Source organism: Macadamia integrifolia, unplaced genomic scaffold, assembly GCF_013358625.1.
Source record: "Macadamia integrifolia cultivar HAES 741 unplaced genomic scaffold, SCU_Mint_v3 scaffold289, whole genome shotgun sequence".
Classification (NCBI taxonomy): domain Eukaryota; kingdom Viridiplantae; phylum Streptophyta; class Magnoliopsida; order Proteales; family Proteaceae; genus Macadamia; species Macadamia integrifolia.
Window position 1 is genome coordinate 341,056 of NW_024869034.1, and position 72,089 is coordinate 413,144.

General features: G+C 40.9%; 2 protein-coding genes and 1 long non-coding RNA gene across 11 annotated transcripts in view; 2 read left to right on the forward strand and 1 right to left on the reverse strand.

The window, feature by feature from the left end:
- The first annotated feature begins 19,562 nt into the window (after positions 1-19,562).
- Positions 19,563-44,290, forward strand: LOC122067405. Of its 8 annotated transcripts, none has more exons than XM_042631246.1 (6): positions 19,563-19,751; positions 20,755-20,822; positions 21,111-21,287; positions 25,290-25,421; positions 43,358-43,426; positions 43,501-44,290. In XM_042631246.1, exons 3-6 carry the CDS (start codon positions 21,279-21,281, stop codon positions 43,639-43,641), a joined length of 351 nt encoding a protein of 116 aa, XP_042487180.1. In that variant the 5' UTR covers positions 19,563-19,751; positions 20,755-20,822; positions 21,111-21,278; the 3' UTR covers positions 43,642-44,290. The 8 variants fall into 8 exon arrangements, 5 of the variants coding, with proteins under 5 accessions (XP_042487180.1, XP_042487182.1, XP_042487181.1 ...); XM_042631248.1 differs by having other exon boundaries at positions 21,157-21,287; XR_006136701.1 differs by lacking the exon at positions 19,563-19,751 and adding exons at positions 21,502-21,662; positions 36,816-36,932 and having other exon boundaries at positions 19,781-21,287.
- Positions 44,291-56,685: 12,395 nt separating this feature from the next.
- On the reverse strand, positions 56,686-59,554 carry LOC122067404. Of its 2 annotated transcripts, XR_006136699.1 has the most exons (4): positions 59,124-59,554; positions 58,390-58,501; positions 58,086-58,154; positions 56,686-56,954 (listed from the first exon to the last, which is right to left on the reverse strand). It is a non-coding gene; the product is annotated as an uncharacterized LOC122067404 (long non-coding RNA). The 2 variants fall into 2 exon arrangements; XR_006136698.1 differs by lacking the exons at positions 58,086-58,154; positions 58,390-58,501.
- Positions 59,555-70,061: 10,507 nt separating this feature from the next.
- LOC122067397 (amidophosphoribosyltransferase, chloroplastic-like) overlaps positions 70,062-72,089 on the forward strand; it is a 4,149-nt gene continuing 2,121 nt past the window's right edge. Inside the window, exon 1 of the mRNA XM_042631233.1 lies at positions 70,062-72,089. This exon is cut by the window's right edge and continues 96 nt beyond it. Coding sequence (XP_042487167.1) covers positions 70,391-72,089 — 1,699 coding nt within the window. The 5' untranslated portion in view covers positions 70,062-70,390.

The window sequence follows — 72,089 nt, forward strand, 5'->3', positions numbered from 1 at the left end:
TGCCTCATTCACTCACCAAGAACCCTAACAATTTTCTTGTTGTTGCCCCAAAGACACACTTTTGAGGGTTTAACTTCAGTTGATACTTCTTGATTCTTTCAAAGAATCGCCTTAATACGGGAATGTGCCCCTGCCGATTCTTTGACTTCACTATCATGTCATCCATGTAAACTTCCTCATCCTTATTCATCATATCATGCAATATAACAATAGCTGCTCTCTGATAAGTTGCCCCAGCATTCTTTAGTCCACAAGGCATCACCTTGTAACAATAGGTTCCCCATAGAGTGGTGAAGGCTATCTTCTCACGATCCTCTGGGTGCATGCTCACTTGGTTGTATCCTGAGAATTCATCCATAAATGATAACAAGGCATGCCCTCCTATGTTGTCAACCAATACATCAATGTGAGGTAATGCAAAGTCATCTTTAGGGCTTACCTTATTAAGATCCTGGAAGTCTACGCACATTCGTACCTTGCCATCCTTCTTTGGCACTGATACAATGTTGGCCAACTATTTGGGGTATCTCACCACTTGTAGAAATCTCGTATTCTATTGCTTCACAACTTCTTCTATGATCTTCTCACTCCATTTTGGACGCATCCTTCAGAGCTTCTGTTTGACCGGCTTTGCCCCAGGGTAGGTCAGCAAGTGGTGTTGCACAATGTCAGGGTCTATACTAGGCATATCCTTATATGACCAAGCAAAGACTTTGGCGAAGTCCTTCAAAAGATTAATCATCTGTTTTGCTTCTTCATTATCTAGGGTGGCACCAATTTTTACCTCTCGAAGGCATTGGTCGGTTCCTAAATTAAGAACCTGGGTATCCTAACAGATGGGTTGGGCTTTCTTTGGTTTGCATTATTTTATTAACTCTTGATATTTGTTAAGATCATCATCAGAAAAAGGAGGCAAGTTATACTCAGAAACAAAATTTTCATTAATGAAAGGAAGGACAAACTCGACATCCACGGACTCTGAACTCTCCTCAAGAGGGGAGGCCGACACGAAATCATAATTAGCAAACTCAACAACTAACTCGGCTATAGACTCGATGATTGGTTTGATGCTTTCATCAGTGGTATCTAGTTTGATTGACTCAACAACATGAGGAAACTTGAAATTCTCCCCAATACTAGTCCAGTTCAGGAGTGGTTCGATGGCTCGATGGATGAGGAGATGTGGTAATGTGCCTCCTTCTTCTTCTAGGATGGTTACTGCTATTTCTTCAATAGTGCAATGTTTCTTCTGGATAGGTGCATGTTTCTTCACAAATACTAGCTGATCAACCTTGCGCTCTCGGAAGCCAAATTTTTTGAGAGATGAAGATTGGTGGAGACTACTCAATCCTCTTTCTATAAAGTCCATCTTTTTCAGCCTATTGAGGGGATACAATCCCAGTGCCTTGGGCACGTCTTTGACCACAAATACCATTTGATCAACCTCGTGCTCTCAGAAGCCAAACTTTTAGAGAGGTGAAGATTGGTGGAGACTGCTCAATCCTCTTTCTATGAAGTCCATCTTTTCCAGCCTATTGAGGGGATGCGATCCCGATGCCTCGGTCACATCTTTGACCACCTTCACGGACCTTCCTGTTGTAGTTGATTTGGGAACAGTACATGCAAACCATCATTCTTTGTGCTCTTCTTTGCCTTACATAAGTGCTTCTCCCTCTGAAAGGCTTGGGCTTGAGCTCATGTAACTCCTGAGCTCGTGGCTTTTATAGAAAGGAACAGATGTGACCTTTCATATCCGTTGGAAGTTGTAGACTCCAGATGAGTTTTATCTTCTTTTCCCATTCCCTCTTCAAGAGCACTCGGGGACTTGGCAATTCCTTTGACTGAATCAGTGTTGTGGGGTTGTTTGAGGAGAACCCATCTTCAATCAATGCTACTTCCACTATCCTAGTGATGCAACTGTCTTGATCATTTTCTTTGGCTAGCATTTGCTGTTATTCCACCTCATGAGTTATCCAGTCGAACTCATCTTAAAAGAATACTTCAAACCATTGTTGCATCTTTACGACGGTTTCGTCAAACCATGGCTCAACATTTCTGCAAAAGGAAAAATCTTCTCCTTCCCTTATGAAGTACCCATTGAGAGTGGGGTAGTAAGACGTAGAGATTTTCTTAGTCATCCTTAGTAGCTTCTACCCTTTGCTGCCATTCTTGCTCCTTAGTCCGGGGGTTTGCGGAATGTACCCAAGACCACTCTTTCCTTTGCTAACCACCAGAGTAGGTAATTTTGAAACACCCTAATGATACTTTCCCAATCCGATCCCTAGAAAGTGTTGTATGTTCCTCATCATTTGATTCATCGGAGGACTCCATATAGCTTCATAGTTATCCGGAATATTTTCATCTAGCATTTCCTTGGTGAGTGCTACATAAGTTTCCTCTATTTCAAAACCATTAAGTTAAACTTCCTGGTCTTGTCCTTCTCCGTTTTCAATGTTGGCTAAGATGTTCACCACTTGGGGATCTCCGGCTACTATAATCACCTTTCCTTCATAAATGAATTTCATTTTCTGATCGAGACTAGAGGACACTACCTTTGCATGATGTAACCAAGGCCTTCCCAAGAGAATGTTAAACAATGCCAATATATCAATGATCTGGAAATCAATATCAAACTTCACTGAGCCAATTACTACGATGATGGTGAGGATGCCAAGGATTTTTCTCTTAGTGTTGTCATATGCTTATATGGTTGGGGTTGATGGCCTCATCTCTTCTAGGTTGATGCCAATACTCTTTGTCGATCTCAAGGGTAGGACATTCAAAGCGGACCCATTGTCAATGAGAACCTGGGGAACCACCTTATCCAAACATTCTACTGTGATGTGTAGAGCTTTATTATGCTAGGATCCTTTAGGGAGTTCAGAGTCTGAGAACATTATGACTATACTGCATAAGTTGCCCCTACTATGTGCGAGAGGTGTACTGGATCTATCTCAATTGGAACTTGCACATTGGTGAGAGACTTTAAGACTGCTTCACGGTGCATGGGGGAGGCCAACAACAATCCCCATATTGAGATATTAGCTTGGGACTTCTTGTGTTAAGCTAAGACTAGATTCTCTAGTTCTTTCTTTAAGCCACTGGTTCCTACCCCATTAGTTCTCGACTATTCTACGGCTTGGGCCTTGCCCTTGTTGTCTCTTCCACTTCGAGTTTCCATCATATTAGCAGGTTTCTTCACGATGATCTCTATGGGATAACAATCTTCATCATCATTGAATGTTATGGTAATTATCCCTACCATAGGGTCATCTTCTTCCTCAGATTCCTCTTCACTACATGGGGTAGGAGGTCGGAGGTCCTCCACAAATATCCATGGCCCTGGCTTGTACCTTTTTTACTACATTGGAAAGCCGCATTACTACTGTATCTATTATTTTTGCAAGTGTGAAATGTCCCCCTATTTTCTCTAGGATTATCAATTGCTCGATGTAGCATTGTTCATTGATGGCTACTTCACCTAACATCTGATCAATCTCATCAGCTTCGAGTTTGGTGTCAACTAAATGATTATAAACATAAGCCATATGTTCTACTATAGGATTTGTTTCACTTTCAACAGTGATCTCATACCCTTCACTATCTTCTGAATCCGATGCTGGATTTTCCCCTTCCATATGAATTGTGAGTTCCGGATAAATAGCATCTGTGGGATCAACAATCAGGTCATCCTCTATGATAGCATATACAAAATATCCTCCAGGATCCCTGGGTGAATAATATCCAGACTCATCATCAACATCATTATGGCAAGGCCCTTGGTAGTCATCCCAATCTGGGTACTCATCATCAATTTGAGAGCTAGAGTCATCTCCATCCTTCTCATCTTTGCTCTCGTCCTCATCATCATCGTCATCATCTTCTTCTTCACTGATTTCCCCCTCACTTGGCTCTTCATTAGATTCCTCTTGACCATTAAATTCTCCTGCATTCAAATGCTCTAGCATATGGACTAGAAGATTTTCATAGGGTTAGACTTGACATTCCTGGCTCGAAGTTGGATCAGACCAGACTCATCATCTTTTGTGTCACTCCCAATGTGGATTAGGGAGGTGTGCTCTTTAATTTGTTCTCCCACTACCAATACTATTACTGCCCTAAGGAGGTCATTTGTGACTTCTTCAATGTTGTCTGGGTTATCTTCCTGGTGTACGGTGGGCTGAATTAGAGAAGTGGGATCACCATCCTAGCCTTCTCCTAAAGCATTCACTAATCCTGTTGATGAAGTCATCTTTGGTAAATCCGGTAAGGTGAGCATATCTTTCCAACTGTATCCACTAATCCATCCTTCCTTTGGATTATCCACCAATCCTTAGGAATGGGTTTGATATGAAGGTGATGAGGATACAAAGCAGGATGGTATGAGGCGATGTGATATGAGAGGTAGGATATGAAGATTGGGGGTGATAAGATGAGGAGATGCCTTCTCCTTGATAATGTGGTTAAGGTTGATGATATGGTGAAGGTTAGTAATAAGATGGAGCTTGGTAATATGGTGAAGGTTGGAGGTATGGTATGGTGGATCCCCTTGTTGATGATGAAGGAGGGATAATGGATACCTGATCTTCTGGCTCCTCTTCCAAGGATTCTTCTCTTTTGGGAGTTTTTATGGCCTTAACTCTTCGACTCATGGCTCTACTATAAGCACGGGCATTTATGTGATTCTTCCAAGCTCTAGGTGTGATCAACCGAGTGGGATCACTTTCTATTGCTTCCTCATCTAGATTGTTTACATGGTTAGGGAGTGGATTGGTGTTGATGTTGGGAGTTTGCTTGACCTTAACTTCAATAGTACCATTGTCTACCATGTCCTGGATCGCAGGTTGTAGACCCATACATGTTTCAGTGTTGTGCCCCTTCTGAGTGGAATAAGCACAATATTTTATGATCTCTGTACCAAGCTGGGGGAGGGCTGCTGATTACTCTTGGAGCTAATATCCCTAGCAATCTTTATTTTTTTAGCTTTTCATACACTGCTATCATGGGCATTCCCAAATCAGTAAATTGTCCTTGGGCGAGAAGCCATTTGAGAGGGGCATTTGCTTGTATCACGAATGGTTGTGAAGAGGTGATAGGTGAGACTAACTATTGGACAGCACCTACCACATTGGTCTCGGGACTCTTTCCACTTCCAACTTTGGCATTCTTTCCTACACCACTGAGCTTCCCTTAGGATTTTGTTTTCCACATGTGTACCAGTGGCTATCAAGGTGTCAAAAGTTTGTAGATGTTGATAGTAAAGGACATCATAATAAGGCTTTAACAAGTTTTCAATCAATATTTCTACTTGCTCTGCTTCTGAAGGACGATCTACCATCTTAGCGGCCTTATCCCTAAACCTCATCAAGAAGGTGATGAATCCTTCTCTAGGTTGTTGTCTCAACGTCTCAAGCTTCCGACGTTCCACATCCACTTCAGTGTTGTGTAAGTACTACTTGGTGAAGGCTTTCACCATTGTTGTTCAATTTTGGGTTTGCGAAGACCCCAACTAGGTGAGCCACTTAGTGTTGGTCCTGATAGGATTAACATGAAGGCTTGCCCCATCTGGTTGTTCGCAAGTTGCCATGACTTGGAGATGCTATGGAAGACTTTTATATGAGCCTTAGTGTCCCCTGTCCCATCAAATCTGTCAGTTTTCCATTTGAACTTCTATGGAATCCTCGCCACAGAAAAGAAATTCATTTCATCAGAATTTATTGTTTGGCTTTCTGAACCTTTTCCCTCTCGAATCATATTTATCAATTTCTCCAATTGCTCCCTAAATTTTTTTTCTTTCTCCGTCTCTAGAGGCTCCATTTAGACATGTGCGACAAACTCCTCTTCTTCATCTTCAATTACTACTCTGGGAGGAGGGACCCTGGAATAGGCCCTCGTTGACAATTTGGATGGGTAGGCGAAGCTCTTCTCTGACTGGTTGGCCTGACTTGCTCTAGTTCTCCTGAGTCAACCTAGGAAGAATTCCCATGGTGACCCGTAGGTCCGTTCTGATCCAACTGTCCTATATAGCTTATGCTGGTTCAGTCCTAGGAGGGTTTCGAAGTGCATGTAGTATTTATGCTATCCCTCTCTTGACCTCGTCCATTTCTATCTGAAAGGTCTCTACGGGGTGGACCCATGCTTCCCTAGGTGATTCAGGATCATGTGGATCCATATAAATTGGGTTGTAATCACTTGACAGTAGACAATCTCAAAGAGTCGATAGAGGTGATATTGGACTTAATCGAGTCAATCGGTTACCCTGATGTGTCCAAATGGACCACGGAGAATACTTGAGGTGTGAAATTGTGCCTGAACCAAAAGTAGCTTATCTTAAGATTATTGAATACCCAACCCTAATTCACTCATTCACTAGATTATCAACCAATGATCCATCCAAAGTTAGTCTGCTTAATGATAGGGAATAGGTAGGGGTTAATGCCCCTAGTCCACTCAATGTCATAAGCGGGAGGTACACACAAATGGCTTAACCAAAGTACTCCTATTAATACATTATCTGCCTATAAAGTCATGCTTTCCTTAATCTTATCCCACTAGGTGACCTTCCTCCTAGTTTCCTCGGGTATTTTGGATAATTCGGCATTTCACGGGGCTTTGACAGAAATCAGCCCAGATCACGTATGCCAAATCATCCATATTTCATTTCTAAGGAGGAAGGACACATTTTATCCGAAACCCACTTAGGAGAGAATTTCTTTATGACTAGAATATATTATAAGAAAATTCCTTCTCAAGACCGCAAAAAAATTCTATAGATCAGCTTGTGGCGTTCCTAGCATTCTCCATCTATTTCTTACATGATGCGAGCATGTGATGGATGTAATAGGACCGATAAGGCTTCCTTAACAGGATCTATATATGCAAGGTACATGATCTTTTTGATATACCTGTGGGTACAAGATCAAGGGGGTGACTTCCTTACCCATTACTTGTGACTACATAGGAGATTAAGCAACTGGCCACGGGGTGGTGGAACCGTCAGTGATTGTGTGCAAAAGTGTAATGTGGGATTATCATTATCCGATCTCAGAATGTCATAAAGTACATGGACCTCCCCGAGGGTGCTAGCATAATTTTGAATATCCTCGCTGTTTAACAATACCCCCACACCCTTGTATAGGAAGCTGCTACCATTTGCTCTCAGAGTACTCTCCATGACATGCATTGACCTCCCCGAGGGTGCGGGCATGACAGGGAGTCCCTTATCAAATGATTTCACTTTGAGCATGATGCATGATGTGGTTAGAGAATACAATTACAATCATGGGGTTAGCCAAACATATTTTCAAACAGATGTGGTGGAAAATATTCTTACATTTAATGGTAGCATCTAGTGTCGGAAGCTTGATATTTATCCACAGTGGAGTCACCACTATAAGGGTAGTGGTTGAAAAAAATGTTGGGTTCCTCCTTTGTGGGGAGGAAAAAGGCTTGCATCTATTCTGTCCTCTCTCCTCTCTTTCTCTTTCATGAGGGAGGGGTGTGTCATGTGTGATTACCCTGCAGGCCCCACACCGCCGTATTGTCACTTGGAGATACTTGGAGGCCTATATGGTAAGCGTGTAAAGTTCATCAATCGAGATGGGGATTTGATGATGGTCCAATATAGGGATTGGGATCATACAAAAGGGTTTGGAGTTGGCACCTAGGATTATGGGCCTAGGACCCAGAGGTGGGTCCAATTCCCAAGAAGAGGGCCTAAAAGTTGGTCTGGTCTAGAGATTTAGGGCAAGTGTCAGGTTGTAGAGTTGGGAAGGTGTTAGGGACCCAATCTACCTGGTTCAACCGGTCTTCCTACTAGATGCTTCTGAACGAACATTTTCCACAATTATTCTTATTTCACATGTATGGCGAAGTTATCACACATATATATACATTAATTGAATTTAAATGATTATATACATTAAAATAAGGTCAATATAAAGTCTACATTATGCTAATTTGGGTAAGAAATTATACCTGTGCTTGACCCCTATTTTAGGTCAAGAGGGGCGGGACCCCGATCAGTGCCAGCACGAGCTATTTTTTGGATTCTCCTGGATCAGGGGAAGATGGTCTTGACCTCCAACTTCCTTTCTCAAGAGATGAGCTCCGACTAGGAATTGTTACTTTCAGTTTTTGGGCCGAGGTATCGATTCGACAGAGCTTCCGCTAGGGAGGGGCTACTTTTGGACTTTTGCTGAGGTGTTGATTTGGTAGAGCTTCCGTTAGGAATAGGCTAAGGGAAGGCTAGGCTAAGGTGGCACTCTGACAGAGCTTCTGTTGGGGATAGGCTAATCCTAAGGATTGAGGGACTTCAAAGGCCTAAAGAACACTTTGAAAATATGAAGAATTCAGATCTTACGAAGATCTCTATGAAGACAGGTAGAACCTCAAGAGGGGGTGGGGGACTAAGGGAGAATTTCTTCTATGCAAAATCTCACTCAAAGAAGGTAAAAGATTGAGAAGTTTCGAAGGCCCGAAGAACACTTTGGGTCTCATGAAGATCTCTTCGAAGACTTGAAAAATCTCAAGGGGGGAAGGGGAGGAGAGAGGGTAGAGCTTCTCTTCCTAGGATGTTCACTTGGAGGCTTGGATGTTGTGGTCTTGTGTTGTGAAAAACAAAAGGGTGGGGTGTATTTATAGGATTAATCAAAATTTGGGCCAATGGGGTGGGAGATGGTTTTTTGAACTAATAGGAAAAGTGAGTCTTTTTTTTTGGCTAATGAGGTGAGAATATTCCTTTTTGGGCCAATGGGAGGTTACGGAGTAGAGTATGCTACCTAGACAAGGTTAGGTGCACAGGTGGGTGAGGAGAAAATTTCTTCACCCATTGGGTCGATAGAACACATATTCTGATCATTGATGATAGCACACAAGGCCCGGGAGGGGTGTTCGGGGTATGCATGGGTGTGTGCGGGGGGCCGCGGTGCACAACACATGGAAGGTATGGGTGCAAAAGGATTGGTAGGCAGCGGGTGCGTGTAGCTAGCATGATCGGGGCACGTAACATAGCACGTGGGGGTACAGGCTGGCACGACGAGTGCACAAGGGTTGGCACGATGGGGGCTTACGGTATGGTATGCAGGGGCACGCGACATAGCACGTGGGGCCACAGGCTATCACGGTGAGAGCGCAGAGGTTGGCACAATGGGGGCACGCGGGGGCGTGCAGAATGGCACATAGCGGTGTGTGGCACGGGAAGACGGGTGCATGTGACATGGCATGCGGGGACACATAGGTTGGCACTGCTAGTACGCACAGTATGCAAGGCTGGCCTACTGGCTAGCTTGCATGGTGTGCTAGGCTAGACTACTAGCTGGTTAGGCAGGCAGGCTATCTAGTTGGCTAGTTGGCTAGTTGGCTGGCTAGCTGGTTGGTTGGTTAGCTGGTTGGCTTGTTGGCCAGTGTGCGCGATATGCTTGAGAAAAAATATGATATTCTAGGGTAGATTGCCGGATATCCGATGGTCCAATTTTGACGTACCTTATATCGTTGGAATTGTATTTCTAAGTACTATCCATCCGTACAGTCATCCTGACCAAATTCCTTCATATATAAAAGTCAAAATTAGACCCACTTTTCTCCCACTCTGGATTTTTACGATTTTTTAGGTAAGGGATGTTTTTGGGTTTCTTAAATCAATTATCATCTCTGTTGATCAAACGCAAAAAGTCATAAGATCCACAATTCATCATAGCCGGAGGTGGTGACAAAATTGGGTGTCTACAGTAGGGCACTCTCACACACTCACCTAGTTTTAGGTTAATGTGATTAGTGGGTTAGCTAAGATAGGGATACACAATGTACCCAAATTTTCCGATGTACAAGTATAGGTTAAGCTGAATTTGAGAAGATTGAGGTTAAGCTCATAAAATGATCATCAATTGCTCATGTAATCACTCCAACTCATCATCCAGATGTTTAATTTCATTTTCCCTACCTAATATTGGGTTATGATGTTCAGTTGTAGAAGATTTGGGCAAGGTCCACTATTCTAGGGTTTTAATTGCCCAAATTTGGGATTTAAGGTGGGAATTTCATAAGGAATGCTTCATGGACTCACATTGAGTCATTAGCCATGTTAGGGCAAGCCTCCAACACCAAAACCCACTCCCAATTTGTAGTCTTGGTAAGTGGGGAGTTAGAACCCGGCTGGGGGTTCCCCGCTTAGCGTAGTGGAGAGTGGAAATGAGAGAGAGAGACAGACTTGTGTGTGTGTGTGTGTGTGTGTGTGTCTGTGTGTGTGTGTGTGAAGAGGGTAGAGAGGATGGGGCTTACCTTAGTTGGTAGGAACCCTAGATCTTCTTCCTCCTCCCTTTCTCTCCTTCTCCTTCTTCTTCTTTCTCCTTCTTTTCCTCTTGCTAAGTAGAGAGAAATGAATGGCAAGAGCTTCTATTTATAGCTACCTAAGTTGCCTAAGGACTATTTGGGAAAATAATGGGTTTCTACCCATTACCAGTCTCAATTATAAATTGGGGTGGTGGGCCTACCTCAAGGTATCTTGACATATTAATCAATTCCCAAATATGTTGTTCCATCATTGTGGATGGGTTTGAGGTGCACGGGTGCAAAGGATCAGGCCCCACAACATTTTAACTTGATTTTGGCTTGTGCACTGACTAGGGGATGCCCACTGGCTGATGTGGGCCATCCAGCGACCATCAGCTGGTGAAGGCTGAACTAGTCCATTTGGTATGGAAATGAGCTCTTTTTAGTTGAATGGGCCTTCCCAAGGTGTTTTCTAGTGTGTGGGTCCCTCTTTTGGTACATTTATTATTAGGGTTTGGGTAATTCCCTTAGGCCTGGAGGACTCATACTGACCTCCTTTCCTGTGTTCGGAAACCCTCCCAGTATTTGGAGCATGAGTAGTAGGTATAGGTGGGGTCATCCTTCCCTTTTTGGCAAAAGACAACTGCTACCCAGTGTTCATTAGTACTGGTATTCTCCTGTGCCTTATCTGTACAGTCACAAAGAGGGATTTAGGGTAAAGGTACATCATATGTTGCTTTACATACCCCCAATTTAAATCAAGTTCTAAAGGAATGTGGGTCACAATGTGTGCTAGGTCAGAAAATTACTTCTTTCAACATGGATATGTAGCACACATCATGATATCCATCTAGCTCCGATGGTATAACTATTCTGTAGGCTACCAATCTAATTTTCTCTAGAATGTCATAAGATCCCATGTGTTTGGTACTGAGTTTCCCTTTCTTCCCGTATCTTCTAATCTCTTTGGATGGTGAGACCTTAAGGAATACCTTGTCTCCAACATTGAATTCCAAGTCCTTTTGCCTCACATCTATGTAACTCTACTGAGCTATCTTGATTCTCTCTTTTATCATATCCACCTTTTCACAAGTGGCTGATTCAGCTTTTGTACCAAAATTCATCTTACCCACTTCATCCCAATACAGTGGTGTTCTGCACCTCTTTCCATATTGAGCTTCAAAGGGTGCCATCTGAGTGGTCGACTGATAGCTATTGTTGTAAGAGAACTCTATCATTGACACATGTTCATCCCAACTACACTCCATGTCTAGAACATAAGCTTTGAGCATGTCTTCCAATATCTGTATAGTATGCTCTAACTGGCCATCAATCTTTGGGTGAAAAGTCGTGCTGAACTTCAGCTGTGTCCCCATAGCTTTCCATACACATCCGAAAATTTGGATGTAAATCTGAAATCTCTATCAGAGACAATTCTAGCTGGAACATTGTGTAATCGGACAATATTATCCACATACAATTGAGCTAGCTTCTCCAAAGGAGTTGTAATTTTCATTGGAATGAAGTGAGCTACCTTCATCGAACGATCTACTATTACCCAAATTGTATCATTTACTTTTTTAGTCCAAGGTAGAGTAGTCACAAAGTCCATAGTTATGTGTTCCCACTTCCATCCAGGCACAAGTAGAGGTACTATTAACTCATGTGGTCTTTACCTTTCAACTTTGACTTGTTGGCAATTCAAGCATTTCGCTACATAGGTAGCCACATCTTTCTTCATGCCATACCACCAATAAGATTTCCTCAAATCTCTATACATTTTGGTGCCAGGATGAACTAAGTAAGGTGAGTTATGTGATTCATGTAGTATCATCTCTCTCAATTATTTATCCTTTAGTACACAATATATTTCCAAACTTGAAGGTTCGATCTTCAGTCAATGTGAAGTCCACATTCTTCTGGTTTCCTTCTTTAATTTCTTTAATTACTTTCAAAAGTTCCTCATCTATGAGTTGAGCTACTTGAATCATCTCTAGGTATAGTATCATCAATGCAGCCAATGCATAGTAACCTCATTTTCATCAAACAATTCCAGTTCCAATCTTCTTGCTTCCTCAATCAATTGTTCGTTACAGTTAGGACTACAAGAGATAATGTTTGGGATTTTCTACTCAAAGCATGAACCACCACATTGGCTTTCCAAGATGATAGTGGATGGTGTAGCCATAATCTTTCATCAACTCCAACCATCTTCTTTGTCTCATTCTCAGATCCTTCTAAGTGAAAAAGTACTTCAAACTCTTGTGATCATTGTAAATTTCACTCTTCTCGCCATATAGGTAGTAATGCCAAATCTTCAATGCAAAGATTATGGCTGTTAGTTCCAAATCATGTGTAGGATAATTCTTTTCATACTCCTTCAGTTGTTGTGTTGTGTATGCAATGACCTTCCTATTTTGCATCAACACACAACCTAGCCCTAATTTGGAAGTATCACTTATACACCACCATTCCTGAAGTGCCATCTACAATGGTAAGTACTAAAGCTGACACTAATCTCTATTTCAATTCTTGAAGCATCACTTCTCACATTCCTTTGACCATTTAAACTATACACCATTCCGTGTTAATTGGGTTATAGGAGTAGAAATACATGAGAAGTTGAAAAAAGTAAGATAGGTAAGATGGGTCACTAGCAGGTGCCCAAAGATTTGTGTGCATGTGATGAATGGTTGTGCATCATGTAGAAATGTTGGGTTAGGTATCACCATCCTAAGTGCTACAACCCCTTGTTAGTGGGGGCTAGGTACTGACTAATTCCGATATTGGTGGCTGCCTAATCAGTAATACACTTCTGTTTGTACAACGTACTATACTCTAAGACAGATGACAATAGGATATGATGTATTCTATGCCTACCTACCTGGGGTTACTAACTTGGGGGTTAGCTGGGGACTGAGGCTCTAACTGGGACTGGCTAACTCCTGCCTAGAATAATCTTGTATTCTTGAGGCCCAGCGTACAGGGTAGGGAATGCCACCTACGTTGTGTAGCACTATACCCAGATTTATCAGAGTTAGTAATGGACTAGGAAGTTGTGTAATAATAAATAAATTCATGAGCATCATTTAACTGCCTGGAGCATGCATTGCATCATTTGTATTGTGTGTGCTTGCTTGCCCCCACCCCTCACTGAGTATGATATGCTCACTCGCATTTATTTACTTCTTCTAGATGCCAAGACCAATATTCTATTAATTCCCATCTCTGATTATGAGACAGTGGCCATGGATCACTTGGCCTATTTTTCAGAGGATGAAGCCCAACATGGAACCAATTGTGACTGTGATGATTGTGCCTATGGAGGCCAGTATTTCTAAGGAGTATATTGACTTGTACTGACATTCCTTTTGTGTATATTATTCGGCTAGAGAGCACTCCGATGTTATGATACTTAGGAGATGTTATACTTTGGTGTAAATATTGTTTTGAGAGAATTGTAATATATTATATTTGTGTTCTTTTAGGTAATTGTAATCTAAAAAGTATCACTTAGTGACATTGGAATGATGTATTATATTCTACACATAGACTGTGTATATTTGAACAAACTCTAATTCATAGAAGTGTGTTGTGGTGTTATGAGCAACTCTAAGTTTAGATCCTGAAAAAATCAAGCTGACTGGATGCAGTGAGGTGTCTAGTGCCGCATACCTTGGCCTAATTTGGGCTAGGGTGTGATAGAGTGGTATCAAAGCAAGATTCAAGGAAAAACCTCATAACACACAACTTTAGGACATATAGTGTCATAGGATTTAATAAATAAAAACTTCAATATAAAATCATTTTTGTGCTGATGTTATTGCAATAGTTGAAAGAAGGATTTATATGTGTAGGTCATGAATGTGTGGGTGATCTTGGCTAGGCACCAAGACAGTGTTTGTATGTAATGTATGTTGTATGACTCATCCTTGCTGAATATTATGTTGAGCAATGGGAATTAATATACTAATATTTTTCAGGAATTACCAAATGCCATCCAAACGTGCTCTACCTTAGCAGAACCCATGACACTAAAAGAGGGGTCGAGTCACCAGGGCCACCCCTTATGTTTTAGTGGGAGATGAGTTAAGAGTTTTACTAAATCTAGGACATATGCTCCAACCGAAGCACCTATCCCTACACTAGCAGCATCTATGCCAGCACTTGCACCACCCATACTTATAGCTCAGGATGTGGCAGCCATAGTGACCAAAATGATCCAGGGAATTCAGGAAGTGCTACAACAGACAATGCAACAACAACAATAGTAGTAACAATAGAATAGGGCAATGATTGAGGATTTGGTCATAGCCATACGTGCTGGAGCATCCCTAGCTAATCATGTATCCATGACACCACTACCAGCTCCATAGTCCCATCTCAAAATCTTCAGAATGCTTCTAGGACACCAATTACCATGTAAACTACTAGTGGGCAAGAATCTCAAGCAGTGCCAGCTTTGGGTACTCTCATAGGGTAGCAGACACCAGAGATCCCTCTAATAGTGTAAGTGTCAATAGACACTAGTAAATTGATGGAGAAATTCCAGAAGCATCGGCCCCCATATTTTAGTGGAGTAAGTTATGATCCCTCGGCTCCTTCTAAATGGGTAGAGGGAGTAAAGAAAGCATTCACAGTTCTGGGATGTAATGATGAGTAGAAAATCATGTGTGTCACCTATTAGTTGTAGAATGAAGCTCATACCTGGTGGTAGGCTACCAGACCTATACTGTTAGCTACACATCCACACCCTACTTGAGATCAATTTGTCGAAGTCTTTTATGGGAATTGTTTTTCTATTAGTGTGAGAGATAGAAAGGAGTCTGAATTCATGGCATTGGTCCAAGGGCCTAAATTAGTACTGGAGTACCAACAACAGTTTGAAGCTTTACACTATTTTCTCCAAAACATATGAAGAATGATAATGCAAAGGCCAGGAAATTTGAGAAGGGTCTGAGATCCAGTATTGGACCTATGTTAGTTGCACATCGGCTTCAGACTTATACCGAAGTGGTCCAAGCTTCCAAGTCCATTGAAGACAAGTAGAAAGAAGGCTATCAAGAACAGGCAGCAAGAAGAGCCAAACCAATAAATATAGGAAGACAATTTAGGAGATTTGTAAAGGGAGCCACTTCTTCTTCTGCCACTATACCTAGGAAGACAAATTCCAGTCAGGCTTCTACCCAGTAGCAACCAGCCATCACTACTACTCAACCCATTTCAGTGACATGTTATTTATGCCAATAGCTAGGACATTATACCAGATTTTATCCTTAGAAGAAGCCTAGAGAACCAAGTGTGACTTTTACTTCATCTATATCCACCAAGAAACCACAGACATCTGGGAAAGTATATGCACTAACAGTAAAAGAAGCTAAAGTTACACTTGGAGTAGTGACAAGTACAGTGATTGTGTTTATGATACCAACATTTGTACTATTTGGTTCTGGTGCATCTCATTCTTTTGTGTCATCTTATTTTGCTCCAAGGTCGGTAATAGAACCGAAAAGGTTAGCACATAAGTTGATGGTTAGTACACCCACTGGATTCATTATAGACTTAAAAGATGTATATGAGCCCCGTACTATTCAAATATGTGGACGAGATATGATAGCTCATTTGATCTTTATAGATATGGAGGACTTTAATGTGATACTGCGCATGGATTAGTTGTAAGCATATCAAGCTTGTGTGCTTTGTGCAAAGGAAAAGATACTATTTAGACCCAGAGATGGAGAAGAGTTTACATTTCAGGGCCACAGAAAAGACTAGAGAAAGAAGTTATTGATTTCAGCCATTCAAGTTCAGAAATTATTAGAGGAAGGATGTGAAGCCTATTTGGCATGTGTCAAAGATACCACCAAGGAGACTGCCACCCTAGAATAGTTGGATGTGGTAAGAGAATCCCTGATGTGTTTCCTGAGGATTTATATAGTATACCCCCAAATAGAGAGACATAATTCTGTATTGATCTAATACTTGGGGCATCACCTATGTCTAAGGCACCATATAGGATGGTTCCCGCTAAATTGAAAGAATTAAAAGAACAATTGCAAGATTTATTAAAGAAGGGATTTATCAGACCCAATGTATCACCCCGGGGAGCTCCAGTCTTGTTTGTGAAGAAGAGAGATAGAAATATGTGGATGTACATTGAGTAGAGGGAATTGAACAAGTTAACTATTAAGAACCGATATCCATTACCTTGCATCGATGATATGTTTGACCAGTTGCAAGGTGCCACTACTTTCTCCAAAATTGATCTGAGATCTAGGTATCATCAGTTGAAGATCAAGGAGAGTGATATACAAAAGACAGCATTCAAGACTAGATATGGCCACTACGAATTCAAGGTTATACCATTCCGATTAACTAATGCACCAGCAACCTTTATGTGATTGATGAGTAGGGTGTTTCATGATATGTTGGATCAATATGTTATAGTGTTTATAGATGACATTTTGATTTATTCCAAGAGAAGATCATGTAACTCATCTGTGGTCTATATTGTAAAGGTTGAAGGAAAAGTAGTTGTATGCAAAATTTAGCAAATGTGAATTACGGTTGTCACAAGTGAATTTCTTGGGGTATATTGTATCTACTAGAGGTATTCAAGTTGTCCCTAGGAAAGTTAAAGCAGTACTAGATTGGGAGTCTCCAAAGAATGCCAATGAAATCAGAAGTTTCTTAGGTTTGGCAGGTTATTATAGAAGATTTATTGAAAATTTTTCCCTAATTTCTACCCCTATGACTCGGTTGGTTAGAAAATGAGTCAACTTTGAATGGACAGAAGAATGTGAAAACAATTTTCAAGAGTTAAAGAGTTGACTGGTAATAGCTCAAGTCCTTGCTATTCTAGATGCTACCTCACGCTTGGTAGTATATAGTGATGCATCTAAACAAGGTCTGGGATGTGCGTTGATGCAGAATGGTAGAGTGATTGCATATGCCTCCAGACAACTAAAGGAGTATGAAAAGAATTATCCTACCCATGATCTAGAATTGGTAGCTGTCATTTTTGCTTTGAAGATTTGGCGTTATTATCTATATGGAGAAAAATGTAAAATATATAGTGACCACAAAAGCCTTAAATATCTCTTCACTCAAAAAGAGTTGAATATGAGATAGAGAAGATGGTTGGAATTGTAGAAAGACTATAATTGTACCATCCACTACCATCCAGGGAAAGCTAATGTGTAGATGCACTCAATTGGAAGCATAAAACTACTACACTTGCTTCACTCACCACCAATCAAACACTGATAGAAGAAGCAAGGTAGTTTGGTTTAGAAGTGATTACTGAGGTGGAGACACCTGAGGATGTGTCACTTGCCACTTTGGTAATTGAACCCTCCTTACTTGAAAAAATCAAGGAAGCCCAACCCTGCCATCAATGATGGAAGATAGAAGGATCCCAGATTTTTATTGAAGGATGGAATTTGTGGTTTAAAGACAGATTATGTGTTCCAAGGGAAGAGGAATTGATAGAGTTGATTTTAATTGAAGCTCATAGTACTCCTTATTCTCTACATCCAGGAAGTACTAAAACGTATAAAGACCTGAAGAAACTGTATTGGTGGCATAACATGAAGAATGATGTGGCAGAATATGTAACGAAATTTATGAATTGTCAATTGGTGAAGGCATTGAGATAGAGACTGCATGGGCTATTACAACCTCTTTCAGTGCCAAAATGGAAGTGGAAACACATCATTATGGACTTTGTGATAGAGCTACCAAGGACTAGGAAGGGAATAGATACTATCTGGGTGATTATTGATAGATTAACAAAGGTAGCATATTTCATACCTATGATGGTATCTCATTCTATAGAGAAATTAGCACAATTATATGTTGATAATATTGTGAGATATCATCGAGTGCCTATTACCATTGTCACTAACCATGATTCCCGGTTTACTTCTAAATTATGGGAAAGAGTACATAAAGTAATAAGGACCAAATTGAGTTTCAACACAAGATTTCATCCTCAGACTGATGGTCAATCAGAAAGAACAATTCAAATCTTGGAAGATATGTTGAGAGCCAGTGCTATAGATATGAGTTATAGTTGAAATGAGCATGTGCCATTGATTGAATATGCATATAACAATAGTTATCAAACAACTATTGGTATGGCACTATTTGAAGCTTTGTATGGAAAAATGCAGGACCCCATTATATTGGGATGAAGTGGGAGAAAGAAGAATTCTAGGGCCAGAATTAATACAGACTGCCTATGAAAAGATAGATATGATCAGAGAGAAAATCAAGGCAACTCAATCTAGACAAAAGAGCTCTGTGGTTAAGAGGAGAAAGCCACTGGAGTTTAATATAGGTGATAAGGAATTTTTTAAAATTTCACCAGTTACAGGTGTCAAGAGGTTTGGGAAGAGAGGAAAATTGAGTCCTAGATATGTGGGATCCTTTGAGATTCTGGATCGGATTGGCCAGAAAGCTTATAGGTTGGCGTTACCTCCAGAATTGGAAAGATTTCATAATGTTCTAGATCCTTCGCATGTATTTCTTACTATGGAGTCATTTAACATAGATGATGATCTGAGTTACGAAGAGCAACCTGAAGGGATCTTTGATAGGAAAGAATATCAGCTCCAGACCCGTACCATACCTTATGTGAAGATCAAGTGGAAGAACCACTCGGAGCAAGAAGCCTCCTGGGAGAGAGAAGATGAGGTGGAGAAGAGATATCCTGAATTGTTTGGCTTATTAGGAAAGTCCCACAACTTTCAAGGATGAAATTTTTATAAGGAATGAGGAAATTGTAATACCCTAATTTGATCTCACACCCTACTTGTCTACAGGCAAGAAGCCAGAGTAGAGGAAACCACCATTGGCATGGTTGGCTGCTATAGACTGCCAAGAGGGTAGGAGGGATCCTACTTACTCCTGTTCAGCCTGCAACATTGTTGGAGAGACCACCAAAAAGTGTGGGTGGATAGGTAAATTTCAACCTATAAGGCATTAAATATAGAAATGAGGGCTACAGACCAATGGGGGGAATTGTTTAGGCACAACCAGCGAGAGAGCTATGAGGCTAATCCGCTAGTCAGTTTGTCTGGTAGAATACAATTTTTGGGTTTTATATATATATGCAGTAGGACCCACATCTCAGCCATGTTATATCCCCAACCTGCCCCTAGGTGAAGAGGCTTATATTTAATTATACTAAGAATATTTTAATGGAACATTAAGACTTTAAAATAATTAGGAATGTATAGGTATATAGTATATACTAAAGGTTCCACCAAAACAGGCCGTTAGCCAAAACGGTGGAGAGTAATATTGGTGGGGGGGGAGATCCCACCAAATACTCATTTTGGACTACCTTGTGTAACAGTAAAAGAAAGAGAGGAGAAAGGAGAAGAAGAAGAAGAAAAGAGAAACAGGAAGAAGAAGATAGAGAGATAAAGAGGGACTTTACCTATCTAAGGGAATTGTTGGACCAAGCTTGTAGCCAGGTAAGTCTCGTACTGCTGTACTAGGGTTGGAGAGTAATTTTACTGGAATAGGGAAGCTAGGGTTAGGTTTTTTTTTTTTTTTTTTCCAAATTGGAGCAGCCAAGAACCCTCTATGAATTGTTTAGTTGCCTAGGAGAGAAAACCCTAATTCCTATGGGCTGCTAGGGACCCAACTGATGGAACCCTTGCCCAACTAAACCCTGAAACATAGGGTTTCAGTAATTTTAATAGCCCAGATATGAATTGGGGCTGAATCATGATCTACCAAGGGAAAGTTTACAATATACCTTAAAGTAGAGTTTTAATTGATGATGGAATTGGGTCTCTTTAATAGGATTTTATAAACCTCTTTGCATAGGAATTGTGTTCAAGCGAAAATTGATAGAAATTATTGTTCCTGATTTAGACCTGGCCCCAATTAAGAAGATACAAGGGGGAAAGAAACTCAATTCTGCTGAACTCCTTAATTCTAGGTTATATTCTGAAATTCTGCAGAATTCAATTTCACAATTTTGAAGCTTAATAATTTGAGCCCATACATGGGTCAGTAGAAGGCCTAAATCAAGGACTTAAGTCTGCTATGACCAATTCGGACTTCAGGTAGGGGGTTAGGACCTAAATCACCATGACAGAGAAAAACAAAGACTCAGTAGAATTGAGTTCTATAAAATTTGGGGTAACCGGTGGGAGACAACTGGCCAGCTGGTTGTCCCTCCTGTCTCCAACCGGTTAGACTTCTAGAAGCTTATCAGGCTACTGTTTTGACCTTTGACTCCTCAAGCATATTGAAGACCTATAATACACATGTAAAGGGGATAATATGACCCTAAATGATGATGGCCTTAATATTCATTTCAATTCCAGGAAATTACAGAAATAAGTGGAATGTACCTAGATCAAAAATTGGTAAGAAAGGTTGGGAATAGGGGTAACCCCATTTAATCTAAACAAAAATTAGGATTTTAATTATATAATTGATAAATTGAAGTATGTTATGGAATAGGGAATCTGATTTGTTGTGTGGAAACCTACCCAATCTAGAAGGGAGATTTACAACCTTGGACACCAAAGGTGAGAGGGTGCCCTGATCTTTATGGAGTGTTTCTTTTATTTTATTTTATGCATGTATTCTTGCACTCATGCATAATGATGTGTGCATTATACTCATCCTTTTGGTAATTCCTTTCATGGTGGACTCGAGTTGGAAAAGGTAAGACTGGTAAGATGGGTCACTAGCAGGTGCCCAAAGATTGGTGTAGAAACACTGGTTTAGGTATCACCATCCTAAGTGCTACAACCCCCTGTCAGTGGGGGGATTGGTACTGACTAATCCCAATATTATTGGTTGCCTGATCACAGTACACTTTCATTTGTATGACGTACTATACTTTGAGATGGATGATAGCAAGATGTGACGTACTGTATGCCTGACTACCCGGGGTTACTAAGATAGGCGTTAGCTGGGGGACCGAGGCTCTGACTGGGACTGGCTGACTCCTGCCTACTACGAGCTTGTATTGAGGCCCAATGTACAAGGTAGGGAATTCCATCTATGTTGCGTAGCACTATACCTAGATTTATCTGACTTAGTAATGGACTAGGAAGTTATGTAATTATAAATGTAAATGAATTCATGAGCATCATTTAACTGCATGGAGCATGCATGACATCATGTGCCTTTTTTACGCTTGCTTGTCCCCACCCCTCACTGTGCATGATGTGCTCACCTCCCTTTGTTTACTTCTTATAGATGCCGAGGCCAGTATTCTATTGACTTCCATCCTTAATTATGAGACAGTGGCCATGGATCACCTGGCTTATTTTTCAGAGGATGAAGCCTAACATGGAACCGACTATGACTATGACGACTATGCCTACGGGGGCCAGTATTTCTGAGGAGTAGATTGACTTGTACTGACATTCTTTTTTTGTACATATTTCTGCTAGAGAGCACTCTGATGTTACGATAATTGGAAGATGTTATAATTTGGTGTAAATATTGTTTTGAGAGAATTGTATTATATTATGTTTATGTTCTTTTGGGTAACTGTAATCTAAAAAGTATCACTTAGTGACACTAGAATGATATATTATATTATGTAAATGGAATGTGTATATCTCTACAAACTCTGATTCATAGATGTGTGTTGTGGTGTTATGAGCAACCCTGAGTTTAGATCTTGGAAAAATCAAGCTGACTATATGCAGTGAGGTGTCCAGTGCCACATACCTTGGCCTAATTTGAGGATGGTGTGAAAAATTTAGAGGTAAACTGAGAATCATAGTCAGAGATAATACTGACATGTATACTATGATATCTCACAATTTTACAACTGTGCTAATTTCTCCATAGAATGAGATATCTTCAATGGTGTGAAATATGCTACCTTTGTCAACCTATCAACAATCACCCATATAGTATCATTCCCATTTCTAGTCCATGGTAGCCCTGTCACAAAATTCATAGTAATACATTTCCACTTCTATTCTGGCACGGGAAGTGGTTGTAATAGTCAATAGGGTTTATGTCCAACTGCCTTCACCATCTGACAATTCATGCATTTAGCTACATGTTTGCCACATCATTCTTCATGTTAGCCACTAGTAAAATTTATTTAGATCAATATACATTTTGGTACTTCCAGGATGTAAGGAGTAAGGAGTGCTATGAGCTTCATTGAAGATCAATTCTATCAATTTCTCTTCCCTTGGAATAGAAAACCTCTAGAATTTGTTGTTAGTGATAAGGTGTTTCTGAAAACCTCACCAGTAAGGGGTGTAAGAAGATTTGGAAAGAATTCCCAGTATGTGAGACAATTCAAAATTCTGAATCAGATTGGCCAAACAACTTACAGATTAGCATTTCCCCCAGAGTTGGAAAGGTTTCACAATGTTTTTCACGTATCAATGCTAAAGAAATATATTCATGATCCTTCACATGTACTGCATACTATTGAATCATTGGACTTAGATGATGATCTGAGTTATGAAGAACAACCCGAAGGAATCTATGATAGAAAAGAACATCACCTTCAGAATCGTACTATCTCTTATGTGAAGGTGAAATGGAGAAACCATCTGGATGAAGCCTCTTGGGAAAGAGAAGATTAAATGAAAGAAAGATATCTGGAACTATTTGGATTACTAGGTATGCCTCACAAATTTTGAGGACGAAATTTTTGTAAGGAGGGGGGAAATTGTAATACCCTAATCTGACTTTTATACCTCTACATGTGAACAGACAAGAGTACATGGTAGAGAAAGCCAATGCTGGCATGATTGGCAGCTGTGGAGTGCAAGGAAGGTAGAAGTGACCATACCTACTCCTGTTCAGCCTACCAACATAAATGGAGAACTCACCAGGAAGTATGGGCAAACAGGTGATCTTTAAGTATATAAAAGGTTAGGCATAGAGGGAAGGATAACAAGCCAAAGGGGGCTGAAAGTTGCAAAACTAGCAAGTACAAACGGGCCAGCCGGTTGGGTAAGAAAAATACATTGTCTGGGTTTTTGCACTGTGGGCCCCACACCTCTGCTATGCAATCCCCCTTTGACATCGATGGCAAGAGACTTAATTAAGGCATGAAATACATATTTATGCTAAGAAATAAAATGGGGAAATAAATTATAATTTTAATTACATATTAGTTAATTTAAGTAATATATATATGTGGAATTAGATTATGGCCAGCCAAATAGACCCTTAAGTCTATTTGGGTTGCCTTATATAAAGAAGCATTAAGCCCAGAACCTCATCTAATCGTGGGCTGCTGAACAATAAGAAGAAAAGGAAAGAAAAGAGAAGAAGAAGAAGAAAAGCGAAGGAGGAAGAGGAAGAAAGAGAAGTGAGGGGAGAGATAACTCACCTCAGGTTGCTATTGGATCGACTCTGCACCCAGGTGAGTAAACTCACTACTGTATTAGGGCTAGAAATGTAAATTGTGAATGAATAGGGTAGTTAGGGATAGGATTTTGCCAATTTGAGTCAGTCAAGGAATCCCTGTGAGTTTTGCAGTTGTCCAGTAGAGAAACCCTAATTACTATGGGCTATTGGGGACCTAATTTGTAGGAAATATGTATGTACGAAACCCTGAACCCTTGGATTTCCACCAATTCAGTAGCAATACATGAAATTGGGACCGAATTGTGGATTTATTGAGTGCAACCTTGTTAAGCCCTAGAATAGGGAATAGATTGAATTCTTATTTTTAAGAATTCAACCAATTCTTCTCTGGAAACCCTGTTATGAGCCTAATAAAGGCTAGAATGTTATTATTATACTTGTAGGTAACTGTACCTAAACCTAATTGAAAGATTGGATGAGGGAATTAACCCAATTCCTCAAAAAATTTCCAAGTCTCATTAAATTCTGGAAAATTCTGCATGAATAGAGGCATTAACCCTAAGTATCACTAATTGAAACCCATACATGGGTCATCAAGAAAATTAATCCAACCTTCATTGCCCTATTGATTCAAATTGGAGTATAGAATTGAGGTTGAGCTCAATTTCAGCTTAACAGTAGCCTATGCAACAGAGTGCAATGAGGCAGAATCGAAGTCTGAAGGAAATAGAGGAATCGATAGATCTTGACCGGCTAGCCAGTTAAGGTTCCAGAGACCAAATCCCTGACATAGAGGGTAAGCAGGCCTGGAACCCAATAATGGGATCTGTGTACATAATGTTCCAACAAAAATAGATCTTATTGACAATATTAGGGATTGTGTAACCCTAGGAAAATTGTCAGATGTAGGACCCACTGGTGCTTTCCCTACATGTGACCCCAGTAGTGAAGAAAGCCAAAACCCTAGGCTGTACAGTGAAGAGCAACCACATGCCCAAGTACTTTTAGGAGTTGGGGATAAAATACTTAGGCAAATTAGGGTAGAAGTGTAAGATATTATTTTGTAAATAATGATTTAAATCTTGTGAAATAAGAAATATAAGTTGTAGTGAGGGAATATATTTGAATTGGGAACCCGGACTTCAGTAAATTGGATGCCAAGGTGAGTGGGTGTCATGACTTATTTTATAGAGTGTTTATTATTGTAAATCTTACCTGTGATTCATGCATTATGTAGAAATTGAGGTTTAGGTTATCACTACCTAAGTGCTACAACCCCTTATCACTAGAGGGATAGGTACTAACTAATCACAACCCATAAATGCTTGATTTGCAGTTCACTTCCACAGTACAATGTACTGTACCTAGAGACGGATAGCAGCTTGGTACGATGTACTGTACGCTTGCCTGCCGAGGGGCCGAGGTTCTTTATGGGGCTGGCTAACTCCTGCTTTTAATGAGCTTTTATTCCTGAGGCCCAATATACAGGGTACAGAATATCACCTACGTTGCGTAGCACTATACCACTGATTTCAGACTTAGTAATGGACAAGAAAGTAGTGTAATGTTAAATGAATCCATGAGCATCATATAAGATGTGGAGTATGCATTGCATCATTTGTATTATGTTTGCTTGCTTGCCCCACCCCCTTACTAAGCATGACGTGCTCACCCCCTCTTATTTAATTTTCTAGATGACGAGATCAGTATTTTACCGACTACCTGCTCTGATCATAAGACAGTGGCCTTGGATCAGTTGGCCCATCTTCCAGAGGATGAAACCAACCATGGACCCGACTGTGGATGTGACGATTGTTCCTACAGAGGTAGTTCTTTTGAAGAATAGAATAGTCTATTCTGATGTCTTTTGTATATATACTTCCGTTGGAGAATACTTTGATGTATACAGTTTACTTTTGGGATGTTTTAGTATTGTGTAAATATTCTTTTGAAATGTTTATGTCTTTAATCTAGATAACTATAATATAATATTGTAGACACCCAGTTTTGTCACCCTCCTCTGGCTATGAAGAACTACGGATCTTGGGATGCAACTTTTTTACTTCCGATTGACAGAGATGATAATTGATTGGGGTAATCTAACATGGAAATATTCCATACCCACCCAAAATCCCAAAAACCCCATATGAGAGAAAAGAAGGGTCCAATTATGATGTTTTATATACGAAGGAATTCAGTCCTAGGTGACCGTATGGATGTATAGTACTCAAAATCATGATTCCAACAATATATATTACGTTAAAACCAGACTATCGGATCTCCCGCAATCATTCCCAGAAGTTACTCCATGAGCACCTAAACCCCTCCCATGCAAGCACCCACACTATACCATGAGCACCCAAACCCTGCCCGTTCAAGCACCCACACTATGCCATGAGCACCCAAACCCCACCCATGTAAGCACACACACCATGCCTCGCACGCACCCTGCCAGCCTTTCATGCATCTCGCCTGCCCCTCCCTCCCATAGTCAACCTCACAGGCATCCCTCCTGCCCCACGCACCCACGGCCCACCTTGCATGCACCCTGCCTGCCTCGCGTGCCCATAGCCTACCTTGTGTGCACCCCTGCCATCACCCCGCACCCCTGCCAACCTTCCAGCACCCCTGCCAGCCCTCTAACACCCCTACCTAGCCTCTACTGCCCATGCCTACCCTCTAGCCCCCCTACCTAGGCTCCAGCGCTCCTGCCAGGCCTCCAGTGCCCCTGCCAGACCTCCAATGCCCCTGTCAACCCTCCAGCACTCCTATCGACCTCCTATGCACCCTTATCCAACCTCATGCACCACCATTGATGGCTGAAATTTATATTCCCATGATCGGATTGGTGAAGAGATTTTCTCTTCACCCGTTTGTGCACCATACATTGTCCCGCTAATGTACCCTACACCGCGAGCTCCTATTGGCCCAAAAAGGCATCTTTTTGCCTTATTGGCCCAAAAAAATTACTTTTTCCCCCATTGGCCAAAGAAATTTACCCTCCACCCCATTGGTCCAAAATTTCATACTTTTACCCCATTGGTTTAGAAAAATCACTTTTTCACCCCATTGGTTAAGGAAATTCCTCTTTCCACCCCAATGGTTAAAAAATTCTATAAATACCCCTCTTTTTGGTTCCACACACAACAAACACTCAAGCCTCTTAGGAGAATCCATAGGAGAGAAGCTCTACCCTCTCTCCTCCCCTTCCCCCTTGAGGTTTTTCAAGTCTTCAGAGAGATCTTCATAAGATTTGAAGTGTTCTTCGGGCCTTCGAAATTCTTTAATCCTTTACCTTCTTTGAGTGAGATTTTGTGTAGGAAAATTTTTTCCTTAGTCTCCCACTCCCTCTTGAGTTTCTTCAAGTCTTCGGAGAGATCTTCGTAAGATTTCTTCGAATCTTCGAAGTGTTCTTCGGGCCATCGAAGTTCTTCAACCATTTAGGTCTCAGCCCATTCCCATTGGAAGCTCTGTCGGAGTGCCACCTCAACCTAGCCCTCCCATAGCCTATTCCTAGCAGAAGCTTTGCTAGAGTGCCACCTAACCTAGCTCTCCCATAACCTATCCCCAGTGGAAGCTTTGTCGGAGTACCTCCTTAGAAAAAATCCGGAAGTAACCTATCCCTAGCGGAAGCTCTGCCGAATCGATACTACAGTCAAAATCCGAAAGTAACCATTCATAGTCGGAACTCTGTCCAATCAACATCTCTCAACAAAGGAAGTTGGAGGTCAAGACCATCTTCCCTTGAGTCAGGAGAATCTAAAAGAGAGTTCGTGCTGGCACTAATCGGGGTCCCACCCCTCTTGATCTGAAATAGGGATTAAGCTCAGGTATAATTTCTCATCCAAATTAGCATAATGAAGACTTTATATTGACCTTGTTATAGTGTACATAATCATTTAAATTTAGTTAATGTACATATGTGTGATAATTTAGCCATGCATGCGGAATAAGAGTAATAGTAGAAAATATTCGTTCTTAAGCATCTACTAGGAAGACCAGTTGAACCGGGCAGGTTGGGTGCCTAACACCTTTCCAATTCTATAACTTGACACATACCCTAAATCTCTTAACCAAACCAACTTTCGAGCCCTTTTCACAGGAATTAGGCCCACTCTTGGGTGTTAGGTCCATAATCCTAGGTGGTGACTCCAACCCTTTTTATTATTATCCCAGTCCCCCGTATTGGACCATCATTAAACCCCCATCATAGTGATGACCTTTACACTCCTATGAAACAGGCCTCTATATATCTCTGAACGATGGTACAGTGGTATGGGGCCCATGGATAAAGCACACACGACACACCCTCCCTAAGAAAGAGAAAGAGGGGAGAGAGGGTCGAATGCTTAAAGTCTTCCCCCCCCCCAAAAAAAAGAGGGGGAAGAAGGTCTTTCTCCGGCCTTTACTCTCACAAATTTATCACTGTAGTGACACTAGAAAATAATGTAATATATTTCATTGATGAACTGTTTATATCTATATGATTGCTAACCTTTAGTTGTGTTGTGGTGGTAATATGATCTACCCTAGTTTAGATCCTGGGGAAACAGGCTGACTGTATACGGTGAGGTGTCCAATGCTGATAACTTGGCCTATTTGAGGTAGGGGTGTGATAGAGTGGTATCAGAGAAAGACTTGGGAAAAATCATCATAACCTACAAGACCTTAGGATATCCAATGTCATAGGATTTAATAATTAAAAGCTTCAAGATAAAAACATCAAATCTATGTGAATATTGTGTGTAGTAATAAAAGGGGAAAATTTTGTGCTTAAACTACGAATTTATATATATATTCTTAGTCAGATAATACTACATGACTCATCTTTGCTGAATATATGTTGAGATTTTAGGAATTAATCACTATTTATCTTTCAGGAATTCTTAAAATGCCACCCAGACGTGCTCAACCTCAGCATAAGTCACAATATGGGAAGAGGGGTCAGATTACCAGAGCTACCCCTTATATGCCAGTAGAGGATGAGGGAGAAAGTGAAACTGCACCTGGGCTAACCTTACCTACTCATGCATCTACCCCTGTAGTAGTAACGCCTATGCCACCACCACCTGCACCCCCAGTACTCACAGCGCAGGATGTTGCAGCTATAGTGACCAATATGGTATAAGGAATTCAAGAAGGGTTGCAACAAACTATGCACCAAAATATGTAGCAACAACAACAGCAACAACAACAACAGCAACAACAACAACAACAACAACAACAACAACAACAACAACAACCACAACAACAACAGGCAATGGTGGAAGAATTGGCCACTGCCATACATGCCAGAGAATCTCCAGCAAACCATGTATCTATGGCACCACCTCCACAAGTCCCCACAACCCCTACTTCTAATCGTCTGTTTGCTTCTGGAATTCCTGTCACTGCTCAAACCATCAGTGGAAAAGCATCCCAAGCAGCACCAGCAATGGGAACACTTATTGGACAACAGACCCCAGAAATCCCTCTAGCAATACAAATATGGATTGATACTAGTAAGATGATGGAAAATTTTAAGAAGTATTGGCCTCCATATTTTAGCAAGGTGACCCATGATCCATTGGCTCCTGCCAAATCAACAGAGGGAGTGGAGAAGACAGTTTCAATTCTGGGCTATAATGATGAGCAAAAGATCCTATGTGCTAGTTACTAGCTACAGAATGAAGCTCATACATGGTGGAAGGCTACCAGCCCCATGCTATTAGCCACACATCCACATCCTACATGGGAACAATTTGTGGAAGTTTTCTATAGGAACTTTTTTCCCATGAGTGTGAGAGACAAGAAAGAGTCTAAATTCATGGCATTGGTACAAGAGCCCAGATCAGTGTTAGAGTATCGGTAGCAATTTGAGGCATTGTGCTATTTTGCACCCAAGCATATGAAGAATTATAGGGCAAAAGCTAAGAAGATTGAGAAAGGGATGAAATCCAACATTGGTGCAATGTTGATTGCATACTGGAAGGTAGTTTGGGAATTTTATGAATGGAGTGTGAGGGTAGCGGCCGGAGATGGACTTTTGCATCTCGTCCTCTCTCCTCTTTCTCTTTCATGTGAGGGAGGGGGTGTGTCATGTGTACTTTGCTTACGGGCCCTACACCACCGTATCATCACTCGAAAATACGTGGAGGCCTATTTCGTAGGAGTGTAAAACTTATCATTTGAGATAAGGGTTTGATGATGGTCTAATAAAGGGATTGGGATCATACAAATGGGGCTTTAGAGTCACCACCTAGGGTTATGGGCCTAGGACCCGGGGGTGGGCCAAATTCCTGAGAAAATGGTCCAAAATGTGGCATGGTCCAAAGATTTAGGGTAAGTGTCAGGTTGTAGAATTGGGAAGGTGTTAGGCACCCAATCTACCCGGTTCGACCGGTCTTCCTACTAGATGCTTAAGAACGAATATTTTCCACGATTATTACTATTCTACATGCATGGCTAAGTTATCACACATATATACATTAATTGAATTCAAACTACTATATACACTAAAACAAGGTCTAAGTAAAGTCTACATGATGATAATTGGGTTGAGAAGTTATACCTGAACTTAACCCCTGTTTCAGATCAAGAGAGGTGGGCCCCCGATTAGTATCAGTTTGGACTATCTTTTGGATTCTCCTTGCTCAGGGGAAGATGGTCTTGACCTCCAACTTTCTTTCTTTGATTGTGATGGTATGTGGACAGGGTTTCGGCTAGGAACAGTTTCTTTCGGATTTGTTTTCGGATAGAGTTTCAGCTAGGGAAGGCTATTCCCAGGCTTAGGATGAGATGGCACTTTGGTAGAGCTTCCACTGGGAATAGGCTAGGGGAGGGCTAGGCTGAGTTGGCACTTCAAAAAGCTTCCATTGGGGATAGGCTAGGGGAGGGCTAGGCTGAGGTGGCACTCCGACAGAGCTTTCGCTGGGCATAGGCTAGGGGAGGGCTAGGCTGAGGTGGCACTTCGACAGAGCTTCTGTTAAAAATGGCTATTTCTGAAAAGATTCCAAGGGCACTGGGACAGGGCTTCCCCTAGGAACGGCTATTTTTGGAAAGAAATAGATTAACCTAAGAGTATACTGAAGATCTCCAAAGTCCCGAAGAACACTTTGAAGATCCGAACAGAGTTCCAGATTTTAACAAAGATCTCTTCGTAGACCCAAAGAACCTCAAAGGGGGGGTTTCTATTTCTGATAAAACTCAACAACACTCAAAGGAGGGGGTTGAAAAACACACTATTTTTGGCAAAAACTGAATTGAAGTAAGAACTTGGATTGAAAATCTTCAAATTCCCAAAGAACACTTCAAAGATGAGAACAAAATTTTGAATCTTGACGAAGACTGCTCCGAAGACCCGAAGAAACTCAAGAGGGGGAGGGGAGGAGAGAGGGCAGAGCTTCACTATTATGGAGTGAGGTGGGGTTGTTTGGTGTCTGAAATCCAAAGGGTATTTATAGGTTTTTTCGGCCAATGGGAAAGAGGGAACATCTTTATCCAACGGATGAAAGAGGGTTTTTTGACTAAAATGGGTGAAGAGGGCTTTTATCCAATGGGTAAAAGGGGTTCTTGGACTAAAATGGGTGAAGCAGGCTTTTATACAATTGGTAAAAAAGGGGGTTTTAGGGAGAGAGAATCCTTAGCAAAAAAAGGGTTTTGGGGTCTTAAGTGGGTGAAGAGGGGATCTCTTCACCCACCGAGCCAGTGGAATACCAATCGTAGCTGTTGTCGATGCGTAAGATTGGGCTGAAGTGCACGAGGCATGGTCAATATAGGAGGGCAGGCAATATGGGCAATATTAAGGGTGTGCAATGTATGGCATGCGGGTAGTGTGGGATGGTGCGGGTGCCTAGCACTATGGAATGGGGGTGCGGGCATGGGCAACAGACAGGCAAGCTACACAACTGCCAGTTTGCGCATGAGCATGGGTTGGCCTGCTAGCCAGTGAGCACAGGTGGACAACAGGGTCACGGGCATGTGCCCACGGGGGCACAAGCCTGCTGGGCAGGAGCACTAGTTTATTCCCGTGGGGGTGTGGGCCTACTGGGCTGGGGCGTGGGCCTGTGCCCGTGGGGGTCCGGGCCTACTAGGCTGGGGCACGGGCCTATTAGGTGGGGGCATGGGCCTACTGGGTGGGGGAGCATGGCTGCTAGGTGGGGGCGCATGGTTGGCTAGCACCATGTGTTACAGCCCATGGGTAGCAACCATGGGTGTAGCCATGGGCAGCAAGCACGAGTGCAGGCTTGCCTGTTAACCAGTGTGCGTGCGATTATGGATTTTTCTGGTGACGATCACGGGAGATTCGTCGATCCAATTTTGATGTGCCTATATCGTCAGAATCGTATTTTTGAGCACAATCTATCCGTACGGTCATCTTGACTGGATTCCTTCGTATATACAAGAAGTCAAAATTGGACCCTCTTCTCTCTCGCGTGGGGGTTTCTAGGTTTTTAGGTGGGGGAGTGTTTCTGGGTTATCTGGGTAGGTGGGGGATGAATTTTAGGTGTTTGGGATAGGTATGGGATTTTTCTAGGTTTCCAATGGGTCTGTTAGCGTGTGGGAAAGTGTAATTTTCTGGGGATGATCACAAGTTATCCGTCGGTCTGATTTTAATATGCCATATATCATCAGAATCGTATTTCTGAGCACTATCCATCTATATGGTCATCTTGACCAAATTCCTTCGTATATAGAAAGTTAAAATTGGACTCTCTTCTCTCGTGCGGGGGTTTCCAGGGTTTCGGGTAGGGGAAGATTTTCATCATCATCTCTATTGATCGGAAGCCAAAAGTTATAACCAAGATCCACATTTCATCATAGCTGGAGGAGGGTGACACATGGGGGTTTCTAGGGTTTCAGGTAGGGGAACGTTTCCATCATCATCTCTATTGATCGAAAGCCAAAAATCGCATCCAAGATCCACATTTCATCATAGCTGGAGAAGGGTAACAAAATTGGGTGTCTACATGGAGTTGCATCTACTGCTATTATACCTAGGAAGACTATCTCATGTCAAGTATCTGCCCCAGTCTCAACTAGCCACCACTGCTAATTAGCCCATATCTAAGAAGTGCTATGTGTGTTAACAACTAGGGCATTTTGCAAGGTTCTGTCATCAGAGGAAGCCAGGAGAGCCATATGTGACTTCTTCATCTACATCGACCAAGAAGCCACAAGCATCTGGGAAGGTGTTTGCATTATCAGCTGAGGAAGTTGAAACTACTCCTGGAGTTGTAACAGTTACAGTATTAGTTCCCACAGTACTAGCATTTGTACTATTTGATTCTGGTGCATCTTATTCTTGTGTCTTCCCATTTTGCTACAAGATTGGGAATGGAACCAAAAAGGTTAGCACATTAGTTGATGATTAGTACAACCACTGGGTTTATAGTGGATTTAGAGGATGTGTATGAACCAAGTACAATTCAAATATGTGGTCGAGATATGATAGCTCATTTGATTTGCATAGATATGAAGGATTTTGATGTGATACTGGGTATAGATTGGTTATCAGTGTACCGAGCATGTGTGCTTTGTGTAGAGAAGAAGATATTATTTAGACCTTGGGATGGAGAAAAATTTACATTCTAGGGATACAAGAAAGATAAGGCCAAGAAACTATTAATTTATACCTCCCAAGTTCAGAAGTTATTAGAAGAAGGATGTGAAGCCTACTTGGCATGTGTTAGGGATACTACTAAGAAGACTGCAACACTAGAAGGATTGGAAGTGGTAAGAGAATTTCTTGACATGTTTCCTAAAGATTTATGTAGTGTGCCCCTAGATAGAGAGACTAAGTTTTGTATTGACTTAATACCTAGGACAACATATGTATCTAGAGCGCCATACAGGATGGTTCCTGTTGAATTGAAAGAACTAAAGGAACATTCATAGGATCTACTAAAAAAAGGGTTTCATTAAACCCAGTATATCACCCTGGGGAGCTCTAGTCTTGTTCGTAAAGAAGAAAGATGGAAGTATGCAGATGTGTATTGATTATCGGGGATTGAACAAGTTGACTATCAAGAACAAATATACATTACCCCGCATTGATGACTTGTTTGACTAGTTTCAAGATGCTACTACTTTCTTTAAGATTGATTTTAAGACTTGGATATCATTAGTTAAAGATGAAAGTCATACAGAGGACAACTTTCAGAACTAGGTATGGCCACTATGAATTTATGGTTATGCCATTTGAACTGACTAATACACTAGCAGCTTTTATGGGATTGTTGAATAGGGTATTCCATGACATGTTGCACCAATATGTCATAATATTTATAGATGACATTCTGATTTATTCTAGAAGTAAAGAAAACCATGCAACTCATTTGAGGTCTGTGTTGCAGAGACTGAGGGAGAAGGAACTGTATGAAAAATTTAGCAAATGTGAATTTTGGTTGTCACAGGTGAATTTCTTGGGACATATTGTGTCTGCAAAAGGTATTGAGGTTGATCCAGGAAAGGTTAAACCTATGTTAGATTGGGAGTCACCAAAGAATGTTAGTGAGATTAAAAGTTTTCTGGGTTTAGCAAGTTATTATAGAAGATTCATTAAAAATTGTTCCCGGATTTCTGCCCCTGTGACTTGATTGACTAGAAAAGGAGTCAAATTTGAATGGATAGAAGAATGTGAAAATAGTTTTCAAGAGTTGAAGAATCGACTGGTAATAGCTCTAGTCCTTGCTATTCCAAATGGTACCTTGGTATGGTAGTATACAGTGATGCTTCCAAACAAGGTTTGGAATGTGTGTTAATGCAAAATGGAAGAGTGATTGCACATGCTTCCAGACAACTGGGGGACTATGAAAAGAATTACCCTACCCATGATTTGGAATTGGAAGTAGTTCTCTTCACATTGAAAATTTGGCATCACTATCTGTATGGAGAATATTGTGAAATTTACAGTGACCACAAAAGTCTTAAATATCTCCACTTAGAAAGAATTGAATATGAGGTAGAGAAAATGGTTGGAGTTATTGAAGGAATATGATTGCGCAATTCATTACCATCAGGGAAAGCTAATGTAGTAGCTAATGCATTAAGCCAAAAACATAAAACGACCACACTTACTACTCTCACTACCAATTAAATGTTGATAGAAGAAGCAAGAAAGTTTGATTTGGAGGTAATTATAGATGTGGAGACACCTGAGGAAATGACACTTGCCACTCTCACCATTGAACCCTCTTTGTTTGAGAGAATTAAAGAAGTCCAACCCACAGATGATGTGTTGAGGAAGACAATTAATTCCATTAATATTGGAAGATAGAAGGATCCTAGATTTTCAGTGAAAAAATGGAATTTTGTAGTTTAAAGACAGATTATGTGTTCCAAGGGAAGAGAAATTGATAGAACTGACCTTGAATGAAGTTCATAGCACTCCTTACTCCTTACATTCTGGAAGTACCAAAATGTATAAAGATCTAAAGAAATTGTACTAGTGGCATAACATGAGAATGCTGTGGCAGAACATGTAGCTAAATGCATGAATTGTCAGATGGTGAAGGCCATACGACAGAAACCCCATGGACTATTATAGACAATTCCCATGCCAAAATGGAAGTGGGAACATAATACTATAGACTTTGTGATTGGGCTACCATGGACTAGACAGGGGAATGATACTATCTGGGTGATTGTTGATAGGTTGAAAAAGTTAGCACATTTCATACCTATGAAGATATCTCATTCTACGGAGAAATTATCACAATTGTATATTGATAATATTGTGAGATATCTTAGTGTGTCTATCAGTATTGTCTTTGACAGTGATTTTGGGTTTACTTCTAAATTCTGAGAATGTGTGCAGAAAGCAATGGGGACTAAGCTGACTTTTAGCACAACATTTCATCAATACACTTATGGACAATCAGAAAGGATTATTCAAATCTTGGAAGTTATGTTAAAAGCTTGTTTTATAGGTATGAGTTATAGTTGGGATAAATAGGTGCCATTGATTGAGTTTGCATATAATAATAGTTACCCAACAACTATTGGTATGGCACCATTTGAAGCTTTGTATGGGAAGAAATGCAGAACTCCATTATATTAGGTGGGGTCACTTTTACCTTCCTAGCACTCCATAACTGCCAACCATACCAGCATTGGCTCTCTCTACCCTATACTCTTGCTTGTTCACAGGTAGAGGTATATAGAGGTATAAAAGTTAGACTAGGGTATTACAATTTCCCCCCTCACAAAAATTTCATCCTCGAAATTTGTGACGCATACCTGGCAATCCAAACAATTCAGGATATCTTTCTTTCATTTCATCTTCTCCCTCCTAGGAGGCTTCTTTTTTTTGGATGGTTTCTCCATTTCACCTTCACATAAGAGATAATACGATTCTGAAGCTGATGTTCTTTTCTATCATGGATTCCTTTGGGTTATTCTTCATAACTCAGATAATCATCTAAGTCCAATGATTCAAGAGTAGGCAGTACATGTGAAGGATTGGGAATATATTTCTTCAGCATTGATACATAAAAAACATTGTGAAACCTTTCCAACTTTGGGGGCAACGCTAATCTGTAAGCTGTCTAGCCAATCCGATTCAGAATTTTGAATGGTCCCACATACTAAAGACTCAATTTTCCTCTCTTTCTAAATCTTCTCACACCTTACTGGTGAGATTTTCAGTAACCTTATAACCCACAACAAATTCCAGAGGTTTTCTTCTTTTGTCTACATAGCTCTTTTTCTGGACTGAGACTCCTTAATTCTTTCTTTGATCATATCAACCTTCTCATAGGTAGTCTGTATCAATTCTTTCTCTGATCATATTAGCCTGCCAACATAATTGGAGAACTCACCAGGAAGTATGGGCAAACAGGTAATCTTTAGGTATATAAAGGACGAGGCATAGAGGAAAGGATGACAAGCCAAAGGGGGCTGAAAACTGTCAAATCAGCAGGTACAAACCGCCCAACCGGTTGGGCAGGCAGAATACATTTTTCTAGGTTTTTACACTGTGGGCCCCACACATCTGTTGTGCAATCCCCCTTCTACCCCTATGGCAAGAGACTTAATTAAGGTATGAAATACATATTTAAGTTAAGAAATAAAATGGGGAAAATAATATATAATTTTAATTACATATTAGTTAATTTAAGTAATATATATATATGGAATTAGATTAAGGCCAGCCAAACAGACCCTTAAGTCTATTTGGGATGCCTTATATAAAGGAGAATTATGGTCAAAACCTTACCTAATTGTGTGCTGCTGAACAGTAAGAAGAAAAAGAAAGAAAAGAGACGAAGAAGAAGAAAAGAGAAGGAGGAAGAGGAAGAAAGAGGAGGAGAGAGATAACTCAACTCAAGTTGCTATTGGATCGAGTCTGTACCCAGGTGAGTAAACTCACTGCTATATTAGGGATAGAAATGTACATTTTGTATGAGTAGGGTAGTTAGGTTTAGGGTTTTTCCAATTGGAGACAGCCAGGGAATCCCTGTGAGTTGTGCAACTGTCCAATAGAGAAAGCCCTAATTATTGGGATACTGGGGACCAAATTTGTAGGAAATCTGTCCCTACCAAACCCTAAACCCTAGGATTTCCACCAAGTCAATAAAAATACATGAAATTGGTGCCAAATTGTGGATAAATGGAGTGCAACCTTGTTAATCCCTAGAACAGGGAATAGTCTCAATTCTTATTTTTAAGAATTCAATCAATTCTTCTCTGGCAACCCTGTTATGAGCCTAATAAGGGCTGGAATGTTATTCTTATACTTGTAGTAATTGTACATAAACCAAATTGAGAAATTGGATGAGGGAATTAACCCATATCTGCAAAATTGTTCCAACTCTCATTAAATTCTAGAAAATTCTGCATTAATAGAGGCATTGACCCTAAGTATCACTGATTGGAACCTAGACATGGGTCATCAGGAAAATTAATCCAACCTTCATTACCCTACTGAGTCAAATTGGAGTATGATTGAGGTTGAGCTCAATTTCAGCTTAAACATCCTGTGCATCAAAGTATAATAAGGCAGAATCAAATTCATAAGAAATAGAGGAACCGATAGGTCCTGACCAGCCAGTCGGTTGTTGCCTAGGCAACCTGCAAGTTGATGTTCCATACACCAAATCCTTGACATAGAGGGTCAGCAAACCTGGAACCAAATAATGGGATCTGTGTACATAATGTTCCAACAAAAATAGATCCTATTGACAATATTAGGGACTGTGTAACCTTGGGAAAACTATCAGATGTAGGATCCACTGGTGCTTTCCCTACGTGTGACCCCATAAGTGAAGAAAGCCAAAACCCTAGGTTTTACAGTGAAGAGCAACCACATGCCCAAGTACTTTTAGGAGTTGGGGATAAAATACTTAGGCAGATTAGGGTAGAAGTGTAAGATATTATTTTGTAAATAACGATTTAAATCTTGTGAAATAGGAAATATAAGTTGTAGCAAGGGAAAATATTTAAATTGGGGACCCGGACTTCAGTAAATTGGATGCCAAGGTGAGTGAGTGCCCTAACTTATTTTATGGAGTGTTTGTTATTTCTAAATCTTACCTGTGATTCATGTATTATAGTTGTGTGCATATAGTTATTGTTATTGTTCTAAAACTGACTTGTGGAATGGGAAGCTGGAACAGGAAAGATGCGATAGTGATAGGTGCCCAATGGTTACTGTATGTATGTTGTGAATGGTTGATGTTTGGATATGCATCATGTAGAAATTATGGGTTAGGTTATCACTACCCGAGTGCTACAACCCCTTGTTAGTAGGGGGATAGGTACTGACTAATCCCATCCCGTGGCTGCTTGATCAATAGTTCACTTCCGTGGTACGATATACTGTACCTAGAGACGGATAGCAGTGGTGTATGATGTACTATACACTTGTGCGCTAGGCTTACTAACATAGGGGTTAGCCGGGGGACCGAGGTTCTTTTTAGGACTGGCTGACTCATGCTTACAACGAGCTTATATTCCTGAGGCCCAATGTACAGGGTAGCGCATACCGCCTACGTTGCATAGCACTATACAACTGATTCCAAACTAGGAAGTAGTGTAATGGTAAATGAATCCATGAGCATCATATAAGGTGTGGAGCATGCATAATGCATTGCATCATTTATATTGTGTTTTCTTGATTGCCCCACCCCCTCACTAAGCATGACGTGCTCACCCCCTCTTATTTATTTTTCTAGACGACGAGGCCAATATTTTGCCAACTACCTGCTCTGATCATTAGACAGTGGCCTTAGATCACTTGGCCCATCTTCCAAGGGATGAAACCAACCATGGACCTAACTATGGATGTGATGACTATGCCTATTGAGGCCATTTCTTCTGAGGAATAGAATAGTCTATTCTGATGCCTTTTTTTGTATATACTTCCGGTGCAGAACACTCTAATGTATATAACTTTGACATCTACAGTTTACTTTTGGGATACTATAATACTGTGTAAATATTCTTTTGAAATATTTATATGCCTTTAATCTGGATAGTTGTAATGTAATAGATCCCTATAGTGACATTGGAAAATAATGTAATATATTTCACTGATGGACTGTTTATATGTATATGATATCTGATCTTTAGTTGTGTTGTTGTGGTGTTATGATCTAATCTAGTCTAGATCCTGGGAAACAAGCTAACTGGATATGGTGAGGTGTCCAATGTAGCATACCTTGGCCTATTGGAGGCAGGGTGTGACACCAAGAAGGGCTTCCAATCGACATGCATGATCGAAGAATTAGTGACAGAAAGATATAAGGCAGAACGAAAATAAAATAAGAAAAAAAGACATACTAGATTCAAGTCATTCAACATAGCCTCGATAGAAGTCCCTCAGGAACAACTAGCCACCCCTTTGTCAGCTAATTATACCCCCACCTGAAGGTAGTAGGAAAAGGATGATGATGAGGGCTCCTGAGCTTCGGGCACAAGATCCTTAAATGCTCGTAAATCCAAGGCTGCATAAAGATGAAGTATTAGATATAGGTGCAAGATGAAATTAAATGAAGATGAGTGGTTGAAGCATACCTGGATGCTATAGAAACCCCCACAGATGTTGTGGTTGCCATACGCCAGATGGTCCATCATCCTCAGAAAATTAGTGTATGCCAACCTAGCCCCAGTCATACTCATCTATCTCTTCCAGAATGGCGAACAAAAGTGCCATGTGAGTGTTAATCTTTCCACAGAAGTTGCAAAAAAGAAAAAAAAATAGTTGTGAGGATAGCGACCAGAAAAATACCTCTTTTCCCCTTTGTGGGGAGAAAAAAGACTTGCATTTGGCTCTCTCTCCTCTCTTTCTCTTTCTTAGGGAGGGGTGTGTTGTGTGTGCCTACCCACAGGCCCCGTACCACCATACCATCGCTTGGAGATACATGGGGGCCTATTTCACAGGAGTGTAAAGGTCATCATCAAGATGGGTATTTATTGATGGTCCAATGTGGAGGATCAGAATCATACAAAAAGGTTGGAGTTGCCACATAGGATTATGGGCCTAGGACCTAGGGGTGGGCCCAATTCCTAAGAAAATGGCCTAAAAGTTGGTCTGGTCCAGAGATTTAGGGAAGGTGTTAGGCACTCAATCTACCCGGATCAACCGGTCTTCCTACTAGATGCTTGAGAGCAAACATTTTCTACAATTATTCCTATTTCACATGCATGGCTAAGTTATCACACATATATACGTTAACTAAATTTAATTAATTATGTACACTAAAACAATGTCAATAAAAATTCTACATTTTGTAATTCGGGTGAGAGATTCTACCTGAGCTTGACCCCTATTTTAGGTTAAGAGGGGTGGATCCTCGATTTGTGGTGGCACGAACTTTCTTATGGATTCTCTCGACTCAGGAGAAGATGGTCTTGACCTCCAAATTCCTTTTTCAAGAGATGTAGATTATGGTAATACTTGGACAAAGTTCCTCTAGGAACAGTTACTTTCGGATTTGAATTTTGGCTGAGCTTCGACTAGAGAAGGCTATTTTCGTGCTTAGGCTGAGGTGTTGCTTCATTAGAGCTTCTGCTAGGGAGGGAGTACTTCTATATTTTTTCTGAGGTGGGACTCTGACAGAGCTTCCACTAGGGATAGGCTATGGGAGGGATAGAATGAGGTGGCACTCTAGCAGAACTTTCACTAGGGATAGGCTATAGGAGGGCTAGGCTGAGGTGGCACTTCAGAAGAGCTTCCGCTAGGGATAGGCTATGGGAGGGCTAGGAAGAGGTGGCACTCCGGAAGAGCTTCCGCTAGGGATAGGCTATGGGAGGGCTATGCTAAGGCATGAAGAAATTCAAATGATTGAGGAACTTCGAAGGCCCAAAGAAGACTTCGAATCTATGAAGATCACTTCAAAAACTTGAAGAACCTCAAAGGGGGGGGAAACAAAGACATTTTTTTTTTTTTTACAAAAAATGCTCACTCGAAAAATTTCGGATGATTGAAGTACTTCGAAGGCCCAAAGAAAACTTCGAATCTTATGAATATTTCTTTGAAGACTTGAAGAACCTCAAAGGGGGGAGGAGAAAGGGCAAAGCTTCTCTACAAAGGGTGCTCACTAGGACGCTTGAGTGTGTAAAATCAAAGGGAGGGGGGTATTTATAGATTTTTTGGGTCATTAGGTGGAATGGAGATTTCCTTGGCCAATAGGGTAAAAAAGTAGATTTTCTTGGCCAATGGGGTAAAAAAGTAGATTTTTGGGCCAATGAGGTGAAAGATGAATTTCTTTGGCCAATGAGGTGAAAGATGCTTTTCTTGGCCAATAGATGAAAAGATACTTTTCTTGGCCAATGAGATGAAAAGATGCTTTTCTTGGCCAATGAGAAGAAAAGATGTTTTTCTTAGCCAATGGGGTGAAAGAAGTAATTTTTGACCAATGGAGAAAAAAGATGCTTTATTTGGCCAATAGAGTGAAAAAGATGTTTTTTTTTTCCCAATGGGAGGTCACAATGTAGGGTATGCTAGCGGGGTGATGTGGAGTACACAAGAGGGTGAAGAGGGAATCTCATCAAAAATTTGATCATCAGAGTGAGGGTGCCGGTCGTCGACAAGAAATGCACGGGTGAGTGATCTTCGGGCTATATGCATGACAGGTTGGGCTGCACACACGACATACAGGGGTTCCTATGTACTAGCAAGTGCTCTCGCATGCAAGCGGGGCACCTTCCTACAGGCGGGGGCACCAGCATATAGGCTGGGGCACTGACAAGTGATGGGGGTGTCACGCAATGAGGGATGGGACATGCATAGGCGAGGTTGTGGGGGTGTGAGGCATGCATAGGCAAGGTGTGGGTGATTGCATGGGCGGGGTTTGGGTGCTCATGGCAAGGTGTGGGTACTTGCATAGGCATGGTTTGGGTGCTCATGGCAAGGTGTGGATGCTTGCATGGGTGGGGTTTGGGTGTGCACGGTGTATCTTCTGGGAAGGAATGTGGGATATCTGATGGTCTGATTTTGATGCGCCATATATCTTAGAATCATGATTCCAAGTACTACCCATCTGTATAGTCACTTTGGACCGGATTCCTTCATATCTGAGAAGTCATAATTGGATCCTTCTTTTCTCTCACACGGGATTTCTGGGATTTTTGGGTGAGTATGGAATGTTCCTGGATTGGGTCACCACATTTATTTGTCATCTCTATCATTCAAAAGCGAGAGGTTACGTCTATGGTCCTTTAGTCATCATAGCCAAGGGAGGGTGACAAAATTGGTTGTCTACAAAATGCCCCTCTTTGGCTGAGGCCTATGCTAATAGCTGAAAGGCAAAGAAAAGAATGACCACATTTTGTCACCCAGAGCAATTACTGTCATCATCTTGCTCATCAATGACAAAGTTGAAAATGCAATAGATAATATCTCTTAACTACTTCAAATTTTAGATCTTACCTGGGCAGTCGATCGCAGGAATGAAATTTGAACCCTTTCAATCATATAGAAGATGTTAGTATCTGATTTGGTTCTTGAGCCATTGTTTTGCAGAGATTTGAGCCCTCCTTGCAAAAGATGTTAGTATCTAATTTGGTTCTTAAGCCATTATTTTGTAGATATTTAAGCCCTCCCTGCAAAAGATGTTAGTATCTGATTTGGTTCTTTTGCAGAGATTTGAGCCCTCCCTAGAAAAGATGTCAGTATCTGACTTTGTTCTTGAATTTCCTAGGCTGGGCTTCCGTGTGCCAGTCTATGGAATTGACCAATGAGATTGGGCCACTTGGGACTGTTTCAATGAAATTGGGCCTTCTGGGGCCGGTTCAATGAAATTGGGCCACCTGGATCCGGTTCAATAAAATTCTTTCTTTCTTGATTATTGCCTTTTCACCTTTGATTTGGATTCTTGAATTTAAAGCTTTGAATTGGGATCTTGATTTGTATTTTACTTGAATTTGACTTGAATTTGATTTGTATTTGATTTGAATTTTTCTTTTCACTTGAATTTTTTTTGAATTTGATTTGCATCTGATTTGAATTCTTCTTTCACTTGAATTTGATTTGCAGTTTGTGTTTTGTTGTAGGAATCTTTGATTTGCACCTTGAAATTCGAATCTTGATGAATTTTTTTTTTAAATCCAAATTTTTGAACAATATAATGGTCCTCCCCTCCCACTCACTTCTCATTTCTGATATTCTGGGTTGGTTTTATCTTGATGCAACCAACCCCGATGTCCCGAAGCTCCTTGAACGTAGACTAGATAGAGATGCCTCCTTTAGACTACCTATCCCTTATGACCGTGTGAGTGTCCAAATACTTCTCAGTGGATTGTCTTTTGATCTTCTTTTGGCTGACATGGTCCTTATCAGGTGTCTCCGGAGGCCTATGCTGATATTATGCAAATGCACCAGGGCCTTTGTGATGTAGTGCTCCTTAAGGTAACATCCTTTATTTGAATTGGTCCTCTTTCTTCATTTTTTTTCTTATTTTGACCATTTCTCATATTTCCCAGGATGGGGAGAATGTGTCCTTGAGAGAACAAGGTAGTTCTCAGCAGGAAGTGATTGCTCGGCAGGCTATTCAAATTCGAAACCTCACCATGAGAATGGTGAATCGTGGTTGGAACCTAATGATCCTTCAATGTTCCCAATAGATGACCCGAAGTATGGCATCGATGAGGGTGCTGACTCCTAGAGACCTGTTCTTGTTATTCCTGCAAAACACAGATGTTGCTTTTTTCTTTTTCTTTTTCCTTTTCCCTCCCCATGTTCATTCATCATTTTTTTTTTTTTTACCTTTTGTATTTCTAGGCTTGGAATTTTATTTTTGGAATGGAAATCTATCTTTTGCATAAATAAAATCTCTTTTTTTCATGAATTAGAATTTTAAGGCATAATTAATTTCAAGTCTTCATTAGAATAACTCAAAAATCCAAATATCACCTCACTTTACTACCAAGTGAATTACACAAAAATGGAAATAGCTTTCCCACCAAAGACAGGATAGGTAGGGTGCAATGTGGGAAGACAGTTCTTGGGGTGGGTAGAAGTTCACCAACTCCTCCAGGCCCTCTACTTCCAGTCCATACTATTGTCTGATGTAAGTGGGCAAGTAAAAGGATGTATGTGTCAATCCTATCAACCTGATGTAGTTGCATCTAGGGGTCTTTATTAGAAAATCATCTTATGACCACCCCGGGCATCTCCATGCAATATGTTGTGTAGTTCTTCCTTATAAGTACTCCTCCCAATCAACAATGAGCTTGAATTCCGGGATTTCCATCTTGTCTTGGTAGCAAAGAATGCCAATTTGGCATCCATTTAATGGCCTGGTCAATTTCAGTTTCTAAAGTAGCCAAAGTTGGAAAATAGCAGGACTTCCTTGATAATGATCAATTCTAAATCTGCCGCTATGGTTCATGTCATCAAATCCCTTAAGTGTCTTTACAAGGACTATGGGGATGATATCACCTCCTTCCTTTAATTGCTTTACCACTTCTATCAGAACAAGTGGTGCAACACGTTCAGGAGTTCGGAGAACATAGCAAGCTATTATGTAGAGTAGATAAACATCCTATGAATTTTATTGATGGATTCCTCCCAGTGATAGATACCGAATGAAGATCCTAGCCACCTTCAAAATATCAATCTTCCCATATCTAATGAAAGGCTTCATTTCCTCCTTTTTCCATCCGAAGAAGTCGTGAATTTCCTCCGAGTAATCTTTCTTTAAAGATGGTTGAATCAATCTGCCCTTAGGTGGAGATAGCATACAAACTCATAATTCTTCGAGAGTTGTGTAGATCTTGATCAACCCAAAGCAAAATACATGAAGATTAGTATCCCATTGTTAAGGCACCTGTCAGAGTAAATTGTGATGTAATTCTACACACTCGATCCGACTGAGCATCGACATATTCATGAATTCTAGTAGTCCTGATGCTGTAATGTTTATGTCCAAGGTCTATTTTCTCAATATCTTGTCCAAAGAGTCCATGACCTTTCCTGCAACCATCATAAACAAAGAGGAGATGTGATTTTTCAAAATATCACCCATTAGCTATTGACTCGACCAAACCTTTAACACTGTTGCATCAAAGCCTCTCTTTTTTCTTTTTTTTTGACTAATCAAGTATGAATTGGCCTCGATTTACTTGTGCTAAGTGGTGACTTTTTTTGGGGGATGGAATTCTGGATAAAAATTTGGAAGACCATAGGTGAACGATAGATACCTAATTGCCTTGCATGCCAAATGGCAATTCTTGGGGGACACAAGTTATGATGATCTTTTTAGGTACCTTGATTATTAATCTGAGAACCAATTTAGTGCCTTGAATTTACCTCTTGGGTCATGAATTGGGGCTCTTTGCTCTCCAAAAACAAGCTCGCCCTCTTCTCTGTGACAGGGCTTCACATTCATATTGACGGCCCTTGCCATTCTTAGTTGATATTTCCTCAGACTATCTATGGCCTTCATACATCTTTCATCGAGAAAGTTGAACTCATCATGTCTGGACTTCACCCATTCTCCTTCAGGTAATTGACTATCCAAGAGGACCCTTAGAGATGGTACTAAGATTTCCATAGGTAGAATCGCCTTAACCCCATATACCAAGGTAAAAGGAGTTACACCTGTCGAGAATCGTACAGAAGTCCAATATGCCCATAAAGCAAGTGGCAACTTATTCGCCTAATCCTTGTGTGTTTCAGCCATTTTCTGTAGGATGACCTTAATGTTCTTGTTAGTTGCTTCTACTGTCCCATTGGTATGTGGCATGTAAGTGGTAGAATGGTGCCTTTTGATATCGAACTTTATGTAGATTTTGTCAGTTTTGCCCCATAAATAGGATGCTTGATTCGATATCAGCTCTTGAGGTACTCCATATTGGCAAATGATATTTTTTTTTATGAATTTTACCACTTTATCAGATGTGAGGACTGCATATGACTGAGCTTCTACCCACTTGGTGAAATAATCAATGGCTACCAAGATGAACATGTGACCATTGGATGCTTTGGGGTTGATCTTCCCTATGACGTCAATGCCCCAAGTAGAGAACGGCCAAGGAGAACTGAGTGAGTACATTTCCGTTGGTGGGATGTGTATGATATTGGCAAATATCTAACGTTTTTGGCATCTCTTGACAAAGTTCACACAGTCTGTTTCCATTGTGTTCCAGTAGTATCCCAGTCTGAGAATCTTCTTAGCTAGCATCTTAGCATTTATATGGGGTCTGCAAAGGCCTTAATGAATTTCCTCCATAATGGTTGTAGCTTGCTCTTCATCCACATATAGCAACTGTATTCCGTCATAGGATCTCTTGTATAACAAATCCCCTTGAAGAATAAACTAGGTGGCATATCTCCTTAGAAATTTCTTTTCTCTATTTGTAGCTTCAACCGGATACTTTCTTTCTCTGATAAAGTCAACTATGTGAGCAAACTAAGACCGACCATCTATGGTGAGAGAGTTCACTGTATTCTGGTAAATGGGCCTACTTTGTTCTACTAAGAATGGTCGGATCCTGGCCATAGGATTGCATTCTACCATGGATGCCAAGGTTGAAAGGGCATTGACAAACCGATTGTTATCCATTTAGAAGTATTCAAATGAGAGTTTTTCGAAGTGTCCAATCACCTCTTCTAGATGTTCTTGATACAGCTTTAGTTTTTCATCTCTGGTCTTCAACATTTTTATTGCATTTGACAAATAACAATGGATGAATTTCCATACACCTTGATCCTTCTTACCCCAATGGTCAGATTTGTTTCCAATCCCAATGCACAAGCTTTATATTCAGCAATATTGTTGTTGCAGGGAAAATCAAGGTGGAACGATGAAGGCAAATAAAGACCGTCCGAAGTGACAAGTAATATTCCTATGCCACACCCCTTTTGGTTAGCCACTCCAACAAAGAATAACTTTCATTCATTAGTTGCGTCTTCATTTTCCATTATTATGATTTCTTTATCTGGAAAGGCATCATCCAAGGCTCTTCCATCTTCTGTGGGATGGGCAGCCAAATGATCGGCTATAGCTTGCCCCTTGATAGACTTCTGAGTAACATAAGTGATGTCAAATTCTGATAGCAATAGCAACCATTGAGCCATCCTTCCTGTTAGAGCTGGTTTCTTAAAGAGGTACTTGATTAGATCCATCCTTGATATCAAATGTACTGGATAAGCTACTATGTAGTGTCGCAGCCTTTTTGTTGCCCAAATCAGTGCAGCATAAGTTTTTTCCAAAGATGTGTATCGTGTCTCATATTCCAAGAACTTCTTACTGAGGTAGTATATAGCATGCTCTACCCCCTTCTCTGTTTTCTTTTGTGCTAGCACTGATCCTATAGAATATTCTCCCACTAATAAGTACAATAGAAGTGGTTCCCCTTCCACCGGTGGTGTCAATACTGGTGGGTTAATATGATATCCTTTTATCTTATCAAAAGCTTGTTGGCATTGGTCAGTCCATTATGTCGACTTATCCTTCTTTAGAAGCTCGAATATTGGCTTGTAGATTGTAGCCAATTGAGCTATAAATCTATTGATATACTGAATATGACCCAAGAATCCCAGTATCTCCTTCTTCGTCTTAGGTGTGGGTATTTCTTAGATTGCCTTGATCTTGATAGGGTTGACTTCGATGCTCCTATCACTCACCAAGAACGCCAACAACTTTCCTACTGTTGCCCTGAATATACACTTCTGAGGACTCAACTTTAGCTGATACTTCTTGATTCTTTCAAAGAATCGCCGCAGTGTGGGAACATGCCCCTGCCAATCTCTTGACTTCACTGTCATGTTGTCCACATAAACTTCCACATCTTTGTTTATCATGTCATGCAGTATGGTTGTAGTTGCTCTTTGATCAGTTGCCCTGGCATTCTTCAGTCCAAAGGGCATTACCTTGTAACAATAAGTTTCCCATGGAGTGGTGAAGGTGGTCTTTTCAGGATCCTCTAGATGCATGCTCACTTAATTGTATCCCGAGAATCCATCCATGAATGATAGAAAGGCATGCCCCGCTATGTTTTCAACCAATACATCAATGTGAGGTAGAAGGAAATCATCTTTAGGGCTCACTTTGTTAAGATCTTAGAAATCTACGCACATTCGTACCCTGCCATCTTTCTTTGAAACTGGTACTATGTTGGCTAACCATTGGGGGTACTTCACCACTGTAGAAATCCTACATTTCACTATTTTATGACTTCTTCTTTGGTCTTTTCACTCCATTCTGGATGTATTCTTCTGAGCTTCTGCTTGATGGGCTTTGCCCTGGGGTAGGTCAGCAAATGATGTTGCATGATGTTGGGGTTTTTCCCAGGCATATCCTCATAAGACCAGACAAAGACTTCGGCAAACTCCTTCAGAAGACTAATCATCTTCTGCTCTGCTTCTTCATCATCCAAAGTGGTACTAATTTTTACCTCTCGAAGGCATTGGTTGGTTCCCAAATTAATAACACGGGTATCCTCACAGATGGATTGGGATTTCTTTGGTTTATAATCTTTTATTATATCATGATATTTATTAATATTATCATCAAAAAAAGGAGTCAAGTCATACTCGAAATTAGAAATTTCATTCATGAAGGAAGGACTAACAGACTCGACATACACGGACTCTAGACTTTCCTCAAGAGGGAAAACAAACACATAATCATAAACAGAAGACTCAACAACATACTCGACAACAGACTTACTGACTTGATGCTTTTATTAGTGGTATCTAGGTTGGTTGACTCAGCAGTATGAGTAAACTTGAAGTTCTCTCCAATGCTTATCCAGTTTAGGAGTGGTTCAATGGCTCGATGGATGAGTAAATGTGGCAAAGGGCCTTTTTCTTCTCCTTGGATGGTGACTGCTATCTCCTCAATGCTACACTTGTTCTCTTTGGCAGGTGCTCCTTCCCTGCTTGTGGTGGGAAGTCGAGGTCCTCCACAGATATCCAGAGCCTTTGCTCACAATTTCTTGACTGAGCTGGAAAGCTGCTGGAATCCAGCATCCACTGCCTCCTCAAATGTATCTTATCCCCCTATTTCTTCAAGATCTTTCCATTGTTTGGTGTAGTAGCATTCATTGATGGCTACTTCACCTAACATCTGGTCAATCTCATCAACTTTGAGTTTCAACTCACCCAAGATCCCATAAATGTCAATCATTGTCTCTGCCATAGGGTCCACATTGCCTTCAACAATGATCTCATATCCTTCGATATCCTCACTATCTTCTAAGTCTGATGTAGGCTCATCCCCTTCCATGTAGATTTTGAGTGCTGGTTGGATAGCATCCGTTGGGTTAGTCATTAGGTCATCTTCACCAACATCATACACTAAGTACCCTCCTGGATCCCTTGGTGAGTAATACACAAATTCATCATCTTCATCATTAATCCAATGTCCCTGGTAGTCACTATCATCCCAGTCCTGGTACTCATCATCACTTTGAGCATCGGAGTCATCACCATCATCCCAATCCTCACTCTCGTCCTCATCGTCATCGTCATTGTCATCATCCTCTTCTTCACTGATTTCCCCCTTACTTGGTTCTTCATTAGATTCCTCATGGCCCTTGAATTCTCTTACATCCAAACGTTCGTAGTATTTGGAGCATATAGATCGGAAGATCTCCATAGGGATAGACTTGACCTATTTGGATCGGAGCCTGATCAGACTAGACTCATCATCTTCTGTGTCACTCCCTATATATATATTAGGGAGGTGTGTTCCTTGATTTGTTCACCTACTACCAATGCCATTACTGCTCTGAGAAGATCACATGTGACTTCTTCGATTGTCTCTAGATCATCCTCCTAAGATATGGTTGTCTAGATCAAAGAAGTGGGGTTAACTTCTTGACTTTCTCCTAAGACATTCACTGAACCTGTTAACGATGTTATATTTAGAGAATCCAACAAGGTAAGCATATCCTTCCAACTGTACCCGCCAATCCATCCTTCTTTTGGGTTATCCACCAAATCTTAAGAATGGGAATGATATGAGGGTGATGAGGGATATGAGGTAAGATGATATGAGGGTGATGTGATATAGGAGATAGGGTATTTTGATGAAGATAGGGGGTGGTAAGATGATGATGAGGTTCCTTCTCCTTGATGGTGTGATGAAGTGTGGTGTTATAGTGGAGGTTGAAGGTATGGTGTGGTGGATTCTCCTGTTGATGATGGAAGAGAGATGATAGGGGCCTAATCTTTGGATTCTTCTTCTAATGACTCTTCTCTTTTGGGAGTCCTCATGACCCTGGCCCTTTGCCTCATGATTTTTCTATAGGTGTAGGCATTCATGTGATTTTTTTGAGCTCTAGATGTGATGAGTTGAATGGGATCACTCTCTGTTGCTTCCTCTTCTAGATTGTACACACAACTAGAGTGAGGACCCCCAAAATCATAGGACATGGGACGATAGAAGTGTATGTCTGCATTGTACATGTAGAGGGCCCTTTGGAAAGATTTACATTCCTTCTAATAAGCCACCTTAATGAAGTTGATTTATATATCTTACTAATTCCATGGGAAGAGACAATCTTTTCACATGCAATAACTTTTCTACTCACTCATATTGCCTCTGGATATGGTACTTCTTGGAGTTTCTGATAAGATGAATCGAATCGAAGAATCGAGGATCAAAATCTCACCGATCATTTATCATTGACAATATGTTGACGGTTCCATGCTGGGAGTGCGTTGGTATTGACATTGGGAGGTTGTTTGACTTTGATTTCAATAGTCCCGTTGTCTACCAAATCTTGAATTGCATGTTGAAGTCCTATGCACCTTTCAGTGGTGTGCCCCTTCTGAGTGTGGTAAGCACAGTACTCATAGTCCCTGTACCAAGCTGGGGGAGGATTACTAATCACCTTGGGAGCTACTATTCCTAGTAATCCTTGTTTCTTTAACTTCTCATATACTACTGCCATGGGCATCCCCAAATCATTGAACTGCTTCTTGGGCAAGGAGCCTTCTAAACAGAAGCAACTACTTGTATCACAAATGGTTGTGAAGAGGTGATAGGTGACACTGACTGTTGGACCGTACCTACCACAATGGTTTCAAGATTCTTTCCTCACCCAACTCTAGCATTCTTTCTCACATCTTGAGAAGCTCCTTGATATTGTGCATCCTGTAAGATTCTATTCTCAACACGTGTGCCGATGGCTATCAATGCATCAAAAGTTTATAGATGCTGATAGTAGAGAACATCATAGTAAGGCTTGGACAGGTTTTCAATTAACATTTTACTTGCTCTGCTTCAGAGGTTGATCTGCCATCTTGGCGGCTTTGTCTCTAAACCTCATCAGGAAGGCTGAGAATCCTTTTCTAGGATGTTGTCTCAAGGTCTCAAGCTCTCAACACTTCACATCTACTTCAGTGTTGTAAGAGTACTATTTGGTGAAGGCTTTCACCACTGTTGTCCAATTCTGGGTCTGGGTAGACTCCAACTGTGTGAGCCACCTCAGTGTTAGCCCTGGTAGAGTTAACATGAAAGCTTATCCCATCTAATTGTCTGTAAGCTGCCATGATTTGGCGATGCTGAGGAAGACTTTAAGATGAGCCTTGGGGTCCCCTGACCCATCAAACATGTCGGTCTACTACATGAACTTCTCAGGAATCCTTGCCCCAGAAAAGAAACTCATCACATCAGAATCCACTATGTGACTTTTCAAACTCATATCTGCTTGGGTCATATTTTCCAACTTTTCCAACTGCTCTCTAGTTTTTCTTTCTCTCTCCATCTTTGGAGGTTCCATTAGGTTATGTGTCGCAAACTCCTCTTCCTCATCTTCAATCACCACTTTGGGTGGAGGAACTCGGGAATAGGTTCCTCGTTGACCATTCAAACGGGTGGGTGAAACTCCTTGTTGACCCGTTGGCTTGATTGCTACTAGCTCTCCTGAGTCAACTTGGGAGGAAGTTCCATGATAACCCATAGGTCCGTTCTATTCCAACTCTCCTGTAGTCGGTGCCGGTTCAGCCCTGGGATCAATCATGGGAGAGTTTCCTAGCATGTGCATAATCTGAGCTAATCCACTCTTGACCTTGGCCATTTCTATTTGTAAGGTCTCTACAGGGTGGACCCATGCTTGCTCAGGTGATTCAATGTTGAGTGGATCCATGTGAATTGGACTATGACAGACTCAGAGAGACAACGGAGGTGATACTAGACTTAAGCGAGTCAACTGGTTACCCTAATGTGTCCAAATGGACCACAGAGAATATTTGAGGTGTGGAATTGTGCCTAAACTAAAAGTGGTTTAATTTAGGACTTTTGTATTCCCAATCCTTTTTTCATTCATCCATTAAATTATCAACCAATGATTCATCCAAAGTTAGTCCACTTAATGATAGGGAGTGGATAGGGGGTTGATGCCCCTAGTACACTCAATGTCATAGGTGGGGGATACACACAAATGGCTTGAACAAAAATTCCTGTAAGACATTTTCTGTTAATAAAGTCATGCTTTCCTTAATCTTATCCCACTAGGTGACATTCTTCCTAGTTTCCTCAGGTCTTTTAGACAATTTAGCATTTTGTGGGACTTTGACGAGAACTACCCCAAAGTCACGTATACCAAATCATCCTCATCTCATTTCTAAGGAGGAAGGACACCTTTTATCAGAAACCCACTTAGGAGAGAATTTCTTATGACTAGAATGCATTATAGGAAGATTCCTTTTCTTATGATGCGAGTATGCGGTGGATGCAATAGGACAGACAAGGCTTCCTTGATAGGATCTATATACGCAAGGTACATAATCCTTTTCATACACCTAGAGGTACAATATCAAGGGGTGACTTCCTTGCCTATTACTCCTGACTACACACGAGGTTAAACAATTGGCCACGGGGGTGGTGGAACCGTGAGTGATTGTGTGTAAAATTAAAATGTGAGAATATCATTATTCGATCAAAGAATGTCATAAAGTGCACGAATTTCCCCGAGAGTGCTAACACAATTACAAATATCCTCGCCGTTTAACAATACCCCATACCCTTGTACAGGAAGTGGCTACCATTTGCTCTCAGAGTACTCTCCATGACATGTACTGACCTCCCCGAGGGTACGGGCATGAGAGGAAGTCCCTCGCCAAATGATTTCACTTCGAGCGTAATGCATGATGTGGTTAACGAATACAATTACAGACATGGGGTTAGCCAAACATGTTTTTAAACATATGTGGTGGAAAATGTTCTTGGATTTAATAGTAGCATCTAGAGTGGAAAGCTTGAGATGTCCCCAGTGGAGTCACCACTGTGAGGTTAGCGACCGGAAAAATACCTCTTTTCCAAAGACAAGCATTCGGCCCTTTCTCCTCTCTTTCTCTTTCTTAGGGAGGGGTATGTCATGTGTGCCTACCCATGGGCCTTACACCACCGTACCACCGCTCGGAGATACGTGGGGGCCTATTTTGCAGGAGTGTAAAGGTTATCACTGAGACGAGTATTTGACAATGGTCCAATACGGGTGATCAAGATCATACAAAAAGGTTTGGAGTCACCACCTAGGATTATGGGCCTAAGACCCAGGGGTGGGCCCAATTCCTAAGAAAAGGGACCAAAAGTTGGTCTGGTCTAGAGATTTAGGTTACGTGTCAGGTTGTAGAGTTGAGAAGGTGTTAGGCACCCAATCTACCCAAATCAACCGGTCTTTCTTACTAGATGCTTGAGAGCGAACATTTTCCCCAGTTATTTCTATTCCACATGCATGGTTAAGTTATCTTATATATATATACATTAAATGAATTTAATTAATTATGTACACTAACACAAGGTCAATAAAAAGTCTACATTATGTAATTAGGGTAAGAGATTGTACCTAAGCTTGACCCCTATTTCTGGTCAAGAGGGGTGAATCCCCGATCAGTGCTGGCATGAACTTTCTTATGGATTCTCCTGGCTCAAGGGAAGATGGTCTTGACATCCAACCTCTTTTTTTGATAGATGCTAACTATGGTAACATTCGGACAAAGTTTCGGTTAGGAACGGTTAGTTTCGGATTTGAATTTTGGCAGAGCTTTGGTTAGGGAAGGCTACTTCTAGGCTTATGCTAAGGTGTCACTTCGGTAGAGCTTCTGCTAGGGAGGGGGTACTTCCTGATTTTGGCTGAGGTGGCATTCTAACAGAGCTTTCACTGAGGATAGGCTATAGGAGGGCTAGGATGAGGTGGCACTCCAGCAGAGCTTCCGCTAGGAATAGGCTATGGGAGGGCTAGGATGAGGTGGCACTCTAACAGAGCTTCCGCTGGGGTTAGGCTATGGGAGGGTTAGGCTGAGGTGGCACTCTAGTAGAGCTTATGCTAGGAATATGCTATGGGAGGGTTATGCCAAGACTTGAAGAAATTTGAATACTTGAGGAACTTTGAAGCCCCAAAGAACACTTTGAACACTATGAATCTTTGAAGATCGCTTCGAAGACTTGATGAACCTCAAAGGGGGGGAAACGAAGGAAAAGTTTTTTCTACAAAAAATGCTCATTCAAAAAATTTTAGATGATTAAAGAACTTCAAAGGCCCAAAGAATACTTTGAATCTTATGAAGATCTCTTCGAAGACTTGAAGAACCTCAAAGGAGGGGAGGAGAGAGGGCAGAGCTTCTCTATAAAGAGTACTCACTAGGAGGCGTGAGTGTGTAAAACAAAAGGGAGGGGAGTATTTATAGATTTTTTGGGCCAATTGGGTAAAAAAGTAGATTTTTGGGCCAATGAGGTGAAAGATGAATTTCTTTGGCCAATAAGGTGAACAGATGTTTTTTTTTTTCAATAGGAGGTCATGGTGTAGGGTATGCTAGTGGGGTGGTGCAAAGTACACAAGCAGATGAAGAGGGAATCTCATCCAAAATCCAATCATTAGAGTGAGGATGCCGGTCATTGACGAGAACACACGAGTGAGCATGGGGCGACATGCACGATAGATGGGGCCACACACATGACATGCGGGGGTACCCACATGCAGGCGGGTGCACCCGCATGCATGCGGGCGTCACACAGTGAGGGATGGGACACGAATGGACGAGGCTGTGGGCGTGCAAGGCGTGCATGGGCAAGGTGTGGGTGCTTGCACGGGTGGGGTTTGGGTGCTCATGGCAAAGTGTGGATGCTTGCATGGGCAGGGTTTAGGTGTGCACGGTGTATCCTCTAGGAATGATTACGAGAGATCTGACAGTCTTATTTTGACGCACCATATATCATTGGAATCGTGATTCCGAATACTATCCAGATATATGGTCACTTTGGACCGGATTCCTTCGTATATAAGAAGTCAAAATTGGACCCTTCTTTTCTCTCGCATGGGATTTTTAGTTTTTTTGAGTGAGTATGGAATGTTTCTGGATTAGGTCACCTCAGTCAGTTGTCATCTCTGTCGATCGGAAGCAAGAGGTTGCATCCATAATCCTTTAGTCATCTAGTCAGGCAAGGGTGACAAAATTGGGTGTCTACAGTGGCCAACAGCTAAAAGAAGGAAGGAATGGAACAAATGACTCCCCTATACTGGGTCCTTGTCCACACAGACATAACACAGTAAATCTCCACTAGCGGAATCACCTGTAAAGGGGTATCAGGCCGGTCAAGTCAAAAAGTGTCCGAGGGATGATGGGGCCGAGAGTAGTGACTGGCCTATTCCTGAAGGGAACCCCACTCAAGGAATAAAAACAAAGAGGGGTAATGGAAAGCTCACCAACAGGGAGTTGAAAAGTGTATGTGTTGGGCCATCACCACTCTATAATGGCACACATCAACTCTTTGTCCATCTTCTTCGTCTCGATAAGTATGAGGCGGTACAGGCTGCAATTCTGGATCCTATGTTGCATCAACGAAGAAGGTTCATCGAACCATTCATACACCTTGCAAAGAATCTGTATCTCCCTAGGTTGAGAGAATACCCCTTCTGGACCACCTACGAGAATCAGGAGCTAGATAAGTATCACCTCAAAGCTAAATTCGAAAAATAGTAAGCAAAGTGAGGAAAGGCACACCTAACGGTACCAGGCCATGTTCCAAATGTGCCTAAGCACACGTCTCTTGTAACGTAGAGACAACATACTAGAAGGCTGGACCTTCCTGCCTATCCAGCACTGGGCATCGCCTAGATAGCTCCTCTAGCACATCTCGCGTGTGAGTGTGCTTCTTGCCTAGATCGCCCATGATATCAAAATAACTAAAATTTAAAAAAAAATAGAAGACAGATGGAATGAGGCAAATGAGTGGAGACCACCTTTTTATACTTGGGGCTCATTTTTGCAGCAGCGTGAGCCTCGCAGCCTAATGATTTTGAAATCTTTTCCAAAATTAAAATAAACCTAATGACCCTGGTCCACAATTGCTCCCATGGCGAGTGACTAGGATGACCCTTTGACGGTCTGTAGTTGCCCTGCATGACCAAAGACCATATGACCCCTAGTCCATTGTTGCACCGCATGGCCAGTGACTGGGATGCCCGTTTGATGGTCTGTAGTTGCCCCGTGTGGCGAAAGATCAAATAATCCCTGATCCATAGTTTCCCGCATGGCCAGTGACCAAGATGCCCCTTTGACGATCTGAAGTTGCCCTGCGTAGCCAAAAACTAATTGACCCCCGATCCACATTTGCCTCGCGTGGCTAGTGATGTCACACCCTGCCAAAATTGGCCAAGATATGCGGCACTGGATACCCATATCCAGTCAGATTAACCCTTCAGGATCACACATGCAATAAAATCTCATAAATATCACTGGTGATGTACTAAAGTGATAAATTAATTACATTATACAAAATTTTATGTCTGAAAACAACCATAGGCTACAATACTACTTACTACACATCCATAAATATATACATCAAGAAGGAAGAACTGAATAATAGTGAAGCTCTTCAAATCCCAACATCTCGCCTACATAAGCTTCATAACCGCTGCTAAAGTCCAATCCCACCTCAACACCGGTTTCCATCATCTAACAAAGGATATGGCCTCGGCATCTGAAAGGGTAAATGTGAGGGGTGAGCATGCGTATGCTCAATGAGGGGGTGGGGCAAGGAAGCACACGCAAATAGATAATGCAAGCATAAGCAGACAAACAATGCAAGTACAAGCAAATAAAGAATGCCATGCATACTCAAGCAAATCAAAACAAATGATGCAATACATATTCAACAAATCATATGATTCTAATGATCTAGTTTTATTTTACATTACCTAGCAACAAATACTAAGTCAAAGGTATCAATGCTATAGCAACATAGCTTGTATCCCTGGTCTCGAAAAACCCATCAATCACTGAGCGATACAAACTAGATTGTGGGTTAAGAGCCTGTAGGTCCTTGAAAATCCATCGGTCACCCCGTAAACTCCTGAGGGTAACCCCAATCCTACAGCCTCGATCTTGGGAGACCCATCGGTCACCCGAGCTGTCGAATAGTCACGGTCCCAGAAAACCTATCAGTCACCGCACTGTGGGTATGAGCCATGGTCCCAGAAAACCCCTCGATCATCCGTACTACACCACCATCCCTGGGATCAGCCAGCACCTAACCCCCTATTGGAAAGAGGTGTAGCACCAGGGTCTATGAATCCTAACTATGCATTCTACATACCTCCAATCATACATTGGTGCCCATCAATGTAATACCAACCTCTAAGCCCACGGTTGGCTATGCCGAGCCTCAGAACATTGATGTTACAATCACTACCACCCGTCACACACACACATCCTCTGACCTCTAGGCCCACGATAACGGAAACGCACCTCGGCCACACTGTGCCCTAGACCGTCAGAGCCACAATCATAACTATGCTACTAACCTCTAGGCCCACGGTACCGAAAATGCACCTCGGCCTCACCGTGCCCTAGATCATCACTATCATAATTACACTGTGTATTCCATCCACAGAACTACAATCACACACAATCTCATGGGCACCTTCACGTGTCCCAATATTACCTGACTTACCTTAAACATCTCGAATCCATCAGTTCACCATTCATCATTAAGATATTCAGAAATAGGAAAATAATGCACATTTAGAACCAATAGATGCATGAACATACAAGATAGGAGAAAAGGGAAAATATAAGAAACACTCCAAAAAAGGTCAAGGCACCCACTCACCTTGGTAGTCAAGGTCAGACAAGTCACTTCTCCGAGTTGGGTAGATTCCCGCACTACAATTCAACTTCCCTATTCCATAACACACTTAGGTTATCAGGTATATAACTAAATTCCTATTGTTAATATAATTTAATTAGTTATTCTTATTCCCATTCCCTTTAATTAATTTTCTGTTCAAGTAGGAATCCAATTCAATTTCATATTTCTAAGATTAAAATCCATGGATAAACCATCAACTAAGGGCTATATTGTTCTTATTCCATGTCTGTAGTAAGTTCAGTAAGGTATAGGACAATACAACAACCTTTCTCGCCTCTGAAAAATTAACCGGATGGGGACCTCTGGAGTCAACCGGCCTGCCTGTGGTCTCTTGCCTGTTGCCCCTTTTTCTGCAGAAATTTGATTCTACCAGTATCCTGCAGCATTTAAACTCTGTATTTCATGCATACTTCTCTGTTTTGAAGTCCCAATCTCTTAATAACAGTATAATAACTGAGATTAGATCTTCAATTCGTCCATTCAACATTTCCATACTTAAATTCTCAAGCATACATGCAATTTCAGTAGAAATTTCAGATTTTCCTTAAATTGAACCAATTTCTCATACCAAAATATGAATTAAAGGTGGAATTTCAGTATCTAACTTCCAATTTAATGATCCATTCCCAAATTCCTCATGCATGCATAGAATCAAACTTTCAATTCATCTTGCACGTCTCTCTAAAACCACAAATAAGTGAAATTAATAGGAGATTTCACTTCAAGTACAAATTAAATTCAGGTTTTCAGGATTTTAAGCAGAAATCTTAGTCTTCCAGCCCTATTCGGCCTCGAGTAGTGAGAATCCCTCTTTCAGATTTAGAGAATCCATCCATTTACATCACAGAGACAAGTTTTCATACATCCTAGATCATCAACTCGTGCTGAATTTCACAGATTTTCACCTTAATTTTCCTATTCAGCCAACTAGGCCAACCCAAGCATCATTCTTCAACTATAATTTTATCATTTCAGTCCATGCATGGGTTAGATTCTTACCAGGAGAAAGAATCAAACAGCTGTTGTCCCAAAACCTCAATTTCCTCTTGATTTCTTCCTCCTCTTCTTTCCTTCTCTTCTCTTCTTCTTTTTCTTCTTTCTCTCTTCTTGTGCTTGCTGCGCAAGGTACAATAGAGGTTGAGCTGCTGTTTGGTAATCTCTCTCTCTCTTCTTCTTCCTTCTCCTTCCTTCTCCTTCCTTCTTCTTCTTTCTTTTCTTTTCTGGTTTTGTTCTGTTCTCAGTTGCAAAGAGAAAAGACCGACCTTTCCTCTTTTTATATCCCCTCCACCGATTGTCATCATCTAGTATGAGAGCCCAGGTTGTACAGATATGGTAGTGAGACAATCGTATGCATAAATGGTTACGGATATGATTACTGCATTAACACACACAATTGTCAAGCATCGCAAGATTGAACCTCTAAATGTAGATGTTTGGAAGATGAGAATGCAGTTGTATATTAAATTAGCTATATATATATATATATATATACATATATACTTATACCAAGTTCTCTCCCCCCTCCTCTTTGTAACATTCCTCCACCGACTTGGTTTGGTGGAGAATTATATCTCATAATAATATATTAATACATATTATATTAATATATATATATATATATATATAATTACACTTAATGATGTAACTATTCCTAACTTCTGTTTATATGTAATATTAACTTATTCTATTTCAAAATACTTAAAGTGTGTGTGTGGGGCCCACAGAATCAGAAATCCTGATTCTACCAAGCTAACAGGCCTGTCTGTCATTCCTAGGGCTCTCCCATCGGTTGGGTTAAAACTTGCCTCCTTTGGTCTAAACAACTCTCTGTTACACCTAACCCCTATTATAGGTATATTTTACCTGTTAGCCCATGCCAGTATTGGTCTTCTCTGCCTGGTATCCTACCTGTCCACAAAAAAGGTAGGGAAATGAAATTAGGGTGTTACAATTTCCCCCACCCTTACAAAAAAAAATTTGTAGGGTTGTACGTCATCGAGAACCAATCCTGTTCACTTTAACATCCCCTTATCCACCAAGTTGTATCATCGGATTTCCACTTAGTGTTACTAACATGGCCAATGTCTTAATACCATTGGCTAACCTCCGCAAACACATTAGCACACTCATAGGCCATGCTGGTCCTTTATCTATTCATGTTCTTAAGTCCTCAAGAACTATAAAATCCACATTCCTTTTTTCTTCTCACTTCCCAATATCAACCCTGTTATGTCTTCACACATACAAGATTATTTCTATCTCGCCCATGTATTGTTACTAGGGTTTTTAAATCTGATCTCTGTAAGGATTTATATAAAGTCTTAGAATTTTACACTGATTTTGTATGAGTTGATCCACCGGTTCACTTTCTTCACCCTATGAGAACCATACATGTGGAATCCAATTCCATATCATGTCTCCCAATCATACACACATACTAAGTATTCTCATCATTCCACCAATGTCCTATTATCCACACTCCATTATAATTCAAAACTTATATCATCACAATTCCAGATATCATACTTTAACTTTCATATGTTTTCTTTACATACTCAAATGTATATACTTCATGATCATATAGTCCAGCTCCTCAATGGTCCATAATGTTTCCTCATATTCTTATCTCATAAATTAATTTTTATTTCCTTTATATCTCCCATACAACTTGATCTCAAGTCTACTCACTTAAATTTGTTATCATTCTCACTATTCCACATTCCTGATATTAACCTTGTCGTTCTGATCCAGTATCAAGATCGGGTCTATTGGGTAGCATAGCATGTTAGGTATCAGTTTCCATAACGCACATGAGGTAATAAAATAACTAAGATACATTAGGTACAACAATGTATGTGAGGATTTCTCCAACGTCAACAGCGTACCTATGACTACCTTAGATGCAGTCTTGGCCTCTTTTGCTTGCATCTCCAAATGCCTCTTTTTGCATTCTGGTAATTTGCTTCATCAAAACTGGTTGGCTAGTTGTTGGTGTTGAGGGTTCCACATATAAGTCTGCCAACTCCCTATGTGGAGACAATCTAGCTATGTGCCCAATCTACTTACATATATAATACTGCTTCGTCTGTAAATAGGATCTAGCCCTATGTCCAGGTTGTCCACATGCAAAACACCACTTCTTTTGTAGATCCACTTGCTGAGGTACTGACATTGTTGACCTAGACTATTGTGATGCTTGGCCAACTTGTGGTATACTGATCTGTGGTGCAGCTAGAGTAGTACTCAGTACTTCAACTACTCTGATGTAACCTCTGGCAGTAGATGGTGTCTTTGCTCTCCTTGTTGCCTGAGCTTGATATGTTTCTCTTTGTTTATCTTCTATAGAGTTGGCTATTTGGACCACTTCTGCATATGTTTGAAGGTGATATGCAATCAGCAGTGTTCCAATACTAGCCCTTAACCCTTTCTCAAATTTCTTGGCCTTTGCTCTCTCAGTCTCCATGTGTTCTGGTGCAAAATAATACAGAGCTTCAAACTGTTGTTGGTACTCGAGGACAGGTATTGGCCCTTGTATCAAAGCTATAAATTCTGCTTCCTTCCTAGCTCTGACACTTTCAGGGAAGTAGTTTCCAAAGAAAACTTCCATGAACTGATCCCAAGTTGGGTTGGGATGAGTAGACACCAATATAGATCTTGTGGCCTTCCACCAAGCATATGCTTCATCCTGCAATTAATAACTGGCACATAGAATCTTTTGTTCATTTATGCACCACAACACTATAAAAACTTTCTCGATACCCTCTATCCATTTGGCTGGTGCCAATGGGTCTTGGGTAACTCCACTAAAGTAAGGGGGTCAGTACTTTTGAAATTTCTCCATCAACTTGGAGTTATCTGCCAACACTGGTGCAACTGGCTATGTGTTGGATGTATGCTGCCTAGATGGTTTTACTTGTACTGACTGAGATGACTAACCATTGGCTGGTTGTGCAACAATTGGAACTCCTTGTGCAATAGGTGGTGTAGGAGTAAGAACAGGTAGTATAGGCTACACATTAGGGGGTTGTACCACAGCTGGCTCTCTATCATGGATAGTTGTGACTATCTTAGTCATCATGTCGCTATGTTGTTGTTGGACTTCTTGCATCACATTACTGACAATGGAAACCACATCCAGAGTTTTCATCACAGGTGGTGTAGGAGGTGGCACAGATGATGCAACTGTTATCTCATTTTCACCCTCATGTTCTGATTCATGTGAAGGGCTAAGATTTACCCTCCAAGTGCAACTATACTTTTGCAGTTGTGGGTCATCTTAGGGATAAGTATGCTTCGACATTTGGGAAATTTTATGGAAATGAACAGATTGATTAACCTCCCAAATGATTTATGCATACCATATGGCCACACAACATGCTTTATAAGTATAGAAGAATTAAAACACATTGAAGAAAAGAAAATTCATCTGCTCAATCCTCTGGCAGATGGCACAAACCAACCATCAACCTAATTCTCAACCCTACTTGTAATGTAGTTATACTTATTTATTTTTCAATTATTCTTATCTTGTTACCCTTTTTATTTATTCAACTATATTCATAATTATGCTTTTTGAATTATTATCACTGATCGGATTTTGCACCTAGGGCAGTCTCCTAGGGTGTGCACAAAAAGTTGTGCAATTATCTTAAAATTTTTAAATTTAATCCTAATCATCACCAGTATATCCTAAGATCTTGTACATTTGTGAGTTAAGACAGAGCATCCTGCTATAATACCACTCTATCACATCCTATCAAAATTATCCAAGGTATGCGGCATTGGATACCCATATCCAGTTAGTTTAACCTTCCAAGATCACAGATGCAGTATCTTAATTTCACAAATGCCAACAAAACCACAACTAAAATCAAAGTATGCTAATAAAATCTCATAAATGTCACTGGTGATGTACTAAAGTGATAAATTAATTACATTATACAAAATTTTATATCTGAAAACAACCATAGGCTATAATACTACTTATTACACATCCATAAATATATACATCAAGAAGGAAGAACTGAATAATAGTGAAGCCCTTCAAATCCTGACATCTCGCCGACATAAGCTTCAAAACGGCTGCTAAAGTCCAGTCCCACCTCCACATGCATAAATAAAACCCAATTGTATGTGCATGTCTCTGTCCTATGTACAAAGGCAATTAGACGTTAATGTGTGTCGGAAACATCAAAGGGGAACCATAGGGGTTTCCCCCAAAGGTTATAAGTTCTGGCGATTTTTTACAGCACTGAACAGGTCATCGGAAACATGCATTGGAAATAGAGAATTTTCACCAAAAATATCAATTCTGTTTCCAATGGAGTTAATGGAGAGCTCCTAAGGATCTAGGCTTCACCGGAAATATACCACCGGATCCCGCCCATGCTATTTTTATGGCTGTTTTCGATGGAATCATAGCAACAGCCCACCTCATTTGGGGTTTTCCAGCTCGGGCCCGATTATCGGGATTTATTTCATGGAGTTTGCAAAGGGTCTTCATACCTTCATTTTAAGCTAAATCCCCATTCCACCAAGCCGTTAGGGAGATACAATGATCAAAAGATCGAAACCCTAATCTCATTTTTGGCCCAAGGTGTTGCCGGAGCTCACCGGCTTGGTTTGAGATTGGTAATCACATGAGAGAGTGAAATACACATTCACCCAACTTCTGGGAGGTACCGGAGTCGGGGTTTACCCCTCCAACCCGGTGATTCACTCCCTTGTTCAACTACACTAGCTCAAAATGAAGAAAGAGAGTGGTAGGGGAAGTAGCACCTACCTCCGGCAAGATTCTGACAGCAGGATGTGAAGCCGGAAGCTTGGTCAAGCTCCTCCCTTCTCCTCCTTCCTTCTCTTCCTTTCTCTCCTCTTTTCTCTCCCCTCTATGTTTTGGACAAGTGAGAAGTGAGACATGAACTCACTTCTCATATTTATAGTAAGTGAAATGCTTAGGGCATGTTTGGTTGGTCCTTGTCCAGTCCAAGTACGTTTATCCATCATTCGGGACACATGGGCCCACCTTCTTAGACTTATAGGGTATACAAGTCATGAGGAAGTATGTGCGAGAGTATGTGAGTTCATATAGGACTGGGCACACAATTGGTGGTGGGGCCCATGGGTATTGGAACCGAATCAACAACCTATTAGGCCATCGAATTCAGGGTCACCGAATTCATCACAGGTGCTTCTGATGGCCTTGTTTTAAGTGGTCTAGGAAATGATGTGCCTTGACTACCTGTTGTCCCCTCTTGGTCATTCCATAGGGGGTTGCCCTATGATATGGGTATGTTCTTTTGGCGATTTTGATGAGTGTCAGGGCTCAAGTAGAGAGGTGTCGGTCACTTACCGCTTGGGATTGGAAGGCTTGAATCCTCTCCAGTTAGACTGGCATGAAATGCACAAGCAAGTGGGGTCATCCCTTCCCTTCTTGCAATGAGCTATTGCAAGCCAAAACCTGTTGGTACTCTGTATCTTCAGTCCAAGACCTATCACAAAAGTTCAAATTAGAACAGGTTATGGTATGGGTGTAACAGTGTCACAGGCCTCGGCCAAATTGGTGCATTCTGTAGACACCCAATTTTGTCACCCTCCCCCAGCTATAATGAATTACAGGATGTGGACACGATCTATACTTTCCATCAATGGAGAAGACGACTTTCTAAGGTAAAATGGATCTGACCCGGACACCCTATCCCCATCCCAAGACTTAGATCCAGAAACCCAAACCTAAACCCAAACACAAGCCTGAGGAAATCGGACCCTTAGAGAGGGAGGTTAAGTCATATCATATTGTGTACTGAGGAATCAAGTCTAAATAACCTTCCTCAATGATCCTCAATTTTTTTAAGCAAAAATGAGCTGAATATCCATCCGTACTGATGGATAGTGCTCGAAACCACGATTCCAACAATATTTGACCTACTAAAATCAGACCACCAGATTTCCCGGATCATCTTTTGAAATTAGTATTGCGAGTGACCAGATCGACATTTGGTATATTCTCCAAATATTCTTTTTTCTCACAGTCCCAAGAAAAAAATTGCAAGGCCATGAAAAAAGTGGCAGCCTGTAAACTCGTGGCCCCACGAAAAAGTTAGCAGACTAGCTCCAAAACTCACGACCCCATGAAATATTGGCGCCTTATGAATGCCTCATAATTGATGTAGGTCTAAAACTTGAAGCCCCATGGAATTTTCTCCTTTTTGGTCCAAAAATCAATAAATAGCCCACTATTCACCCTTCCCAAGGCATGGAATGTCTACCTACCCCCCCCCCATTTAAAGTTACCTCTTTAAGTATATCTCGACCTATAAAGAGTGCCCTAACCCCTTTATAGCCTAAGTTCTAGCTCTTGTAAGCCGAATCCCTGTCAAAGTTCTAACCCAAGATCTAGCCCTCGTAAGCTGAACACCTCTGTCGAAGTTTTAGCTCAATACCTACCCTTTTACAAGCTAAACCCCTGCCCAAGTATTTGGAGGAATCGAAAAAGGTTATGAGAAATCTGGAGCTTCCAAAGAAAGAAGGCTAGTGATCAAGACCATCTCCTCCTAAGCCGAGAGAACACTATAAGCAATCCAAATCTACTTCAACAGGGCCCAACACACTTGACCCGAAACAAGGGTCAAGCCCAGATTTAATTCCTTGACTCAGTAGGTAAAATGTAGACCCTTAATTTCACATGCGATAGTGTACATAGTAGTATAATAACAATTTGGCTATGCTTGAGGTATTAGATTAATTAGGGGAAGAATGTTCATTTTATGCATCTAGTAGGAAGACCGGCTTAACCAGGTGGAGCAAGTGCCTAATACTTTCCTAGCTCCACAACTTGACACTTACCCATATCTCAGGAACAGACCAAGTTTCAAGCCCTTTTCGTATGGATCGGGCCTATCCATCGGGTCCTAGGCCCTAACCCTAAGTGATGACTCCAAACCCTAAATATCATGTTCCTTAATCCCCGACATTGGACCATCATTATCAATCCCCGACATTGTACCATCATTAGCAATCCTCGACATTGGACCATCATTAGCAATCCCCTTTGAAAATGTGACATTGCCCTCCCTAGAGGGGTATATGATGAACACAATAATGTGTGAAATCTTAGGGATATAAGTGTATATTTTACCCAACTTTAGATAGTACTACTTTTATTTTTCTTATTTTTTTTTTAGTTTCCAAGTCTACAAGAGAAAGTGTTTAAAGTGAATCAAGAACCAGTTCAAAGGTGGGACCCACTCATTGGTACCACATCCTCTCTCCTACAAAATCCTGAAGATTATTTTATCTTCTTGTCGCCTCACAAGATCTTGAAGATGCTATGCAGAGATTCTTTTCTGATTTAATCAAGATTGTAAGATATTGGTTAATATTGTAAGGAAGGAATAGAATTTGTTAATTTTAGAAACAGATTCTCTCTTTCCTCACACAATATCTCAGAGAATGAGGATTTTTACTAAGATTTTATTTTATTTTATTTTCTTTCTTTTCTTAAAGAATACTTGTAGAAGGAAGGAGGCAAGACAAAAGCCCTATAAAAGCCCCTTCCTCCCCCTTCCAATTGATTATTATTCCCCTTAATTTATTTTCTAGTTTATGCTTAGTTTTCTTCTCTCTCTCTCTCTTTCACTCTCTTTAGTTTTAGTTCTTCTTTATTTTTGCTTTAATCACTTTTGTAATAGTTTTTTATGTCAATTAATACAAGCACTCTTTTATTCTTATTCAGCCTTTTATATTTATGATTTATGCAATTGAGTTGTAATTTTTAAAGTTATAGTGCTAGGCTTATATCTAGGTGACAAGATCACGAGCCATGGAGCAATTTTTTTTTTCAAGTTCAGTTTTTTTTTTTAAAGATTTGTTTTCTCTAGTACTAGAAATTTCAGATTTGGTTTATTCCAAATCTAGTTTTTAGTACTGGTAGTATCTCAAATCACCCAAGCTTTCAAGTTCAAGCATTGATTCAAGTAAGTAGGATCCTTCAGTAATCTTTTCTCCCCCCTCTCATTCTCACTTTTGACTACCATTTCTTTCTTAATTTAGGATTTTAATTTAAGTCGTTATATTATTGCTATCCCTTTCTCCCAAGGTTCATGGCTAGTATATGTGTTGGTTTTGCCTTTCCTAGCCATAGAACCATCAATTTATTGCTTTTATTTTAATTGTCTCCCTTTTCCTAAAGCCAAGTAGAGTAACCCTTGTAAGAGTGACTCTGTGGTCAAGTAGGGAAGCTCATATTATGATGCATCCCTTGGGTTAAGTAGAGAAACCTATTTGTAAGTCTCTCTCTAGCTTTATTCCTTTTCTTTTACTTTATTTTTATTTCAGTATTTTTTTTCTTTATTGTTTTTAATTTTAATTGCATGGGTTGTTTATTTTCAGTGATTTATTTATTTTATTTTAATTGCGTGGCTTGCGTCTTTAAATTCTTAGATGACGAATGGTTACGACGTTATTTTAGATACATATGTTTAGGACGGTAATTAGAATTAGATCACAACCATTAATCAGTTCACTTTTGCATTAATTAAAAGAAAAAAATAAATAAAGTGGTTGTTCTCCCTGTGTTCGACCCGTAGCTACACTGATCTGTACGCTTGCAGTTATATTTAAAATCTCAAACAATCTACACAAGGAAAAGCACTTGCCATTCATTGGTTATTAGGGGCATCCCAAAAACGTCCTGGTCAAAATATGGCTTTCAAATTAAGTTCCGAATTAGTGGATGCTGCCAAAGGGAGTGGCGATGCCATAAGAAAATCATGTGAGAGGAAACTACACATAGGCAACGTGCCAATATTTTTCTATAAAAATGGTTTTAATAACTGAAGCGACATTGGAATCCCCTACAACTCTCCATAATCTAACATTTATTTGAAATGACAATTAATAACACCCACCAATTTAGTCATTTAATTTGCACATTGCCTCTTTTAGGCCTTTAGGAATCATCTATTCTATTTGATTCTAATTTATACCTAGAAAATGTCTCTTTGAGCAAGTTGGGTAGGCTAGACCAGAGCTCCGCACTTCCCATTCGTTGGCTCCCCCAACTCCGTTGCCTTAGAAAACCCTCTCCCTCTTACACTTTTTAAAACTTTACGGAGTAGAACATAAAATTGTCAAAACAACTAATTATTGTCAATCTCAATTCAATTCGGATTTTGTTAGTGTAAAATAGAAAGGAAAATGTATATAGGGTTGCCTTGATGTAGTTTTTCACACCGCAAATCGGATTAGGTTGCACAACATGTCAGTCCGCACGAACATAGTCGAACAAAAGATTGTGAGGATCTCGCTAGGTAAATTTCCACCCTCCAAATCCAAGGATCACAATGGAGATCCTTGGAGACACACACACTCTCAATTGGAGAGAGAGAGAGAGAGAGAGAGAGAGAGATTAGGTCCAAAACCTCGTTTTGTTGTGGCCGAACCTTTAATTTGTAGAGATTTTACCATCTATGAATCCTAATCCTAGTCGGGCTATGATTACCCTAAGTGAGCAACCATGAACGGACTGGGTCAAGACCCTGTCCAACCCAATTCAATTAACCGTTAAATAAATGAAGAGACAGGATTCCCTGAAAGGCAGTGTGGCCTTGTGCCGACATGGAGACCAATGAAAAACACTCGAAAATACTAAAAAGCGAGATTTTTGCCTTCCATGAGGGGTGGGAGGTCATTCCCCCACAACAAAGAACCATGAAACAATATATGATTTTTGGTAAAAAAGAAGGGATGGGGAAATATTAAAAAAAAAAAAAAAAAAAAAAAAAGGGGGAAGGAATAACTGATCAGTTTTTCAAATGGTATTTATAAAATATGGCAGGTATGAAATTTGATTGGTTAGATTAGACATGATTTCCAAAAAAAAAAAAAAAAGGAGCCAATCATCTTAACACTGTCCTTTTGGCGCTTCAAAACTTCTATCTCAGGTGGATTATGATCTCTTTTCATGGAAAAATATAGTAAGTTAATTATAGCTTATATGTTACAAAGCGCAAAAGATTTTACCCAAAAATAAACAAATAAAAATGCAAAGGATTTAGTGAACGTGCATACATGATGCACATTCATGTCTATAATTCATGAGATAGGATCCGTTGCTTACAAAATCTCCTGGTTCTACAAGTTAGCATCTAATACTTATTTCATCTTCTGTTGTTAAAAAGATAAAGATGGGTAGATTTGGAAACAAAAAAGACAGGTGTTAGATACTAACCCACACGAGCAACTGAACCGTTTTTATACGGAGATAGGGTCCGCTGCTCGTACAATTACCTAGTCATATGAGTCAGCATCCAACACATGTCTCAGCTTTTGCCATTACAAGGATAAATATGGGTATATTTGGGAACAAAAATGACAGATGTTAGATGTTGACTTATAAGATCAAGTGATCGTATGAGCAGTTGATCTGTTTTCATACGGAGATAGGATCAGCTATTCGTATGATCACGTAGTCGTACGAGTTAGCACCTAGTACCTGTTTCATCTCCCGTTTTCTACAATGTACCCCTCATCCACTTCCAATGGCTGTATATATGATCGTGCACAAAACCTCAATCCTATGATTTCAAAACCTTTCAATTTTTATTTTTTTTTGGTAAATGAAAGATTTCATTCTGCATATACTACACTATTGAGGCAATATACAAAATTACAATTTTTTGAAATTCCGATTTTTTTTAATAGTGAATTTCCGATTTGATGGTTATCCCTCTTTCACCCGGTTGGCCTCTCCTTAATGCTAATCACTATATTGTGCGTGTTCTACCAAAAACAGATGTGCATGTACCCAAACTTCAGAGGATAAATACTTCCATTTAAGTATAAGAACCGTACACTGAATCAATGAAGAGCACAATTGTTTCTGTTACAGGTTTCTATATTTATTTGGCTTCAGTAGATTTAAATTTAGAAATTCTAATGATCATAATTCATAATGAACGGCTTGATTCGTGAACCCACACTCCAGAGTTTTGTTATCACCAGAACTCTGGACGAATCAAAACAGTACTTCCACCCGCCTCCCCTGAAAAGGTTATTTATTTTTCGTAATTTCAGTAACCGCTAAACTTTCTCTTTGATTTTTCCATATATTCACCGCTTTCCATTTTCAAACTTTCTGTCGCCTACAAAAATCCCCCAAAATCCCTCTTTTCCCTCACCACCCCAAATCGCAAGGACGGCCTTTGTTTATCTCTTCACTGCCTCTCCCTTTCTGTGTGTAGTTTCTGTTTCTGTTTTGTAAAAATTCCATGGCTGCTACCCATCTCTCTTCGTCTTCTTCCCTAGAGAAGACCCATCTTGTTTCCCCCTACCCATCTCAAAATCTCGTTTCTTTCTCTCCTAAAACCCTTCAAAACCCCTTCTTTTCTCCCAAACCATCCTGTTCTCAATCCCTCTCGCAAACCCAGAAAACTTTTCTTAAGCTCTCGTCCAAAAACCCCATCTCCGATTTAATCTCTTTTGAACACAACCCAAGTAAGCCTTTCATCCGTTCTGATGATGACGATAAGCCCCGAGAAGAATGCGGCGTTGTGGGTATATATGGAGACCCTGAAGCCGCCAAGCTCAGTTATCTAGCCCTCCACGCCCTCCAACATCGTGGGCAAGAAGGCGCTGGAATCGTCTCCGTCAATAATGACAAGCTCCAATCCATCACCGGAGTTGGCCTTGTTTCTGAGGTCTTCAACGAATCCAAGCTGGGTCAACTACCTGGCGATTCCGCAATTGGGCATGTTCGATACTCCACCGCAGGCTCTTCTATGCTCAAGAACGTTCAACCCTTCGTCGCTGGGTACCGTTTTGGCTCTGTCGGTGTTGCCCATAATGGAAATTTGGTGAATTATCGATCTCTAAGAGCGACCCTTGAAGACAAAGGTTCCATCTTCAATACCAGCTCTGATACAGAGGTTGTTCTTCACTTGATTGCAACGTCAAAAGTTCGCCCTTTCTTTCTCAGGATCGTTGAAGCCTGTGAGCAGCTCAAAGGAGCATATTCGATGGTATTCATCACAGAAGACAAGCTTGTTGCAGTGCGTGACCCATATGGGTTTCGTCCTCTGGTCATGGGAAAGAGAAGTAATGGTGCAATCGTGTTTGCTTCGGAGACATGTGCGCTTGACCTCATAGAAGCAACCTATGAGCGTGAGGTTAATCCAGGCGAAGTGCTGGTGGTCGACAAAAGTGGAGTGAAATCGCTATGCTTGTTGTCTCACAAGGAGCAGAAGTCCTGTATCTTTGAGCATATCTATTTTTCTCTACCAAGTTCTGTGGTATTCGGTCGATCAGTCTATGAATCTCGTCATGCTTTTGGGCAGATACTGGCCACTGAAGCGGCCGTAGATTGTGATGTTGTGATAGCTGTGCCGGATTCCGGTGTGGTTGCGGCTCTTGGGTACTCAGAGAAGGCAGGTGTTCCCTTCCAACAAGGGCTGATAAGGTCGCACTATGTCGGGAGGACGTTCATTGAGCCGTCCCAGAAGATTAGGGACTTTGGAGTGAAGCTCAAGCTTGCACCAGTCAGGGCAGTATTGGAAGGAAAGAGAGTTGTGGTTGTGGATGATTCAATTGTGAGGGGTACTACATCTTCCAAGATTGTTAGGATGATCAAGGAATCAGGGGCCAAGGAGGTTCACATGAGAATTGCTAGCCCACCAATTATTGGGTCTTGCTATTATGGTGTGGATACACCCAGCTCAGAGGAGTTGATTTCTAATAGGATGTCTGTAGAGGAGGTTAGGGAGTTCATTGGGTCGGACTCACTGGCCTTCTTGCCTCTCAAGAGCTTGAAGAAGTTGCTTGGCCATGAATCTCCAAACTATTGTTATGCTTGCTTCTCTGGGGAGTACCCTGTTCTTCCTAATGAAGTTATGGTGAAAAGGGTGGGTAATTTTGTGGATGATGGTTTGCATGGAAGTTTAGAATCAATAGATGGAGGTTGGGTTACTGCAG

What these genes read in the sequence shown, in the direction of transcription:
- LOC122067405 (XM_042631246.1), top strand. An exon ending in TGACGATTGTTCCTACAGAG is followed by an intron (nt 25,422 to 43,357) that starts GTAGTTCTTTTG and finishes GGTCCTTATCAG; the next exon opens with GTGTCTCCGGAGGCCTATGC. An exon ending in GTGATGTAGTGCTCCTTAAG is followed by an intron (nt 43,427 to 43,500) that starts GTAACATCCTTT and finishes CATATTTCCCAG; the next exon opens with GATGGGGAGAATGTGTCCTT.